General features: G+C 35.5%; 5 protein-coding genes, 1 long non-coding RNA gene and 1 pseudogene across 9 annotated transcripts; all 7 read left to right on the forward strand.

Moving 5' to 3' along the window:
- Nucleotides 1–1,244: 1,244 nt before the first annotated feature.
- LOC113782028 lies at nt 1,245–1,873 on the forward strand. The gene is made up of 2 exons (XM_027327942.1): nt 1,245–1,760; nt 1,859–1,873. The coding sequence occupies exons 1-2, from the start codon at nt 1,245–1,247 to the stop codon at nt 1,871–1,873; spliced, it is 531 nt and encodes a 176-aa protein (XP_027183743.1).
- Nucleotides 1,874–17,161: 15,288 nt separating this feature from the next.
- LOC113782726 lies at nt 17,162–19,327 on the forward strand. 3 transcript variants are annotated; one of them, XR_003469844.1, is made up of 3 exons: nt 17,162–17,696; nt 18,483–18,754; nt 18,840–19,327. It is a non-coding gene; the product is annotated as an uncharacterized LOC113782726 (long non-coding RNA). The 3 variants fall into 3 exon arrangements; XR_003469843.1 differs by having other exon boundaries at nt 17,163–17,696; nt 18,502–18,754; XR_003469845.1 differs by having other exon boundaries at nt 17,163–17,696; nt 18,502–18,606.
- A 2,214-nt stretch (nt 19,328–21,541) lies between these two features.
- On the forward strand, nt 21,542–26,877 carry LOC113783494 (annotated as a pseudogene).
- A 3,254-nt stretch (nt 26,878–30,131) lies between these two features.
- Nucleotides 30,132–34,132, forward strand: LOC113781922 (nuclear transcription factor Y subunit B-1-like). 2 transcript variants are annotated; one of them, XM_027327791.1, is made up of 7 exons: nt 30,132–30,340; nt 30,550–30,795; nt 31,562–31,691; nt 32,003–32,008; nt 32,099–32,176; nt 32,287–32,335; nt 33,791–34,132. In XM_027327791.1, the coding sequence occupies exons 2-6, from the start codon at nt 30,575–30,577 to the stop codon at nt 32,326–32,328; spliced, it is 477 nt and encodes a 158-aa protein (XP_027183592.1). In that variant the 5' UTR covers nt 30,132–30,340; nt 30,550–30,574; the 3' UTR covers nt 32,329–32,335; nt 33,791–34,132. The 2 variants fall into 2 exon arrangements, with proteins under 2 accessions (XP_027183592.1, XP_027183593.1); XM_027327792.1 differs by having other exon boundaries at nt 33,836–34,132.
- A 6,803-nt stretch (nt 34,133–40,935) lies between these two features.
- LOC113783751 (probable RNA-binding protein ARP1) lies at nt 40,936–43,405 on the forward strand. The gene is made up of 6 exons (XM_027329966.1): nt 40,936–41,193; nt 41,297–41,456; nt 41,575–41,731; nt 41,838–41,880; nt 42,277–42,505; nt 43,072–43,405. The coding sequence occupies exons 1-6, from the start codon at nt 40,984–40,986 to the stop codon at nt 43,089–43,091; spliced, it is 819 nt and encodes a 272-aa protein (XP_027185767.1). The 5' UTR covers nt 40,936–40,983; the 3' UTR covers nt 43,092–43,405.
- Nucleotides 43,406–47,575: 4,170 nt separating this feature from the next.
- Nucleotides 47,576–53,315, forward strand: LOC113782791. Its single transcript, XM_027328713.1, has 3 exons — nt 47,576–47,671; nt 47,885–52,417; nt 52,925–53,315. The coding sequence occupies exon 2, from the start codon at nt 47,903–47,905 to the stop codon at nt 52,385–52,387; it is 4,485 nt and encodes a 1,494-aa protein (XP_027184514.1). The 5' UTR covers nt 47,576–47,671; nt 47,885–47,902; the 3' UTR covers nt 52,388–52,417; nt 52,925–53,315.
- Nucleotides 53,316–63,218: 9,903 nt separating this feature from the next.
- On the forward strand, nt 63,219–67,777 carry LOC113782792 (G-type lectin S-receptor-like serine/threonine-protein kinase At1g11330). The gene is made up of 8 exons (XM_027328714.1): nt 63,219–64,625; nt 64,911–65,018; nt 65,114–65,304; nt 65,397–65,607; nt 65,763–66,000; nt 66,136–66,286; nt 66,391–66,772; nt 67,602–67,777. Exons 1-7 carry the CDS (start codon nt 63,335–63,337, stop codon nt 66,691–66,693), a joined length of 2,493 nt encoding a protein of 830 aa, XP_027184515.1. The 5' UTR covers nt 63,219–63,334; the 3' UTR covers nt 66,694–66,772; nt 67,602–67,777.
- The last annotated feature ends 3,830 nt before the right edge of the window (nt 67,778–71,607 follow it).

A 71,607-nucleotide genomic window follows, 5' to 3' on the forward strand; every position in this document is an offset into this window, starting at 1 on the left:
CTTTCCGTCGTTAAACTATTTGCTTTATATGATTTTGACCCCTCAATTATAAATTCTCTCAAAGAAACCCTTGAACAAAAAAAGTGCCAAGTTTAAAGATTTCTGTCAATTTACTTGTTAGTGGTGATGGAATGATGGGGCAAAATTTACTGCACAAAAAAAAAGGCAACTTAAAAGATGAGTCAAAAATATTTTCAGAGCACTGTTGTGGTCCCTAACTAATACTCCAACACTATTGTGCCCTCTATACTATTTTAATAACACTATTGGTTTTTGTGTTTGGTCGGTTTTGCTCCTCACTCTACCATCACTAACGCGTAAATTTGGTAGAAGTCCTTAAAGTTGACACATTTTTTGTTCAAGGTTTATAATTAAGGGGTCAAAACTGCACAAAGCAAATATTTAAGGGTTGGATGGATAGTTTCCTCCCCAAATAATATGGGGATGTGAATACGCATGTTAGACTACATTTGATAAAACTGAAATTTAAAAACTGAAATCTAAAGTCTAAAATCTGAAATTTAAATCCATTAAAATAGTGAATTGATAAGTACTAAATTTAATATATTTGAGTTTATATCACATTAAATCACAAGTGAATAGCTTATCACTTATTTTTTGAAGTAAATTTGTTTAGAAAATTCAGTGCCACTTAATGAATTCGAATGTTCTAGTTTTGGTTAGCAAACGCGTCTAAATATATTAAGATTTGAATCTATTAAATTTAAGTATTGAATTGGGTTATCAAATAGGATCTTAATGAGTAAACGGAGGAAATGTTGAGTTGGGTGGTAATATAGGAGGAATTTTAAGTATGAGGTATTGAGTTCAAACCATCCAACTTGCAAAGAAAAAAGTTTAAAAAATATCTTAATGACTAAACTAACTAATCCAAGAAAAAAGTTTAAACTTTCCATGTATGAAAGCATTAATACCACCGCTCTTTTTGAGTTTTCACTCAACAAACTCTTTTCTAAAATTCAATGGCCTGTAACAACATTTGCATCTATATAAGCATGAAACATATCTCAAGTAGATATACCCAGCCGTCCTCTTTGCAGAGACACCGTCTACATAAAATTAAAAAAAAAATTAAGCAAGAGGAGGAAATGTAAGCAAGAGCGTCTCGGGTTCGAATCCTTCTGCTTACACTAAAAAAAAATTAAAAAAAAAACACCTTATCTTATCTAGAGTATATTCTTTCTTCCTTAAGAAAATTTTCTAACTTGGTCAAATTTTGAACAATGTCATTGTCTGCCAGTGCACTTTTCCCTTATTGCTGCCCTAAAATTACAGATGAACAATTCAACGTGTTTCACTCGATGGAGAGACAATTATACTCGCACCTAATCTTTGATCTTGGCCGAGACCCTGAACAATCCATGCAAGTCATAGGGTTCTGGATGTGGCTAGAATTAGTAATTTGCACCAAGAAGGATTTGGTGATTCAGTTGTTGAAGCTGCCTATTAAGGAACTTAAAGAAGTTGCGAATGAAAGTGTCGTGTGCCTGAGATGCATGGGGAGTGAAATCTTACCATTTGCAGATGGTAATTTTGAGCTTGTTTTGCTTCCAAAATTGGTACTCCAAAACATTAGGCTTGAACTCTTGCATGAATATCGATTAACTGTGATTAATGAGGTGAGAAGAAGGGTCAGAGATGTCTGTCTTAGGGCTTTCAAAAACATTCTTGAAAAAGTTGTTGATGATAAGTTTTGTGGTGGATCTGGTAGCATTTCAACAACAGCTAGTCCCGGAGAGGTTGGTTGGTCACATGATTATGGAATATCCAATTCTAGTTGAAGTGGCACAGCTAGTTGAATTTCTCACTTCTCTATATCTTTTCCTTTATGTTTCAGTTAATGGAACTTTGAAATGTTAAGCTTTATGAATAAATGCTTTTGTTGTATTCAGTAGCAAGTAGATTAAAGAAAAAAAATAGAAAACAAAAGAAAAATGAACTGACATACGTGTTCTGTGATCATCCAAGATAAGTGTACGTAGCTGGGAAATTCCACTGTCCAACGGATAACTATTCCTCCTTTTTTTTAGTAGCTATTCAAAGGCCATTTAATTTTTCATCCACAAAAAGGAAAAATGCAATTGACTCTATTATCCAGGTCGAGTCACATAAAATTCTTCATTGAAAGCAAAAGCTAGATCATGTTAATTCATTTCCACTCAAGCACAGAAAAAGCTCCTCTTTTTATAATTCTGTATATTTAGTGTTTCGTAATTATTTGTATCTTTGAAAATTACAATTTTCCATGTTTCCTCGACATATTTGGTCCATTTCAACTAAATATAAATTTCCAAAGCACGAGTTAAATTTTAATTTCAAATTTATCCCTGTCATGCTGTAAGAAAGAAAAATTGTACCCCGCTTTTCTGTATCTAATTGTTAGATTCTTTTCTTTGGGAAAGTTTTCTCAAAAGCATGCTGAATGGCAATATTATGAAAAGAAAAAAAAATATTGAAATACTTACTCTTAGGGGCCTTAAGCACTTACTTTTGTACATATTCAACTCCAAAATTTAAAAATTAGAGTTATATTCTTTTTATCTCACAATAATTAGTTTAAATATTTTTTTTATGTGAGTGGAAGGTTTTGAATTCAGACATCTCATTTATACTCCCTCTTTCGTACCACTCAATTCATCCCTTTCTTTATTTTAAATACTAGTATTTTGAATAATCTCTATACGAACACACCTGTAGGGATCATGTAAACTTGGGCCTAGAAACGTGTGCAACTAAAAGTTGTTATGGTTAATGAACGGCTCAAGAATCACGATATGAGTAAAAGGATAATTCTGTTGGTTGGTGTAGAAAATCACTGTAGCAATTTGTCACAAAATAGATTAGGCAGCTATTAATTGGTAGCCAAAACCGAAAAGTTCTATGGTCATTAATTATGACAAAAATGATTTTACCAATCTTTTGTTTGCCTACCAAAAAATTACGATCAGGATGACACTTAAAGGGATCTAACTTTCGTGGATACTGTATGTGACAGTTCCACTTTCCCTTAGGGCGTACCCTAAGAGTTAGCGGACTGTCTGTCCAACTCTTATCAGGACTCACTAATTCAAAAATTCACAGAAGGTACTAAAACGCACAATTAATTTTAAATCGTCAACCTAAAACTATATACAATAGAGTCATTAACGATTCAAACTTAAAGTACAAACCAAAATATTCAATTTTATACAAATACATGTAAGGTTTACTAATACAGAGGAGTTTAAACAAAATGCCTAAAAACTACAACTAGGTCAAACTCTTCCCAAAATTTTCGGCCCAAGTCTTCGCCCCTTAAATAAAAACAAGGATAACAGAATGAGCTTTCGTTCAATGAGGTACCACAGGGTCATGCAATCGAAAATCACATAATTTGGACTTTAAACTATCTAATATAAGCACCAATTAGAGAGATAAGTAAACACCACAACTAATTAACTTAGAGTGATTCAAGTGAATAGATGCAATTGGCTCTCAAGAGCCAAATTCCCAGTCGCATTAGTTTGATCCAAACCTGTTGACACTCCATCAACGTTTAAAGAAGCAAAAACATTGACCGTAAATCCCCGCTTTACACCAGTTTCCGTCCACCAATTATACCCCTTACCGAACCCGAACACCAAACAGAAACAGTGGTGGTAATACTCGAGTATACCAAATATCAGAAGAATCCAATACTCAGTGAATCAGTGACAGTTTTCCTCATGGCCTGTTAATCTATCCCAACCAAATTCTTGTTGGTTCGAGTCGATTAACTAACAATGAGGTTTGGGCCCAAATTCACAGTGTGGTCATTGGATATTAAGTTCCAAACGACGTCAAATTCATGCACAAATAACATATTTCAAATGACAAAAATACCCCTTACCGAATAAGAGTTTGACCTAGTTGTAGTTTTTAGGAATTTTGTTTAAACTCCTCTGTGTTAGTAAACCTTACATGTATTTCTATAAAATTGAATATTTTGGTTTGTACTTTAAGTTTGAATCGTTAATGACTCTATTATATATAGTTTTAGGTTGACGATTTGAAATTAATTGTGCGTTTTAGTACCTTCTGTGAATTTTTGAATTAGTGAGTCCTGATAAGAGTTGGACAGACAGTCCGCTAACTCTTAGGATACGCCCTAAGGGAAAGTGGAACTGTCACACACAGTATCCACGGAAGTTAGATCCCTTTAAGTGTCATCCTGATCGTAATTTTTTGGTAGGCAAACAAAAGATTGGTAAAATCATTTTTGTCATAATTAATAACCGTAGAACTTTTTGATTTTGGCTAATTAGAGAGATAAGTAAACACCACAACTAATTAACTCAGAGTGATTCAAGTGAATAGATGCAGTTGGCTCTCAAGAGCCAAATTTCCAGTCGCATTAGTTTGATCCAAACCTGTTGACACTCCATCAACGTTTAGAGAAGCAGAAACATTGACCGTAAATCCCCACATTACACCAGTTTCCATCCACCAATTATACCCCTTACCGAACCCGAACACCAAACAGAAACAATGATGGTAATACTTGAGTATAACAAATATCAGAAGAATCCAATACTCAGTGAATCAGTGACAGTTTTCCTCATGGCCTGTTAATCTATCCCGACCAAATTCTTGCTAGTTCGAGTCGATTAACTAACAACGAGGTTTGGGCCCAAATTCACAGTGTGGTCATTGGATATTAAGTTCCAAACGACAACAAATTCATGCACAAATAACATATTTCAAATGAACTGTGGACCTGTCAAACAGTCAAGTGGGACTGAGTGTGATAAAGTCAACTTGACGAATTGGTCTACTTAATTTCCACGCGGAGCAACTTGAATGTACACACTCGTCCAACTCAGATTAAACCAAAATCACAGTCATACAAATCATATGTCTCAGTCACAAAGTAGCTCACTTAAGCAACAAATCATACAAGTGATACACTCATCTTTTTAAAATAGAGTAACGCTAAACGTTCAATCCCAGATTGTACTCATTTTCACCGTCAAACCCTAAAAGTAACCAAGATAAGATGTCATGGTCCGACCATTCAAAACTTAGGTTAATGAAGTGCACATTTTAGACTCAACTATGAGCTATACGCCTATCCAAGTTTGGCATCTCAAAATTCAAAATTCAAAGACAAACTTGAAAGTGCCAATCGAAGAATATCTAAATGCCATCTAGGGTTATGATTCAAGTAAGTTATTAGTGTGAAAAGAAAACACTTAGACTCAAAAGATGTAAGAGATCAAAAGAGAAAAAATTAGATATTTATAACTCATGAAACTTAGCAAAATTTATGTAAGATATACACACAACTTTTAGAAGAAAAACAACCAATCTCGAGTTTCAAGTTGGACAAATAAAACTAGAAAGCATGCTAGAAGAAACTATTACTTGTCCTCTTGTTTTACACATGATTTTTGATAAAATTCAGCTTATACGTCACTATCAAGGTGCACTCAAGCAATCATAAGTAACCTAAGTCCAAACCAACCCAAAATCACCCCTCTAACATCACTCATATCACAAGAAAGAAAGTAACAAAAATTTCAGCAGCACCTCCCTTATTTCCTTAATTTTCCCTTCCAAATTCAATACTTATTTTCATGGCAAACCATCCTCAATCAAGACTACACGTCATAGGTTATAAAGGACACTTGTTTAAGGCCACAAAGCCATCTAAAATAGACAATTATCTAACTCAAAAACAACCATAATAAAGCTGTAAAATGTTAATCCTAAGCTGAAATTCACCTCTACAAGCTGAAAATATCTATAATGAAGCCAAAATAACATATAAAAGTTAGAAAATTCACATGGCAAAACTACTAGACCATACCCAAATTCAAATCAACATATCAAAGCTGAAATTTCGCACTCAAAGCTGAAATTTTCCAACCCCCACACAAACCAGGAAATTTTTCTTGAAATCTACCAAAATCAAACCTTAAATCTACTCATATGCAAGTAATAAAAGAAAATATGGTTTTTTGATATGTTTACCTTCAAGCCCTAAGGTGAAATGCAACCAAAAGTTCCCTTTCCTCCAAAATCTGCCCACCAAAGTCCTTAATCCTTCCTAAATGTCATTTTTTATGGAGTGGTTTGCAAGCTTTGGATGAAATTTCAAGGATTCAAGCAAGAATTGAAGTTGAAGATGGAGTTTTCTTTCTCTCTTTGAGATGGCTGCGTTTGGATTAGCTATTTTTGGGGGTATTTTTGAAAAATTTTACTGTAGCAGAGTTTTTAAAGTATATTTTGGGATATTTTTAGAAAATATTTTGTAATATTTAAGAGTAGTAGAGTTTTTAAAATATATTTTGGAATATTTTTTAAACATTAAAAAAAATTTAGACTACTTTTTAGGATACCTTTTAGAGTACTTTTTAAAATTTTTTATAGTATTTGAAAAACTCTTAGATCGAAACAGAGCCATACATTTATCGGTCACAGACATTTTGTTTGAGATGGCTCAATATTTTTGGCGTACCATTGTGAAATTTATAATGTCTAAGGATAATAAAACCAGCCAAAAACACAAACACCATAATTCAGCACAGTAATTATTGATGGATTTTTCTCTTTCTCAAACTGATATGAATATTAATGTGATCTGCCAAGCACCAAAAGTACTTACACTTATGCAAAATGACAATTGAACACCACAATTTTGATTTAGAAAATTCAAAGTAGAAGATGAAAAGCAGTTGGTATAGAATCAAAGTACCAATTGAAAGTTACTCTATCCTTTTTCCTTTCTGAATTTCTCCCCATCTCCCATGTTGCATCAGGTAAAAAGTATTCATCCACTCCTTTTTATTGATTACGTACATGGAGCCTAGTCGCAGAACACTATGGCCTATGTCTCGAGAGTGTTATTCCCTTACAATCCCTATCTATTGTTTCATCGCATTTAATGAAGTATTGAGTTGGAAAATACCATTGTGGTATGCAACTGTCACTACTGAATTAGCTATGTTTATTGCTCTTGTAGATTAACTATAGTAAAATAAAGAAATGCAACTATTTCCATATATCATTAACATTTTTTTTATTTCTTAGGTATCATTGATATCATTACCTATCAAATGGATCAAAAAATTAGTGAACACTTTTTAGCGCACATAGTTTATACTTAATTTATCATTTAGATGTGCGCAATCACATTTATTCATCCTGTTCATTTATAACTTCTTTTACTTTATTTAATTTATTAAAAAATTAACACTAGTTACTCGTCAAACATCATATAAGTTAAGAAGACTGGGGGAAGGATTGACTGGAGTGGTAAGGCGAGAAAGATCGTAAGTAGGAGATTTTCAACAAAAAAAAAATTAAGAAGACTCAATACTTAGAAATATCATTTTTTGTCAAAGTAGTTGTTGCGGTAATAGATTCATGACAAAGGACATTTCCTACATGTATAAAGATCTAGCATATTTATTTTGGTCGAAGCTTGACTTAATTAAGTTAGTATTTCTACATGTATTTGTGTCCACAGATTTCAAAGTTCAGGTACATTCGGTAGTATAAAAGTGAATCACAACAATTTTGTTCCTTCCATTCCAAAAAAAAAAAAAAAGAAAAATCTTAGATAACTCCAATCTTTCAAGCTATATGCAATGGCAACAAGATTAGAACATTTAGAAAAATTTTAATTGCCAATGCATGTAATTAACTAGTTGAGATTATGTGAGCATGAATGCACCTATATATATAAAATGGCAAGTGAGTAAGCATATTAAAATGAGTAAGCATATGAAAGCATTAAATCCACCTATTTTGTTAGCTTTTTCTTCAACAAACTCTGTGCTCAAATTTAATGGCCTTTAACTACATTTGCATCTATATAAGCCTGACAACGTTTCTCAAGTAGAAGCACCCAGCTATCCTCCTTCCAGAGACACTGTCTACATAAACCTTATATCCCATCTAGTATAAATTCACAAAATTTAATCTTTTTTTCTTCGTAAGAAAAACTTCTAACTTGGTTCAACCTTGAATGATGTCATTGTCTACCAGTGCACTTTTCACTTATTTCTGCCCTGAAATTACAGATGACCAATTCAATGCATTTCACTCGATTGAGCGACAATTATACTCGCGCCTAATCTTCGATCTTCGCAGAGACCCTGAACAATCCATGCAAGTAATGGGGTTCTGGATGTGGCTAGAATTAGTCATTTGTGACAAGATGGATTTGATAATTCACTTGTTGAAGCTACCTATTGCGGTGCTTAATGAGGTTGCAGATGAGAGTGTTGTGTGCCTGAAATGCATTGGAAGTGAGATCTTACCCTTTAGAGATGGTGTTTTTCAGCTTGTTTTACTCCGACAATTGGTACGTGAAAACATTAGTCTTGAATTTTTGCATGAATACCGATTTACTGTGATTAATGGGGTGAGAAGAAGGGTAAAAGATGTTTGTGTTAGGGCTTTCAAAGACATCCTTGAAAAAATTGTTGATGAAAAATTTCCTGGAGTGTCTGGAAGGCGCCATAGTATTTTGACAACAGATATTGCAGGAGAAGTTGGTTGGTCGCATGATTGTGGAATATCCAATTCTTTTGCAAGAGCTATTATCAACAAAACTCGGTCATGCAACGTTGATAAGGAAGGAAATGGAAATCTTACGGCAGCTGATGGCAATAAAAGAACTTGTCCTTTTAATGGCGATGGAAGAACCTTGGCAGCTGCAAATGGCCAAAAAAATTGCTATCGCAATGGAGATAAATGCATTGGCAATGAATCAACTAGCTTCAGTACTAATACTAGTGATAGGCAAATTTCAACAACATTTGGCAATAAATCCAGCTGCTTTATTGGAGGAGTAAACAGTTTAAAAGGGAAGCATGTCATTCAATTTCCATATAATGCTCCTGTTATTGGTTTTCCAATTTTTCCACCTGCGCAGGGATTTTATCCAATACCTCCTGGTGGAGCGCTTAACATACAACAGATTTTGCCCGCTGAAAATGTGCAGGTTTCGTCAGAAGCGCAGAAGGAACCCCACAGCTGGGAACTAAGTGACAAGTTTGGCTTCTTAAGTGTCACCGGTAATTTAAACAACATCCTACCAGAAGATAGGACAATTTTCTTAACCTTCTCGAGAGGATACCCTATTTCTGAATTGGAACTTAGAAATTACTTTACTAGGTAATTCTCAATTTCTCCTCTCACTTTGTTATCTTGTTCGCTAAGTTAATTGATGAGCTATTTGCGTGTTATTCCTAGGAAATTTGGTGACTTTATAGAAGCAATTTACATGCAAGAAGTGGCACCGGGTGGACAACCACTATATGCACGAGTGATTTCTCGCTCGGCTATCGTGGTTGATGTGGTTGTAGCAGGTGGCAAAGCAAAGTACAGCATCAATGGGAGGCAAGTATGGGCTGAAAAATATAAGAAGAAACATACATAGCCTCGATCAATCATGGCTCCGATGCTGGGACTTGATGTTTTTTGTTTTGATGTCATTTAAGTGGCACATCAAGTTGAATGAAGCACTTTGCTCTTGTAATCTTTATATGTTTTCCTTTATTTCCAGTTAATGGAGCTTTGAAATGTTATACTCCGTGTATAAATGTTTTTGTTGGACTGAATAGCAAGTAGATTAAACGAAAACATAGAAAAGTAAAAAAAAAAGAAAGAAAGAAAGAAACTGACATACATGTTAAAATCACCCAAGATTGGTCTTTGTAGTTTGAAACTTCCACTGTTCAAAGAATAGGTATTCCTTTTTTTAAACAAAAAAAAAATATTCAAAGGCCATTTACTTTTGCAACCGGAAAAAAGAAAAAGGCAATTTAATCTATTAGCCAGGTTGAGTCACATAAAATTCTTCATTGAAAACAAAAACTAGATCACGTTATTTCATTTCCACTCGAATCCCATAAAAGCTATTCTCTTAACAATTCTGTATATTTACAGTTTGGTGATTATTTGTTTTTAAAATTACATTTTTCCTTGTTGCTTTGACATATTTGGTCCATGAATTTCCAATGATCAAGCTAAATTTTACTTCAAACTTATTCTTGTCATGCTGTAAAAATGGAAAAATGTAACCACTTCTGTTTATCCAATTGTCAGACTGTTTTCTCTAACTAGAAAATTGGGAAAGTTTTACCAAAAAAAGTGTTGAATGGCAAAATTATTAAAAGGGAAAAAATTTTGGATACTTATTTCAAAGGACTTAAGTACTTCCTATTGCACATATTCAACTCCAGAGTTTAAGGAAAATTTTACATTCTGTTCAATACTCAATAGAAACGCCCTCAAAATGAAATTATCAAAAATTATGCTCCGTTCATGAGTTAGTTATTCAAGCACATTCCTAGAAATTTGAAATTTTGGGTTCAAATTCCCTCGCCCCTCCCCAGTCCCCACTATTTAAGTTCCAATCCTCCCATGCTGAAAACAATATATGAAAAAAAAGCACGTCATTTTCACAAATCTTTTGACCCAATGATCAGGATAGGGTTTTTAGAGTCTCTCTTCTGCCAGATTTAGGATTCGATTTCTGGGTTTAGCAGTTGGGGATAGAAAGTGTGTAGAGAAAGATAGGAAATTAAAAAAAAGGGATAATTTTAGAAACCTCTCCTAGAGTTTCCAACAATTTCACTGAGATCCATTGAAATTTTAAAAATTACACTTATCTCCCTTGCCCACCAAAAATGACAATATTGGCTTTACCATTTTAATAGAACTCCCTTGTTAGGTATGCATATAGAAAGAATAGGATTTATAATTATTTTTCTTTTCCTTTTCTCTTCTTCTTTTTTTTTAATATTTTGTGTGTAAAACTACGTAACAATAAACTATAAATATTGGCTCTAGTCACTATCTTTATTAGATGTTGAACTAGTTATCCTTTTTTTTTTTGGATAACTTTGAATGTGATCCAATTTTTTCTGATCTTTTTTTTCTTTGTATCAAAGGCAGGAATAACTTAAAAAGATACTGTGCAACACTACTACTGAGCTATGATAGTTCCAACAAATAAAAAATTTACAAGTCTAAAAGAATTGTGACTATACTTTCTTCTTCAATTTAAAAGGAATATGTATCCCAAAAAAGCACCATATACAATAACTTATTATAGTAATAAAACTATTGTAATAATTGCTTATTAAATAATAAATATAGACATTGAAAACTTGTTGTTTTTTCTTCATATTTGTGCTATATATTTTTCAATTGTTTCGGAAAGTAATATAAACTTTACAAACTTAGGGTATTTTAGGGTTTATATAAATTTTTAACCAAGTCTAATGTTTGGTTACCAAAAGTGTCAAATCAAGAGAGGTAAGTATAATTTTTAAAACCTCAAGGAAGTTCAGCGAAATTGATAGAAACCTTAGGGAAAGTTTATGAAATTATCCCCAAAAAATAGAACTTATTTAATTTACAAAAATTAAATATTCTAAGGAAACTTAAATTGAGGTCGGTCACTATAATCTTGAAAATTTGAACAAACTTAGGGTGCATTAGATAAAATTAAAATTTGAAAACTGGAATTTGTAATATGAAATTTGAATCCATTAAGTTATTAAATTGTTAAGTAATAAATTTCATATATTTGAATATATATCATATTAAGTGATAGGTGAATACTTTATTGCTTATTTTTTGGAACAAGTTTTACCTAAAAAATTCAGTGCCACTTAATTAATTCAGATGTTCAATTTTTTTGTTATCAAACGTATCTGAATATGTTAAGATCTAAATCTATTAATTTTAATTGTTGAATTGGATTATCAAACAGAGCGTTAATGTGAAATAGTCCTAATTAAACTTCTAGGGGTGGTGCCTGAAATTATTCCTACACGTATATTTTTTACCAAGGTGGTAAAAATTTCCCCTTCAAGCTTTGTTTAGTTTGCGGCCGGATTCTACAGTTGTAACATTGTGGGAGGGAGATGGGAAAAAAAGTGTACATTACCGCTGTCTTAAGTAAAAATTTTATAGCCAGATTCATGCAATTCCAAGACTTCAACGCAAAGCTGATAATGAACGAATGCCGATTATGATACAGATTACAGAAGGACGATAAATTGGTAAGTGGACCTGGGCTAGAAGCGGATGAATAATTTTTAAAACACCAAAGAAGGTTAGTAATAAATGGCAGCAAAAGAAACGCAAGATGGATAGATGCTGATGCAGGGTGAATTCTTAGTTTATGATGGAAAAAAAAAAAGAATTCTACAACGAGGGCGTTTCCTGGAGGGGTTTCTGTAAATGAGGGTCTTCGCATTTCCAAAATGCGAGATGCGAGCTCGAATTGAGCTCGCATTTTGCTCAGTGAGCTTTTGGTATCAATTGATTGGTGGGGTGAAGGGAGAAGTGGGCAACAGAAGGGAAGTAGTAATTTTGTTTTTCTTGTTGGGCTCTTAAATTTGGGGGGGCGATTAGCATTTCCGTTTGGGTTCTTCTATACAAAAATAATCTTAGATGGGTTATTGTACAGACTAAGAGAGGATGAGGGGAGCGAGTTAAATGTTTCCTGGTGAACAGAAGTTGCTGGAAGAAAGCAATCCCAAAAAAAAAAAAAAAATTGAAGAAAAAAATAATCAGTTCCGAGTATCTATTTTTTCTTAGGTGCCTATTTCACTGCCTAGATTGATATGACTTTGCCTTCGGATAAATTACAATTTGGTTGAAGACGGACGAATGCAGTTTCCTTGTTCTCAGTCTTTTAACTTATGTTTTCCAACCTAAGTTTGAATTTTGGATGGATGGATGGTAATTGGTGAGAGAGTCTGAGAGATGGTAAACAAGTCGGTTGCCAAGACCCCATTTCAACTTCAGTATGTCAAATGTTGAGTAACCGGTGATTTTCATCTAAAAATATCTACATTCGCATCAATTGTAAAAGGTAAAACACGCAAGATTTAATCGCTAGATATTTGATTTAATTTTTTTCTTTTCCTTTTCAACTACCAAACAAATAACATGCACCTCATAAAAATAACTTATATAATTTTTAATTAGCATTGCGTTATGGAATTTCTAAAATTACAATAAAAAAATTGTAACAGATATTAATGACTATTAATTATTAGATTCTTATAACTAATATTCATCGGTGTCAACAAATAAATACGATTCATTAATAACAAAGGAAAATTAGAATTTGATAAATAAATTTATTTCACAAAAAAGGATCAAAAGTTAGTATTTTATTCATAAAATATAGTCAACACCTTACATGTTAATAATTTCATTCTATTTTTACATTGATCTAATTTATTTCCACCATTTAAATGTATTATAATAAAATAACGTATTTCATAAATTTTTTTTAAGGAATGCGAACGCGCATGCGACATCTTAAAACATTTTGTTTTAATACAAAAATATAAATCTCTGCCTCCAAAAAAAAAAAGCAAAAAAATTTGCATCTCTGTAATGCGAGAAAGTAAATTCAGACTACTAAAGAATGCATTGAAAGTTTACCTAACACATAATATCTGATGATGGATGTTAACACATAAGATGAAGGAAAAGCGCTGGCACCTCAAATATTAAAACTGGGGACACTCACTAATACCTGCAACTAATAAAGTAATTCAAGACCTGGTGACAGCTGAGAATAGCTTACCAGTCTTTTAGAATGCGAGCTCTCAACAGAGCTCGCATTTCAGCTCAACAGAGCTCGCATTTCAGGAATGCGAGCTCTGTTGAGAGCTCGCATTCGTGAAATGCGAGCTCTCCTGAGCTCGCATTTCACGAATGCGAAGACCCCGACAGAATTCCTCGCTACAATCACCCCTTTTGTAGAATTTTTTTAAAATTCATCACAAACTTAGAAATTTCTCTGCTGATGCAGAGTTCTCCTCCTTTATTTTCTTTCTCTTATTGCTTTGGACCTTTTAGATTTGGATAAAAACAAAAAAAAACCTCTTATGTTAAACCTAATATATAGAATATCCCCTGTAATTTTAATACAACATCTCATACTTTAAATTAAATTGTAAAGGTGACAGAATCCTTTAAAATTAACGAAAATGACTTATTGGACCCTAAAAATAAATTTTCTGTACCTAATTTTTAACAAATATACCCGTTTTACCCCTTAGCCCCTAATTCTCTCTCTCTCTAGAGAATGAAACAAATGATTTTGTTGAACTACATTTTGCTTGGTTATATCAGGGCATTTTTGTCATTTCACCCGTTCCCGTTAATTTTAACGGATTCCGTCACCTTTACAATTTAGTTCAAAAGTATGAGGTGTCATATTGCATGTTTTGAAATTCGACAGATTTTTTCGTATATTAAATTTATCACAGGAAATTTTTTTATTTTTTACCCTTTTGATTTTCCATAGGCATTTATCTTTTAAAAATGTTTCTTACCCATTTTGATGTCATCGCGAAAATTCCATCCAATAGCTCACAAACAAGGCAATACATGAAACAAAAAGCTTAAATTGATAATATCTTTGGTACTATTCAGAAACAAATTAAAATAAGAAAAAAAAATTTTTGCCAAATTTTGGAAGTGTGCAACGTTTTGGAGTGGCTGCCTCTTGGTAATGGTACGGCAGAATTAGAAATGCTGCCCTATTTATCCAAGTCGTTTCCCAACAGCCACCTTTTGTACCTCTTGCCTTCCTTATATCTTCAGACAAGTTGATTTGTATTGCCTTTTCTTTCACAAAGTTTTTACTGCAAAAATCATCTTATCATTTCCAAACATCAACAATGGTATCCTTTCTTCCTCTCCTTTACACCACAGCTTCCTCTTCAGTAAATGATGAAGAATTCAACTCCTTCCATTCCATCGACCGCAAGTTGTTCATTCGCTTGATGACTAACCTGGGTCGAGAACCATCCGAGTCCGTGCAACTCATGGCGTTTTGGCTATGGCTAGAACAAGAAGTCGTGGACAACTTGACCTTGGTGAACCAAATGTTGTCCTTGCCAGCAACATTTTTACGAGAAACATCAAATGTGTGGTGTCTCAAATGTGTGGAAAGTGATTCTTTCCCTTTTGGAGAAAAAGACCCACATGAACTCGTGTTGCTCCCTAGTTTTGTGGAGAGAAACATCAGCTTTCAATACTTCTACGAGAATCGAATTGGGGTTCTTCGTGGGGTGTCGAAAATGATCGGGGAAGTTTGTTCCAGGGCATTTTACGACTTGCTCGACAAAAACACCCGTGGAACCGGGTTTTTTGTCCCCGCGGTCCTAAAAGGATCTAACGAAACTTCTTCATCTTTTGGTGAAGTTGGGATAATCTCGCGAAGCCATGGTGGTGTAAACCCCAACACCCCATTGGTGGAGAAAGTTGGCGAAACTTCTTCGTCTTTTGGTCAAGTTGGAACGATGCTCTCGCGAAGCCATGGTGGTGTTAGAAACCCCAATCTGCCATCGGTGGATAAAGTTGGCCAAAGTTCATCTTTTTATCATGTTGGAAATAGTTCAAATTTTATGGGGAGCGGGGTGATGGTGAATGTGGTTCAAACCCCACCTGTTAATGTTGATGCTGCTGCTGCTTATCCATACTGGCTTCCTTTATATAATCGTATGCGGCCTATTGGATCAGTACAGTTAACAGAAGATCAGATTGTGGAAAATGAACTATGTCACAGGTTGAACACTAGCCTGAATGATTTCGTGGAGGAGAATGATGAAGTCTCCCCTTATGAGAGGACAATTTTCTTAACTTTCTCCAAGGGTTACCCCATATCAGAAACTGAAGTTAGGGGGTTCTTCACTAGGTATCTCTAATCATCTGTTATTACTTCCATTTTCTCTTTCCTACTTTTATTTGATTTTTGCACCATTCAATTTGTCTTTGTTGCATTTGATTACATGTTTTGGGGGCATTATCATTGACTAATTTGCCCGAGAGCGTGAAATATTTTAGTTGCATTGCATTGTGCAAACGTGTTCAAAAATATAGTTTTGTGTGTGTGTGTGTGTCAAAGATCTTTTCCATTGTCAAATGTTTCATCTGTTGACAGGAAATTTGGAGATTTCATCGAAGCCATTCAGACGCAAGAAGTTCCACCAAATGAGCAAATATTGTACGCCCGAATTGTTGCAAGGTCAGCCTCAGCCCTTGATGCGGTGGTGGAAGGCGGAAGAGCCAAGTACACCATCAATGGGAAGCATGTCTGGGCTAGGAAGTATGTAAGGAAGCAGAAGTCCCCTCCAAGAAATGTTGCATTACCTAGATGATGAACGACGCCTGAGGAGGGAGGGGATTAATCAATCCAAACTGCAATTACAGTTGTGTTACTGTTGTAATAAGGGATTTGTATATTTCTGTTGAAGTATATTTCGTCTATTGGTGTTAGTTTTTGGAACATTTTAAGGGTTGAAGTATCTTTGGATTTAAGACTGCATGCTACAGTAGTCGGTGGACTTGACTAACTTGAGTGATGAGGATAAACATGAATTATCTTGTCTGGCGTCTTAGTTGCTCCAAATCTTTTACAAATTTATTCAAGTTAAGACATTTTTTAGCCCAAAATCTTGGTATAGATTTGACATTTGCCCAATTTATTTTTTCAAAAGCATTTAAATGACCTGCCTTTTTTGGCCACATTTTTTGTTGAATCATTTATAGAATTTTTCTAACCACCATTTTTAGTTTTAGGGGGTCATTAGCAAAAACACTTGTCTTTTTAATATATAATGCGTGCATTTACTTTATTGCCTCTCCATTTTAGTATACTTTTTCTTTGACATAATTTCCATTTCTTCGAAAAACTTTAACACTTTGAGTTTCATTCACGTAGCATCTTAAGGACATTCATTGGACGAACTTTCATTAAATTCTGTTATCAAGCCCTTTCAAGGCAGCCGAGCTGATCTCACTAAGGCTTAGTACACCCGAGATCCAGTGTTCGAGTCTTGTCACAAAAATGGGAAATAACCCAACAACCCGAATAAGGGTTGGGGCCGGAAGTGGGGCTAGATCCTTTTGTTTGTCAAAAAAAAAAATGCATGCTTATGATTTATTTTCAAATATTTAAGGGTACGTTTGGTTTTCCATGGAATTGGAGTGTAGAATTGGAATTGGAGCCCCAATTTCAATTCTTGTGTTTGGGTACTATCTTTCCAGTAGAATTAGAATCGAATTGCAATTCCAAATCCATCGAATTCCATGGTTTCAATTCTTTGGCTGGACCAAAGAATTCCAATTCCAATTCCACGACCGAACTCCTCAATCGGGTCAACACGCGGGTCTTGTACGGGTAAAATCTCAAAAATGGGTCAACTATAAAATTGATGGAAAAAACTCAAACCTCGCTCTTCTCTTTCCATTATCAATTGCCATATCTAATGCTCTGTTGGAGCATTCCTGCCGCCGCCTCCTCCACTTGTGCTGCCTTCACCCATCACTTTTGCTGCCACCTCCACCCCTCCATGCTCCACTCGCTGCCCATTGCATAACTCAGGTTGAAATTGTGGGGTTTTAATTAGTTTCTGTCAGTCTCCTCCTTCCCTTCCAGTGAAGCTACATTAGAAGAAGTCGTCTTCGGCCCCTCCAAACTTCATTCGCTTGCTTTGTAGTTCCAGATCTTCATCAAGTCAAGAAACCCCAGTTGCAAACAATAAATACCGCACTTGTACGGTTTACTCCAGGATTGACCGATACTTTAACCAATACGGCATGCCTGTGCAATTTACTCCCTACTATTCCAGATTTTTCAGATAGAATTAGAGTTTATAAAGGTAACTTAATAATTTTTTTTTCTATTAACATTGTTTTTTTAAGGTATTTTTCTTGATAATTTGTGGTAGTGATTGATTCTATGCGGTTATTATTATTATTATTTTAAGCTTATAATTTACGATGTTATGAGAACAAAAGAACAAGTTGGTCTTTGGTTTCCATTTTCTTGTTTGTTTGAGTTTTAGTTAATTAGTCAAAGTTTGACTTGGAACCCATTCAGGATAATGCCTGAGGATTTGAGAGTACTTATTAGGAACTTGGACATTTTTTATTGATCCTGACGCTTTTGGAAAAATCAACTTTGATTAGAAGTAAACTAATAATACTACTGCTACCACCATTATATTCATCTCTTAATTTTCTATCTCTTGCTTTTAGCTTGATTCGCAATATTAACTAGTAGTACTTCTTAATTATCCTATCATTTTTTAGGGATGAAATAGCACAGATAGCTCATTTAATATATTCTGTATTGCATTTTCTGCAAATTAATTTCTGGTATGTTGGAGAACTCTACTTCTCCTTTCTAATTTCTTAGACTGACTTGCACCAGGAAAATAATTCTGTTCACTGTTTAAAAGTAACTCGTTATATTGTATGACATATGAAAGTAGGCTACGTGTTTGATTTCCTCTTCTGATTTCAATACGGCAACATCAGAAACTTACATGAGCAGAAACCCCCGAGTTTTGCATTATCAAATTTTCAGTTATATGCATCTTCATCAGTCAAAGTTTTATGTATTTTTACACTTCTCCACTAAGTTTTGTCTGTGACCTGTGTAGCACTTGGAACTCTGTGCAGAAAGTGCAGAAAGCATTATTGCAGTCGGATGTCCATGCAAAATCTGATAAAAGTCCTGTAACAGTAGCTGTGTAGCACTTGGTGTATGATAAAATTAGCGACGAGGTATGTTATAAACGGTAATGACTTTTACTAATAATCCCACGATTGAATTTATTACAGGGTAGTGGAGAGAGGTTTTCTCCAATTAAATGAAGCAGAGCCTGGTCTACTTGAACAAGAACTTAAACTAACTGCTTCTAGAGTAACATCTGTAAGTAAGCCTTGGATATAACTGCAATTTCCCATGATTAAGCCTATTAATTCTACTTCCTTATTTTGTTAACTTTTCACACCAGGTGCAGTGTCTTGTTCTTTAAAGGAGGTGAGATTATTGTATACTTGTTGTAGCAAATTAGTGACCCCGTCAAATTTCTTGGAAGGCGCTGAATATTAGATGAGAATGATATTAAGAAGCAAGAGGAAAAGCTAGAGGCAGGTGCTTCATTTCTTGTGAAAATGGTACATTTGCTCTACAGCTAAAGCAAAATGGTCATTGTGTCCTTATTCAAGTATTATTTGTCAAAGGAAAATGGTCTTAATTTAGCATTGAGCTTATGCAGTTTTACAGTCACCCTTACCTGGCATGGAAACATTGTGAACTGATGGCCTGCGTAGGTCTGCAAGGAGGAGGAAAGTGGTGGTGCCTTGGTGTTTCAATGTTGAAGTTGATGGCTTGGTTCGTTTGTTTTGTGTTTTTGAAATCCACAATTGGTTGAATTCTTGTCTTACCTTTGAAGCTAGAAAGGACTATTACAATTCAAAAGGGCTACCTTTCTCTTTGGCTTGTTTTAGGCTTTTAGCAAGAATACATTTTTCTATTTCTTTTAGCGAGAATACATTTATTAAACTTTTAGTGAGAATGCATTCTTCTAAAGAATCGTGAATTTGTGTTGCAATATTTTCTATTTATGTTGTCATTGTTGGTTGTGGTTTTGCCTGAATGTCTCAGCTGGTTGTTGCTCTTGGGGCTTATCAAGGTTTTGGCTGGTATTTTGCAAAAAAGGAAGTAATTTGCTTTTTTCATTATAGTAGTCATGGATTATATCAATATTTGGCTGTATCAATGTTTGCTTTTTTCAGATGCCAAGAGACTACTAATGGCTAGGACTGATGTTGCTTCCAGAGGCCAAAAGTTTCGATTGCTAACAAACCATTTCAATGTTAAAGTAGCCAGAAATGAGGGCTACTTTTCCACTACAGTGTATATAACCTCTATAACTATGATGGTTGTTTAAGCAAGCAATTTAGCACAAGTATTTGTTCTTGATATGCAGGTGTCGACTTATATTATCATTGTTGCAATATTTTTCTATTTATATTGTGTTGGTTATAATTTGCCTGAATTCTTAGCTATTTGGGGTTTTGGCTGATATTTTGCCAAAAAAGAAGTAATTTGCATTTTTCATTAAAGCTTGAGTAACAATTAGCTAAATGCAAGAAAAAGTAAATTATTAAAGGTACAAATTGGTTTTTTCCTTTAAATTTTTAGTAAAAATTAGCTAAATGTAAGAAAAAAATTATTATATAAAAAAAAGAAAAAAACAAAAATTATGTAAGCAAATGTTTCATGAAAACAATTCTAATTCCTAATGAATTCTTCTCTCATCCAAACAAAGAATTTGGAATTCCAAATAAATTTCGTATCAATTCTATGCATTTTCCAAACGAAAGAATTGCAAGGATTTGGATTTCCAATTCATAGAATTCAAATTCTATAGAATTTTAATTCTAATTCAATTCCAATTCTGTAGAACCAAACGTACCCTAAATTTTTATGATCCTACACTAAAATAGTGAAGAATTTTTTTTCCTTCTTTCCAAAAAGAGAAGTATTAAGACATCTAAGCAGAATGGTGCCAAGATTTACTCCTCTAAATCTTAAAAAGAGAGGAGCAACCCTATATATATATAATGTATCTCATGTTTCAGTTTTCATATAACACAATTTCTTTTATCCTTCTAGAAAACACAATAGAAATCCACGACATGCCTATGCAACCTATAATTTGGAAAAAAAAAATGATTGGAGAAAAGGCAAGGCCGTGGGAAGTGGCATGAAGATCAGATAACGCAAGATTATGAAACATATGTACACTTAGTAATATAACTACAAAATTAATTATAATCTTATAGAAAAAGCAGTCAACAGAAAAAAAAAAAAAATCTTTCCCAATAATAAGAAGTTTAAAAAGAATAATTTATTTTTGAATCATAACCAAACCGAGTGAATTTGACGTAACGATTTCAGGCTGAGAATTCTTTACCATGACCACTGCCACAAAATTCAACTCGCAAAAAGAAAAAGAAAACAGAAAGAAATCATGCTAAAAGTGAATTGTAGAAACTCAAAAGACTCCTCTTCAAAAGGACGGGTGTCATTTGCAGCTGGCGCTGACTGAAAATTTTCACCCGCTGCTCACTGAAAGTGAATACTACTGCTACTGCAAGTACAAAATTCAATTTCAGCAGGTTTCTGTTCACGAACAGCGTCGTAGTTCCTCCGGCCGACACACCCCGTTGCAAACCTTTACTGCAATCTTGTCCCGGTAATAATTCCGTAAACCCTGCACTCCCTTAAATCCCACCTCAAAAGTATCATACACACACTAGTATTCGATTATTGATTGGAATGAATGTAGGAAGAATAAAGAAAGCGTCGGTATTAGTTTGTGATATTAGTCTTTCTAGAGTAATTTTGTGAATTATCGGTGACAAAGAAAAAAGCAGCTGCTAAATAACAGAAATTTAGTTTGATTTCAGGTGCATATACGACAATCGTACTCACAATAATGGGCGGAAATCATTTTTGGCAAAGACATTTATCCAGGCTCTCAAATTTTTAGATCCTCTTGAATCCAGCCCGAACTTTGTTTAAAGCTGGAGAAATATGGTACCTTTTGTTAAAGTGTCAGAGAAATCTTGAAATGGGATCTCGTCATTCGTGCTCTAGTCAATGATTCGATGGGAAAAGCTTTGCCTTTTGTGCTGAAAAGAGGAAATGTGGGGAGAAATGTCGATTACGACACTAGTGAGTGGAAATTTGGAGTCTTTAAGGAGATTGAGGACGTCAATGAGGAAAGACTGAAAGCAGTCTTTGATGTTTATTTGCATTTTGGTGGCTATGTTCCCCGTGTTTTTGGAATCCAAGGAAATGGTGCGCGTTTAGCTGTGGTGGGACGCGGTAGGGATATCGCTAATGCAAAGTATTCGGATTGGGTGAGGTAATTATGTTTGAATTGATTCTTTCTGATTGTCCATTATTGCATTTGGATCACATTAGTATGGCAAAATGCATGTAAGCTAATGTTTTAGTGCATGAGGGGTTCTTTTTGTACTTTGTTATAGCTAGGCTTAGGAAGGATTTGGAGAAGCTGAGGCCACCTTCAACTACTGAGCTTCTATTGTCAAACAATGGTGATCACATCTTAGAAGGATGCCTAACGAATTTCTTTGTTGTTTGTGGCAAGGTGTGTAGTTGAAATTTTGAAGTTTCAAGTTGGTTGCATGGATCAACTTTTTTGTAAATTTTACTGATGTTAGTGTAACTTTTGTTCATTTTAGACTATGAAATTTGTTTCAAAAGTAAGCACACAAGCATGAGAGGCCACATTTAGACTAGTTGTAGAATGTGCTGATATTGTTTAATCAAGTTATATGTAGTTACGCTTTTGTAGTTCACTCTGTAGACCTATTTGATGAGTATTGTCGCATGATTTCCATTCAAGTCTTTACTATCTGTATGAACCACCAGTGCAGTTTTTACATATTCTAAATTTTCATTCTTGCCTGAATTTTTTGAGTTAGGCCAACGTTTGGTTGCTCGAATTTGGAAACAATAGCGTAATAAGAAATATCTTGGATAAGATAATGGAAGGGAAGTTTAGGTGCAGAACCCTTTCATCCATATTGTCCCTTTTTATTGGCTTAACTATGTGTTTATGTTAATTTGACAATTTACAACTATTCACAAATTCTCTTTGTTTTTTACCCCCTTCTCTTTTAAGTCATCGAAGATTCATCCAATAGAACCTGTTACATTATGAAAGGGTTCCTAAAGTCCTATTCTAGAAAACTGTTATGACAACATAAAGGTAGAACCTATAGCTCTTTGCTTGGTGGAATTGGACATACTGAACCAAAAAGTGTATTTTGTACCATTCAGAGGTTATGCCTTTCTACCAGCCTGGGACTTGCATGATACATTTACCATCTCAAAAAAAGGGAACTGCAGGAACTAGCATCTTATATCCCTTCAAGAAAGTCCAATGTAAATGCACTAATTAACTCTAATTTGGTACTTTCTATATGAACAATGCTTTGTGGAAGAATCTTTGCTGCAGTCAGCACAGACTTGCAAAAGTCAGTTTCAACTAGCTGTTTGTTTTCTTACTATCGGAAAGTCTTGTGCTGGCATATGATATTTCAACTTAGTCCACTAGTGAAACCTGTCTGCAGGATGAATGTGGAGAGATTTATGAGCAGAATGATTTCGACTATGAAAGATCTGTCGAAGTACAGACAGCTGCTGTTAGTGAAGGTGTGCTTCCTGGAGTTATACGCCAAGTAATAATTGAGTATGTTCTTTCTCAAAGATTTATAAGTGCTTATGCAGAAAATAAGTCATCTATGGATCATTTCAAATGTCAGCTGTAGACATTATTTCTGTCTTTTTAAGGATGCTTTTACTTTACCAATATGGTGCTGCATGCCACTAGGGAACATTATTTCCAACTACAAAATTGCTTACCAATTAACCATTATGCATGTTTGTGGAGATTTTGAATCTGGGATACATAATGCACATACAAAATGTGGACTTGTTTGTGCAGAAAAGTTGACCTGGTCATGCATAATCATAAGTTAATGGTAACAATCTGTGGTCAAACACTTTTTTAAGATTTTTAGCGGTCCAAACTAAATCTTTTTTGTCTTCGAGGTCCCAGAATCTTCAGATTCTTGGAACATAAGAACCAAAACTGTTTAGCCATTCTTCTCTACCATGGGTCTTGTAGGCTTGAGTTTGTGCAGCATATATGTCTTGTGAGTTTACTTTCTGCAGGATATGCTTGAGGAATGGGATCCCGTTTAGAGAAGTTGCGCCATCATGGTCACAGCATAACATGTGGAGAGAAGCATTCATTACAAGTGAGTCTGCCTGATATTATGATTTTATTTTAGAGTTAACAGGTTGGATCCTATTATACAGCCTGCAGTTATGAGTAGAAGTGGCAAAATGGATTCATATCCACCAATCCATCCATATAAACCAACCTTAAATGGTTTTGGATGATCCATATAAATTCAATGGTTTTAAATGGATAACCATTTAAATCCAATTATGTTGGTGGATTTAAATGGATTATCCATCTTATCCATATACATCCATTTAACTTAAAAAATAGAAAACACATTTATAAAAATGTGAGATAAAATATTGTGGGACCATCTATTCTTTTTTTCATAACTTCCTCATATGTCAAATTAATTTTGTGAGACCACCTATTCTTTCCTTCATAACTTCCTCACATGCCAAGTTGCCAATAACATTAATTGCATTTTATTTGCTTCTAGTTCCTAGACTTCTTCCATCCTTTTCAAAATTATATTTTAGTCTCTACTCTTTTTTTTTTTTTAATTAAACTCTCATGTAGTAATGATTGCAAACATTTATATTCTTAAGTAAAGAAAAAGCGAGAATGCATCATGCAGTGTCAAAATAATTTTTATTTTTTTAATTCTTTTATTTATAAAAAGAATTTTTCTAACGAGTGTCCCCGCAACATTGGTTAAGATATGTAAATGACACCTTTTTTTTTTTCCAAATCCTCATACTTGCAATCCCTCTCCCCTTATCACCCAACCCAACTATCCAAAAAAAAAGACACCTAATTTACTAAGTAATATAAGGTAGCTTGTATATCAATGGTATAATAAGGAGTTTCATACATTTTTAGGTACTGCGTGCACATGTGACGAAAATATTTTACTTGTCAAATAACATAAGATTTCTTATTAGAACTCCACTTTTATTCAAGACATCACTCTTGAACAAGAGTGCAAAAAATTGGAAACGTAAACTTCTTTTCACTGTAAAGCCGTATTCAATTCATTCAAAAGTTATAAAAATGTAGCCAGTTCTTAATTGTTCATTACTTTACAAAATGATACTTAAAGTAATGACGAAAGGTTAAATTGACCACAGCAGTTAAATTTTCTTGGAACTAAACTAATTTTATGAAGAACTGAAATAGAGTAGATGTACAACCATTTGTTATTACCAAAAGGTTTTAAGTGATTTAAGGATAGAATTTTGGGGATCTGTATTTTTTGGAAAAAAACATTTGGATCTTAAATTTAGGATTTGGGAGAGTAAATGGATAAATGGATGGATCATGGTTTACACTATCCATTTAAATGACATCCATTTAGATCCATTTATTAAATGGTTTTAATTGGATTGGATCAATTTGATCCACTATCCATTTAACTAAAACCATTTATTAACCATATATCCATTTTGCCACTTCTAGTTATGAGCTTGCAGCTAGCAAAATTTCTAGTTGCTTGTGTTGGGTATTTTGCTTTGGTGATGGACTCTGATTCCTATATTCAACTCCCTATGCCTTGAACTATCCACAAACTTAGCATGAGAACTGTGGAGCTGCTTTTATTCAAGAATGTCTTATATCTTGTACTTGTACTTGTTTGTTTCTTTTTCCCTCTTTTATCTTCTTTGCATGTGCTTGGGGAATGGAGAAATTTGTTCTGTGAAAATCTCATGATAAGACTAACTCTTTCTGATGTCACTCTTATCTTCCACGATTAGCTGCTCTTTGCTCACATGATTAACTTGCCAAACAGTTGAAACTATATTATGGTAATGGCATTACTGCAAAGAAATTATTAGCTTCTAACCTTTTGCCATCTTATGAGCCGATATAGGATGCAATCTATTAGTGAATTAATTTACTTACATGACAAATGGTAAATTTTGTTGATCATGTTTTGCAAATAGGGTATTAACTTGAGTAGTATTGCAGATAGCTTGAGAATTATAGAACATGTAGAGACAATTCTAGTCCCAAGTTCATGGAAATCCATGGAATCAAAAACTTCAACGGAAATAAGATGGGAGGAGAAACAATTTGAGGTGTGTGAACTTTTGTTTATACTGAAGAGTAGGAAATTAAATTTCTGTAAGAACTGATTATCTGTCTGATATTTTTTGGAATGTCAGGTCACTCCCGGGAGGGTAACATCAATAATACAGGTAACTTTTGCTTTCCAAATGCTCTAGTATAATTAAGTAAAGGAATAGCCTGATGCATAATTGATGTAAAATGTTAGATCAAAATGGAATGCTTTTGAAAAATTATGCCAGTGGAGTTATGGAGCAAAAAAAATATTTTTTGCAACTATGCCAATGCAATGATAAAGTTGCATCAATACTTATGAACACTGATGGAGGATACTCTTTTTAAGACGTAGTGAACTCATTACAAATTGTAGATGCATGCTAAAAATAGGTTCCTTTAATTACGTTCTATCGCAGGCTGCTGCAAACAATTATTTAGGGACTCCAATGCTTCATTCAAGACTTTACCACTGTGTGGAGATGCTATTCTTTTGTTAATAAGTTCTAGTGGTAATAGTTGTTTGAACTTACAAAAGACAAATAACATTAGCACATCAGGAAATTGTCAAGTAACCTAAAACTAGAACCCTGTAGAACCACTACAACTTTCCTGGATTAGGTAGTCACATTTACTGTTTGTTGACTTTGAACAGAAGGAGGTAATGGAAATAGCAGGATTTGAAGCATACCCAGTTGCTTTATGCAAAGACTGATACTCTTGCATGGTCGAGGGAACAACGATGAGGCAACATATTAAAAGCTAAGAACACGTTTATAATGGGTTATCAAAAGGCTGCATACATCTGTAAGCTGTGAGAGGGAAATGGAGTATCAGAATTACCATATATGATGGTGGCCACTATGAGATTCAATGCTTGACAAATCTGATGAATACTGTGGTGTTATGATCTTCTCGACAGACATGTACGACTCAGATGCCATTTATGGATATTATACCATCTTATGATTTTATGCAATACTGATGAATAGGGTGGTCTCATGATCTTAGTACATGTCTGGCTTTCTCCCTGTTTGTCATTTTAGGGAGAGATTAGATAGATGTACGAAGCAAATGTCTCAAAATTTTAAGACTCTGTGTATTGTGCCATCTGAAAACGCAAACCGAACTAAGACAATGGCCTCAATATCTCAAGAAAATAGTATGAATTCAACTTCTATGCATTCTTTTTCTCTTTGTAGCTACAATGCATTACAAAAATACTAAAAATGGCATTTTCTTTGAAAATTTAAGTTTCATTCTGGCTCTAGGAGTGCAGTGTTGGTGTGAACCATCCTATGTTGCATTTTGTAGGATGCTCCATGGACCAGATTCCGGTTGACATATCGACTTTCCCAGTAACACGAATTGTTCTGCTCTGCTACAAAATAGATTCGGTTTCCATTCCATATTTCTGATTGCGAGATAGTGAGCCATTGGTGGCTATGGACAATGCTTGGTCCTCCCCCAAACTAGTTGAACTCTTTCAATCCTTATACGACTTTAAGTTGATAGCTTCAACCGTGAAGTCACTTGTTTGAAGATACATCAGATCTGCAGCAGCATTTTCCTAGTACATTCCAGAATAGACATCAAGAAGTCTTTTATGAGCAATAATTCACCATTACCAGATTCTGCTAAATGTGCAACTGCCCACATACTTTATGCAACTGAAAAGTTGTGAAAAGGCTCAACCTCCAGTTGGTCTGAATAAACCGTGTAATCTGCAACAATGAAGCGTGACTGCACCTCATACCTCCCAATCAGTTAGACCACCGGTGTTAAGGGGCTCCTCTATATGTGCATCATTCTCCTCCTTTACACCTTCTACTTTAAAATGTCCCCTACAAATCAAACCAAATACATTCCTTTATAATATAGGATATCAGTATAGTAACCAGGTATACTGCTGATATATTTGGCCTGATATATGCTCCAACTAGCGTCTTAAGAGGAGATGAAATTGCGACACATATTATAAGGTCATGACACATGTCGACTTGAATGACATGTGTTATCATAGGATCATGACACGTATCAGTTTACATGACATATGTCAAGTGTTGCTACATGAATGTATCAAGTTATGCAACATGCGTCTGACACGTGTCGCTACTAGAAGGGAGGTGGCGAAATTATTTGTTATTTGTACATTGGTCCTTTATGCTTGAATAAATTGTGTTCAAGCCATAGGTAATTCAAATTACTAGCATTCAGGACTTATTTACATGTAATATTTAAGATATTACATGTAAATAAGGAAGTACCGCCATTTGGATTCAATAAAAATAGTTTCAAGACCAAATTTTTAATGAATAAAATATCAACTTTCCCTCCAAAAAAACAAATTTTGAGTTTTCATCTCGGGATTTAATTTTAGGAGTCTTAGTTATTTTAGAAAAATAGGCGGTTAGCCTAATTTAATCACAGGAAATAATTAGTAGTTTTTTATTATAATTTTCTAAGTATTTTAAACACCTAACTTTTGATGATATGCAGTCACTACAAATTGGTCAAATGTGGGCGCGCATGAACCTAAACCCTATTGTGTAACTATAGTTATTCTAGTGATACGAATTCCATTTATTAAGTGATTTGTTATGTCAAGAAATCTTCTTTTATGATCCAATCGTTGGTCTGACATCAAATTTACTTTTCAGATAATCATAATTTGCTAATAGTATATTTAGAAGTTTAGGATGTCACGAACTCTTCTTGGGTGGTAAAACTATGGAGTCTAAGTGTGAGGTGTTGGCAATACGTTAATGGGATCGGCACTTTTAATGACATCCATCACCAGTCCACTGCCGCTCTACTTCTAATTTTGTAAAGGAGTCGTAACCAAAAATCACCATTGTACTTCTAGCATGTAATTGCTATACAATTATCTTATCAAGAGAACTGCAAAACCCTAAAGACCCTAGTACTCAATTTAAGTGTCACGTTTACATGGATTGTTCCAAATTCGAAGAATGTGGTAATAAACCAGTTTGATACAAGTTTATACATCAAATTTAAAGGCCCGCGAAGATTGTTATATGAAACAAAATATTAAAAAAGGCAAATATATCCGAATACGGGCCTAGACAGTTGTCAGTAATAACTATTCAGAACAATGTAACATTTTTTGAACAAGATGTAAGTGAATTACTTGTAAAAGTTAACAACAGAAACGCAACTATTACATATGAGATCCACATGAACAGTAACAAAATATCACACCTCTGTTGTAAGGATGTACACGAAATTAACATAAAATTACAAAACATTCAAAAAATATTACACTGTTCAGGGACAGTTGATCTGCCCTACGTCCAGAAAACATGCATATACAACCACCGCTGCCCTACGTCCAAAAGATCCATGCATATACAATGTTGATCGATCACACAAATTTATGGTCACCACCGTACTGAAAAACATGCAGTTAATGTCAATATACTACTCGTACCAGTTTTACTTTTAGTGCAATTTTTCATTGGTTAATCTGGAGTTGTTTCTAAAACATTTTAGCATTTCTGTATTGTTCCTTTTGCATATTTTCTTGTGGAAACCATTACTGAAACTGATTTCTTCATACTTGAGGCCACTAAAACTGGCTTTTCTACATCGCAGTTTCTTTATAGTTTCTACTTTCTGCTACAGGGCTAATGCTGGTGAAACTGGCCATATCACCATCATCATTACCAACTATCCCCAATTTAGGCAAGGCATCATTTTTCATTATCTAGTAGTGAATGTGCTGTGAACCACTTAAATCTTTTGGTTAAATAATTTCCATTAAAAGATCTACTTGCTATCAAGATTCTATTAAAAGATTGAGAGGTAAATAGCTCCTTTTCTACACAAACTGCTTTTTATGTTTTCCAATTGAAGTGGTAAAACCCACATATAATAGATACCATAAATAGTTTTTTTTTTTTTTTTTTGTGAGTGAATGTGTATAGAGTTATTGTTGTATCAGATAGTATGAATGTATCTTTTCAATTGTGTATGAGCTAGAGAGTCAATTCAAACAACAATTATAATCGTCTTTTTTTTTTCATGATTCCTGCTTAATTAAGTTCAAATATCATTACTATTTACCAAGTAACAAAAATATAATGCAAGAAATTCATCCAAATTCGATACTACTTCATTTCCATCCATGAATATATTTATGTCCAACATTAATTTACTTCCACGAATATATATTACTTCATTTCCTTTTTCTTTTTAAGGGTGATGAAGAACAATAATGTATATCCCACTTCAAAGTGAAATATTTCAAAGCAAAATTAACTTCTAACATCCTTATCCGCCTAATAAATTCAGGTCAAAGCTTGTTTTCCCCAATTTAATTTTTTCCATCCATGATCAGAAAAAAAGGCACAAAGAGGAATAAATTCCCTACTTGCATTTTACTACTACTATAAATACGACCCCCATTTGTAGTACATTTCTTTTTTTTTTTTTTTTAACACACCATCTCGAAATCAGAAGCAGCTTAGGCAGGCTCCTGTTTCAGCTCTCCCCTCTTCTCCATCGTCCGATTACCCCTTCCCTTCCTCTCACCAAAATCAACTCTAAACCATCATCTCCATCAACCAATCCCCATCTCTCGCGCCAAATACGAACTTCTCCCAAACCCCCGCCACCCCATCGACCTCTCTTTCAACCCCCTGGTAAGTGATTCTTCACACAGTCGCCGTTCTCAATCTTCACACACAATACACACAGTCAACGTGGACGATCATCAAAGGGATTAGGTTCTTTATCTTTTTCCTGTTCATTTTGATGTATGATGAATAAGGCGAAGACTTGAATGATCTGGCATTTTGTCGTTTTGTGTGAATGTGTGAAATTTTTGGGGTGAATTTTTTTTTGGTTTTAGGGCAAGGGCTAGGGTTTTAGTGGAGATGGCTGAAGCTCCTCCTGTGAGTCCTGGTGGTGGCGGCGTTGAGAGCGGGGGCGAGCAGAGCCCTCAGTCGAACGTTCGGGAGCAGGACCGTTTTCTCCCGATTGCCAACATTGGACGCATAATGAAGAAGGCCTTGCCTGCTAACGGCAAGATTGCAAAGGATGCTAAGGATACTGTTCAGGAATGCGTGTCCGAATTCATCAGCTTCATCACAAGCGAGTATGATTTTTCATTTTGTTTGTTAAAATTTGTAGTAGATATGTGACATTTACTGCTGTTATCACTATGTCTGCATGATTGTGATTATTAAGTTGATTAATGAAGAATGTTTATTACAGTAGTATTGTAGAACTTCTCTAATTTGAGAAATTTTTTAGGATGTTAATTCAGAAACTAGAAAATTTTGAATCTTTGCCATTTTTGTTGTCTGTTACTGGTTTTTGGCTTATGGAATCTAATTTTGGCTGAGCGGAAACAATTCAAAAGAACTCAAGAATCAAGATATGGTGTGTGATTAATTAAGACTGCATACGCATATAAGATTTCCCCTTTGAACTCAGTTACTTTTGTAGGAAAACCTTTTCATGCACAAAGTTGTAATATTTTGTTCTGCAAATTTAACTTGAGCCACTGAAGTTTGTGAGGGTTTGACGTTTGTTTGTTGTTTTTAGATTTTAGGTAGAAACATGTAGTATAACAGGGTCCTGATTACATTTCTTTCTGAAGATGTAGAAATTTGACAACCCAAGTTCACCTGAATGAACAAATGTGTTTGTATACTGATGCAGTAACTACTTGAAATTATATACCTGTTAGAATTAGATCTCACAGTTTGCTATTGATGTAATTTTATGAGCTTCACTTTGGCATGCTATTGCTTCTTTTTAATGAACAATAAAAAATGCTTTGGTGGTGTCTGAAAAGTCATTTTGATATAGGTTTGGTTTGCTTGTTTTGTTTCTTTCTCATACCTTCTGTTGCGCAGAGCAAGTGACAAGTGTCAGAAAGAGAAAAGGAAAACCATAAATGGTGATGATCTGCTTTGGGCAATGGCAACTTTAGGGTTTGAGGATTACATAGAACCACTGAAAGCATATCTGGCTCGATACAGGGAGGTATGCAATTCCTTTTATTTTTCTAGTTGTGATTGCTTTGTCTGGTTTCTTGTTTATCTCTTTAAGTTTTTGGAGCAACGAAAGACTTATGGCTCTTGACTTGTCTATGGTGTCATTAGCTGTATAAATGAAAATAAATGGCGAATATTTCACTTTATATATCTTGTTTAATGTACTTTTGCAGGATTTACTTTCTTTTGGTCTTAGAATTTGGTGTATTTTGTTTGTCACTGATGAGCAACTGACTTTGTTTAATTCAATGACTGGTTGTTTTGGGCTTGGCTGATACATGTACAACCATGGTGCTACAGTTAGAGGTACTTAACTAGCTGATAGCTTTTTCATTAATTGTTTTTCTTATTTCCCTTTTATTCAACAGTTAATGATGATAAAATACCTATTGCTAGGGTGACACCAGGGTACCTGCTAGGGGTGGAGATGGAGTTTCTAATACAGTTGGAACTCAGATGGGCTCTAATGCCGAGGTGAGCGATATGCGTGGATTATTTTCTACTGTAGTACTTTCAATAGGTCGAGCAATTTTATTATTATTTTCATTGTTGTTGATTTTGGCCTATCTGGGCTCATCATGCAGCTCTCTTACACACATGTGGGTTATGCAAATTCTCAAGTTTAAGATGTTGGTGAGTTTTCTCTTTTGCGAAGTGGTTGTTTTTCGTGTATTACATTTCTATATCTTTTACAAAGCTACAGATGACTGAAAATAGGATCTGCCTTCTTTTGAAGTCTGAAGGTTTAAATTGTATGCTGTTTGGTTTCATTCCGCCTTGTTTCTTTTACCAGTGTCAGTTTGGACCTTTGCCCTTGTGGATCAACTATTATGTGTTCAAATCCAAAGTTTTTTTTTTCCATGGATTCTGTCTTCAGTCTATTCAGCTTGTGTTGTTACATCTTTAATGCAAGATTTAATTAGATGTAAAGGCGTGCATTTGGAAGGTATAGCTAATTTGGTTGAGACAAGTTAGATTCACCTTCTTATTTAGCAATAGTGGATTACCGAGGAAAAGTGTAAATGTTTATCTTGAACGAGTGGACAAATTAATTAGCTTCCGTGGTTTTTCGTCTCAGATAAGGTCAGTGTTGAAACAAAGAGTAATTGTTTATGCTTTTTAGGTGGCTTCTTGATTCAAAAAAGTATTTAGTTTCTCTATTTTGCTAGTCACTTCTTGAAAGTTTCTCTATCCTAGTATTTCTGCATTTTTCATTTCACTGACTAGGCTTCTCCAAGCAGCATTTGATGCTCTTTAGAAAACCATCTACATCCCACATGCCCTGGCTGCTTGCTATGTACTTGTGGTATTTTCTAGTTGTGCTTTATGGCTTCATTTGATGTGCCCACAGTCTGATGGTCCCATTCTGTATGAGATATATAGATTCTATTCAGCAATATCAAACATGTAACTAGCAAAATCTCAACGTTTAGTGCATTGTAACCACAATGCCCTACTTTTCTATCCTATAATCTTTCATCGCTTCCAATGTTGTTGTTCCTTTCTAACCCACCTCAAGAAATGGTTTGAATCCAATTAACCAGTCCAATGTTGGTTGTCCCTTCAGTTGGCAATGAGTGTGTGCAGTTTTTGGTTTCTTGGAGATGGTTGTTACCAAGTCCAATAAGGAAGAAAAGGTGTTGGATATACCAGCTGTCATAATGCTTGACATACTTAACTGTGGTTGAAGAACTTAGGAATCCCTGTGATGCAATGCTCCATGAGTGTCATAGACTTCCATGCCCTAAACACTCAGACTCCCAAGCAACGGGAATAACAACACTCTACGGGTTAACAAATCTATTATCTGTTCTTTCCCATTTTATGGGGTATAACAACACTCTACAGGTTAACAAATCTATTATCTGTTCTTTCCCATTTTATGGGGTATAACAACACTCTACAGGTTAACAAATTACTTCCCCATCCAATGTATTGTCAAATTGCTCTTTAAAGGGGAAACAAATTTTTCTTTCTTTTAGTTATATATTTGCTCCAGATTTGAAAGAATAGAAAATAAAGATGTATATGCTGTTGATTAGCCTGTGGAGTTGTTAATTTTTTTCCCCTACTTCTGGAATTTTGTAGTCATCAGACCATCTTGTAAATGTCTTATGGATGATATACCTGTAGCAAGAGTCGTACTCCTCCTTCATTGATGCCAGTCACTGCACAATGGGATGGCACCTCGTGGAAACTGACTGTCTACTTGGCACCTTACGTGGCATCTGCTCTCAGAGGAGTATTTTGATTTTTTTTTTCCCTGCTATATTTAGTTTACCTGTGTAATCCTAAAGGGAGATATGTGGAATATCTTACAAAAAAAAATGGCTTTGGACAATATCTGAATAGGTTCTAGTTTGCCTTTGGACATTTTATTATAGTGAAGTTAATAGAAGGTTTGTGGTATTTTGGTAATTTTCATGGCAACTATAAATTCTTGTCAATTGCTTGCTGTCTTCTGTTTGCTCGGAATGCGTTTTAGTAACCGATTGAAAATCTTATTGTAGCCTCCTGAGGTACGGCCTTCTCATCGTCAGTTATCTGTTACTAGTCCAAGCTTTTTCTGAAAATTCTTCCCCAAAAAAAAAAATGCATTTCTACGTTTTACCTATAGGACTGTTTGGAATCCTTGCGTGAGGTAACAACCTGCATATAATTGATTGATTTGGTGAGTATTTGTTTCTAATTTTTTTTTATTGTAGAAGTAAAATTGTGGACATATTTCTTCAACCCTCTCTTTCTTTTTCTGCAATCTAGGTTCCGATTTATGATTTTGAAAATTTGGAGGTCATGAAAACCAATGTTTCCGTGTGAATTGGAAAGAGTCATTCTCCTTGTGGGTGACTTTCTCCATCCAATATTTGCTGGTTCGGCCATGATTGATGGTGTTAATTAAGTGTGTGTGTTGTGGCACTAAGATTTGTCCTTAGTTATTAGTCGTGGCACAGGAAGCAATAGCTGGGTTGCAATTTGAAAAAAAAAAAAAAGGGGGGGAAGCATTTGATTTTGATATGCTACCACTAAAAAATTTTGGGACCGTTGAAACCTAGTAAAGTTCATTAGTCAACTGCGCAAACACTGCCGTTGAATACAATTAGAATGAGGTTGCTAATATCAGAGTCCAAAAAATCTGTGTCATGATCCCTACATTACATGATTTGCCAGTTTTGTTCGGACAAAACTTAAAAAGGCTGGAGCAATCAAGACCATAAATTGATCCTCGAATGGCATTTCTCACTTCGCACCAAATCCAGAAGTGAGAGTATCCGAAGGCAAATTGTGCTGCAGGCAGGGCTGGGCTGAATTTTAGTTGCAGTGAACACATCGAATTTCCAGTTTTTAATTCTTCTGACTGAACCCTTTCAAGAAAGCTGTGCTGCCATGATGCTGTTAGCGGTAGTTTACTAATTTATCCTAGTAAAAGTCTCTAAGGCAACAAATCAACCAAATAAGCAAAGATATTATTATATCCCATCTGAGATCGACGGGCTAGGCAACCAATTAACAGGAAAAGCAATTGTATCCGATGCACTGTGGTCTTATTCACTGGAAGGACACTTCTTGTTTTGGTACGAATGCACGTGAGAAGTGAAGATGTCAATCAATTATCGAGAAAAGGTGGTGGCAATTACAGCATCGCATAGCATCACGTGCCCCCACGTGAATGGGCTGGTGGTTGGCGCCTCCTCCTCGGGACCGTCAGGTCCTGGGGTCGAACCTCCGCAGCAACATCAGTTTCGCCGTGCATTTAACGTGCTAGGTCTGATTGGGGCGTCGGGCCGGGCCGGAGTGGGATTAGTCGGGCCGCCTTTACGGAATTGACCCGGACACCCACTTCGTCGAAAAAAAAAAAAAATTACAGCATCGCATGGAGAATGTTATACAGGTGTCTCTCCCTCCTGTGTATTATTCCCTTCACATTCCAGAGCCAGCCAGCCAGCCAGCAGCGCCCACAAGACCACCACACAAAGCCCACGTCCTCACCGTCATTTCTTGCCTGCATATGAGCTTGCAAGCTCAATTTGTCAATCCCACACGCACACCCCTCGGCATCCCTACCCAATTCGCAACTCAATTTGTATGATATGTCCCCTTCTGTTTTGCCTTGATTGTTGCCTTAATTTGTAGTAGTATCTAATTTCTTTATGTTGTTTTGGGCACAATGGGATGACCTTTTGGATGGCCAACTCAGACCCATGAGGGATTCCAACTTTGCACCCCTTTCACTGTCCTCAGTACTCCTCATGGTCATCCATACTCTTTAGTCTTTACTGTCTTACAAACCTCTAATAATAATGATTTATCAAGTCTACTCTACACAAAACACTGTGGCACACACACATCCCTCCTGCTTAAAGAAAGGGTCAAATTGTTCCTTCGTTATGATGATGGTCAGTTGCGACTAACTGATTTTACCAAATTAGCCAACCCATTTTGGTATACAGCTGGCCACGTTGGTTTTAGAGTGGTAAGAGATAAGAACAGTCAAGCAGTGGAGAGTACACGCTTGATGGGATGGGAGATCGAGAGTTCAAACATAATATATGACTTATCATTTGGGTGATTTAAATTTATATGGATGCGTAGTGCATCTGTTTGATCCGATATTGATTCAGTCCCCGTCGATTATCTCATAGGTTCAATTGGACCCTTCTCCTTAAAATAGATTTAGGGCAGACAAATGATGATTAAAAAAAAAAAGCAGTGGGGAGTGAAGAGTGGGATCCAGAGCGATTTCTTTGAGTGATTTTTTTTGTTTGGCCTTTTTCAGCCTATAGTTTTTGGGGATACTGAAGCCGGACTGTCCTTACGTACCCTTATATTCCTTCAAATTCATCAAAACTACTCCATGGTATACAACTTCAGAAGGTAAGAAGAAGGGGAAAAAAAAGGGGAAACTACTCCGCAGTGCTAGTGTACTATATAGTTCAGAACTCATCAAATATTAAGGAAGAATAAAGAAAGATTAAAAGAACCTCTTTATCTTGTACGTTCACTTAAACTCCTTCATGTAAAATTCACCTACAAAAAAAGTGCTACTACACACTATTCTATTGTCATTGAAACTTCATCAAACCTTGTGAAGACTATCCCACATGCTTCTAGACTACAACGGCCACAACTTTATCATTCCTTTCTTTTCCCTCCTGTTCTAAACTCCCAATTTAGGCCTTGAAGTTTTCTTACCAGAAAACAGGCAAAGAAGAATTAAAAGCTTTTTCCATTTCTATTCTTGCTTCGAGTTGACCCCAAAAGAACATAGAAAAAAAATGTCCGTGTGATATTCGGACCTGTCTAAAGTACATCCATGCAGATGCAGGATGCAGCCTAAATCTGGCTGGGAAATCAGAACATATTCGTAGGGAAAAATATGCTTAGCTTTGAGTCTTTGACCATGGCTGGGCTAGCTAGCTAAAGCATAAAGAGTCCATCATATCTCCTGACGCCAATCACAACTGTTGCGAATCGCAGGACTGAAGGCCAGACAACGCGTCGTAGTCAAGGTGTACGTTAAATCCGTTACCGCAGGTTAATAGTACTAATTTTTTCTTGGTACGGCGTTTAGCTGTCTTCTTGACTCCGCCAGCAACCTAATACGTATAACGTGTGTTGTAGTCATCTAATTTCAGAAACTTCCTCTAATGTTTCTCATTATATCACTTAGCATCTTTTAGATTTTTTTTTAAAATCTCACCTACCTCCCTTGGATTATCATTTCTTATAACATTTTAATTCCTTTAGAGGAAATGCAAAAAAGATAAAACTTTTGTTCTAATATATACTACCCTTACGCTATATTACTCATGAAGTTTACAATGACAATAAAAAATAAAATAATGTTAAAAAGTAAAAATATGAAAATATGAGCAATTATAAATGCAATAATAAGTAATTTTATAGATGCACAATAACTATTACCTAATATAACACATAATGTTTAATAAAAAGAAAAAAGGGATATCTTAGATATATATTTGGTCATCAGATTATTTTTTGATTATTTTTTAATTCTAACTTATTTATAAAGTTATTTTTTTCTCTAAGTAGGATTTATATTACAAACCACACATATGAAGAGATTATTTTAGTTTTCAGTACAATTTAAACTACATCATGTGTTAAAACATATTTCCTTAAAAAATTTCTTGACTTCCTTATAACTGTCCTTGAAAAATTTTAAGGTGTTAATGGCTCATCAAAATCCTCCTAAATGGTCGATTTTGACTAAATTTAATTTACCCACATCCTTTACTGTCCCACCACAAATTTGATTAGAGAAAGATGAACTATTAGTAGATTTTTTAATCTATATTTTTAATTTAAAATTTTTATTTTGTTCTAGTCTTTTGGTTAAATAGTTACTAAGAGTAAAGATAATGTTATCAATTTGTTATCTTTGATAGGAATATTTAGTCTTTTCAAGCTGATGGGAGAGATAAGTGAGATTTTAAAATTTTCAGGAAAATTGAGTATTATTATGAGAAAGGAGGTTTCTAATATTATTCCCATCTACTTTGTACAATAATAATACTTACGTACGTCTTGTGGGCTTGCATAATATACTCCCCGAACCAAGAATTCCTATACCCTTTATCTTTATCATTTTGTTTCTTCTTTTGGGTGCATCTTCTTTGTTGGAATTTGCTGTCTTTGTTCTTCCAACTTTGGAATTTCCGGGAGTCCTTTAGAGGGCTCGGCCAGGACGGCAATGCATCAGATTTTGTTTTGAAGTTGTACTCTCAACAACATAACTGGTCAAAATTTGATCAAACTCGACCCATAATTGTTAACTAAATTTGATATTTTGAGCCATTTGAAAAAAATAAATTTGCTAGAACAAGCTAGTAACGAAATATTCAACTGTTTTAGAAGTGCCGGATCAATGATGTGCTCGCAAAACCTGGCCAGCAAATACATAATGTCACGTCTGAAATTGTTAAAGTGTTTCTCGTCTGTCCTACTCGAATATTTCTTTTCTTCAAGAGAGGGACGACTGTAGGGAATTAATTTACTTAAGAATTTCATATTTGGTTAGAATTTCCTTCTGACTCAATTTTTCTTCTTTGAAAATGGAATTGATTTGCTTGTGGCATAATTTTATAGCCCACTACTAGCAAAGCAGAAGAGGCCTCTGATAAATTTCGGATAGGACCCTTTGATCATGGTGCAAAAAGGTTCTTCTTGCCGTTTATCTTTCCCTCTCCTTTCTTTGTATCGAAGCCTGTTGTGTCACTGCATGTCTACCATGTTTAAACTCATTACTCATTCCCCCATCAGGATCCACACAGAGATATAGGGCAATACTATCTACACAACAATTAACTACTCATCTTTGCTTGCACAATATTTCTTAATATGAGCAGAAGGTTTCTTCTTTACTTTAACAAATTGTGCTAAAATTCTTTCTCTTTCTGTTCTTTTCTTTTGGTGAAGCATGTGACAGCACAGTATTCTGAGACGAATAATTAACTTTTTTTTTCGACAGTCGATAATAGTCTACTCTACATCTATTTCTATTCCTACTCTAACCTATTCTAAGAGGGCTCAACTGGATCAATGGAAGATCGACGAGAACTGAACCACTATCGAACCAAACAGATGCACCATACGTTCATCTGAAATTTTTTAGAGAGCCACATAACATGAAAACTGGTGGGAAGCAAGCCCCACCAAGCCTTAAAAGCTCGGTGGTGGCCACCAACTGGTTGAACAATTAACTCATTTGCTAGAAGTCTAAAACAAGTGACGTTCAAGACGGGCCTTTGGATCTGAAAAGAATACGTTTCTAGTTTTGAAAAGTAAGGAGCTCTTATCATCGTAACAGGGTCAAGTATTAAGCTTTTTCTTTCTCCCAAGAGAAGGTGGAAAAAAGTAGTAATTAGTTTCCACAAGCCATGTGGGTTACTTTCCTATGCGTTTGGGTAACTTGACTTTGACTGGCGAGTGAATTTGGTTGCAGAAGAAGGGGGCCGGCAGGCGTATTAATGGGTAAATGGTGGCCCCTCTTCCACCAGCGACCGCACGCAGCAACTCGAGGAAGGATATAATTGATACTTCTGCTGTTTCGCAGTCTCGTTTCTGAACAAGATAAGTAGTTGGGCGAAAAATATGCAAATACTATAATTGCACTTTTATTTAACTGTGGTGAAATAGCCATATTTATATTTCCTACACTTGGCAAAATTACAATGCAAACCGAATAGTTGGTATAATTGTAATACAATAGTACTTTTCCGTCTCATCGAAAGTATTATACCTTTTTTTTATTATTCCAAGATATTTATCATGTTTGATATTTTTAACTATTTTATACTCTAAAATTTCCCTTTTACCCTTCATTAATAATGCATAAAGACAAATGTGATGAAATTGCTTTTTATTCTTTACTTTGACCGACACATGATTAAGGACAAAAAAGAAACAAAAGAAAAAACTTTTTGATGGAGTGTACTGTGTATAAAAAGCACGTATTCTCAAACATGACTAAATATACGAGACAAAGGTTGTACATTTTTTTCTGTTTCCGGTCTTTTGATCACCAAAAACAGGAACTATTAACCATCCATCCATCCATACATTTTTTGGACAAAAAAAAAAAAACCATCCATCCATCTTATGTGAAAAACAACTAAACCAATCAATGAGTGCAACATGGTACAATTTATACATGGAAAACAGAAGAAAGAAAATATAAAAAAAGAAAAAGACACGCAGACACATAGTAGCGGAAGCTAGGAAGGAGATGAAAAGGAGGGCAAGTTGCTGATGGCCTCAACCCAAAACCCATCTGTCTGCCCTTCTGTCCCTCTGCTTTCCTCCATTACTATATTCCAATATCATTCATATACACATTCTCGCATCACATTGATAGTTGTATATGTCGATGTACTACTACATGTATTTATGAGTGTATGACCACTCAATCCCAACATTACAATAATATAACACTAACAGTAGTATATTCATCTACCCCACTTCATCCCTTAATCTCTCTCAATTCTCAACCCTTAAGCCCTTTAAACTTCTTTATATATTCTTCCCTTCTCCCCTCTCAAATCCCCTCTTCACTCTTCTCCCACCATTTTTTTTTCTTTCTCTTAACAGCTCTTTCAACTTCACAGTCTTGAAGAGCGTTTCATCTGCAACAAGACGTCAAGAAACTTAAGGGTACAGATACATATACATATATATATATATATATATATATAGATTGTACTAGGAGATATTGGTTATTGAGATCAATTCTTCGGTTGTTTTGGATATTAATAAAAGAAACAATGACGATGATGATGAACAACAACAACAATGTAAGTAGTAATGGACAGCAAAACTTGGGTGACACAACGTTGACAAAAGTGTTCGTGGGAGGGTTAGCATGGGAGACTCCGAAAGAAGCCATGAGGGAGCATTTTGACAAATACGGCGAGATCTTGGAGGCTGTCATCATCTCTGACAAAGTCACCGGCAGATCCAAGGGCTATGGCTTTGTAAGTACTAGCACTAAATTCTGATCATGTGCAACAGTAGTAAGGATAGTTGCAATTGGCAGGTCACGGATGCTTTATCAAATATACTACAAATTGTTTGTAGGTAACGTTTAAGGATGCAGAAGCGGCAAAGAAGGCTTGTGAGGATGCCACCCCAGTCATCAACGGCCGGCGTGCCAATTGTAATCTGGCTTCCCTCGGCGCAAGACGTCCAAGGCCTTCCTCTAATATGCCTCCTCCTCCTCCTCCTCCCCAACTCCAAGGTGCTACTACTGCTACATCTATTCTTCTCCCGTCTTTTTAGGTCATGGGTTTTCTTTTTTTTTTTTTTTATAATGTTACTAGGATTATTTATTTTTGTCTAAAGTGAAAAATATGAAGGTGGCAATGTTGTTGGAGTTGGACCAAGAGGAGGTAATACAGCTGCTGCAGCACCTGCAAATCACTTGCCATGGTATTATCCAGGTGGAGCACCACCGCCAGGTGCTCCTGCTGCAGCACCATTTCATCATCACCATCAAGCTGTTCCAATCTATGGGTATGTCCATGAGATGAGATCAGATGTCTTGCCTCATTTGGTGGTCCATTTCATACTTCCCACTTAGTTTACTAATTTATTTTTGTTTTTTTATAACTTATTTCAGGTACTCTCCGACCTATATTGCCACAGACATGAGTTACAGCCATGTAAGCAGTCGAATCTCATAAAACAATGACTATTGCTCTCACTATCTCTATCTCCCATAACTGTGTAATTAATTGGTTTGATGCAAAACTGTCGAGCCATTCAACTAGGCTATTCCAGATATCCAATTGGCCAAAGTAGGCAGGCACAAAATTGGACCACATTTGCCTAGTTATTATTAGTAAGCTTTAATTCACATGGACACATTTACCAGTTTTGGATCGCGTTTCAAACCAAAAACTTTTGAGGAAATTGCATGATTTTGCAAACGCACCAGATTTCTTTACTTTTTGGTTGAAATGGAACTCTAAACCTTGCCTGGAAAGAAAAAGAGGAAAAAAGAGAGGATTATTGTGTAAGAGTTTGATTTGGTTTCTTCTGTCCCCGATGATGAACAGAAGCTAAGCTACACTGGGGGGTCCTACATGAACGGGCATTTCTCACAAGTGTACCCTGGTCAACCAATGGTGGGAGCAAATGCATTGATGCCCATGTACCCTCTCTACCATTTCCATCAAACCCAGACAATGGGCCTTCCTGCTCACATGTACTCTCCGACCGCACCTGCCCCAATGGCTTCTGCTCCGGCCTTGACATCAAAGCCCACATCCATTTCTCCCAGCACAGGTACCCTGCTTGCTTGCTTTTGTTTCTCCATGCACTTTCTTCAAGAGAAGAAAATCTTCATGCCAAAAATTGTGCATTAAAAGTTTTTTTATATTCAGTACTGTTCAAGTTGGGATGTTCTGGTCTAGACCATTCCTTAGATATTTGATGTCTGCATCCTTCTAAAACATATATATTTGGAGTCCATATGATAATAAACTGTCAGTACATCAGATGGATGTCTAATCTTCTAATGCTAGTGTGGGTTATATATGGTTCCAACTTTTGTTTGAGTCCTAAATGATTAAGGAAAGAAGAATCATGTAACCTAGTTCAATAATTCTGATGATAGTAAAGAAACCTTTCACCACATGGCATGGTAGTTTTGTAGCTGTGACCTGAACATGAGCATGTGGATCTGAATGTGAGACCAGAATCTGATCAAACTTTTAACTTTACATGCTAATTATAATAGTAGTGTAATCTGCCATAAGAAAATAAAACTCTTGCAACTTTGCAAGCTGTGTTATTCTTTTAGATGTCAGTGAAATGTGCAGTAAAATTGTAAGCTGATTATGGAGATGCAGTTTGCTTGGCTGTGGAATAATAGGTACAGTTGGCAAAAGCACTGGAGCTCTAAAACAAAGTGGGGATAAAGAGCAGTTAGAGATGAAAATAACAGGAGGAGGAGAAGGTGGTGGCTGCTGGTCAGAACAACATTATTTGCAGTCTCTGCAGTGGCTCTCTTCTTTTCCATTTCATTTATTTTTTTTTCTATCTTAAAAAAAAATTATTCTTAGGCATCTAATTGTATTCATTCATTCTCTCTTCCTCTAACAAGCATGATGTATCTCAAATTGAGCTGGAAGCAACTGCAAAAAACAAGCATTAATTACTGTAACAAGGGTTATCCATTTCTCACATCTCATGAGATGCTTTCATTGCTCAACCAAAACCTTGACTAAGTAAATGCCTACTCTTTTTTTTTTTTTTTTGGGTATTTGAATATATACGAGAACACCTAGTTTACATCTAACTTATCATGTAAATGCGTATAGTTATATTTATTCCACCTATGTCTTTAGACACTTTCCGAATTAAGTTCGCACCTGCAAAAAAAATATACTTTCTTAAATTAGTTTCATTTTTTGTAGAAAAATTAACACTAGAATCTATATTAACAAGAAATTAACACTAGAATCTATATTAACAAGTGTTAGAAAATAAGTATTCTTAATCAGTGTCCACTAGTTACCTGTCACCCAAACATACATTTCAGGGGAAAACAATAATGTATTGAGAAGGTTAAAATAGATTTTGCATAGATTCTTTAAAAAGCATAAACTTAGGTGCCAGCATGCACAGCTCATTACAAAGAATATATTTTTTGTACTAGAATAGAGTCACTTGCTCTGGCTTCAAAACTTGAAGATCTCTAGAAACCATGTGCCTAACACAATTGAATCTATGGGCCTTTTTTTTATTTTTTTTTGATTTCCTCTGTATTATTGTAAATCAGAATATCAGGACAACTATACAAGCCAGAGCTAATTAAGCAGTACAGTGAGTTTTTGTGTAGAAAATGTTACCGAATCAGTGCTTTAAAAGTTGAATTGTAGAAAAGATGAATGAATAGTAATGGAAATAGCAGCAGCTCATTCTAATCCAAGAGGTAAAATTCTTGATTCTTCAGGGTAAGAAGACCATACTTCACTACCTCTAAAAATGTTCACATTCCACAGTTTCTTTTCATCCAAACTGAATATTTTTGTCAAGTTAACGTCTAGTCCAAATATAATTCCGTAGCCCAAAAAAATGTTCTAATGTATGTGATGATATCTACAACCACTCAAAGCGACTGAACCCTCCTCAGCCATCATATATTCTATTGTCTGAGGCTATTGTTTGGATTGCCATTTTTCTTTCAAAAATTATTACAGTTTTCGTGAACATGGTTTCTAATTACCTTTTTATCTCATATATATTAAAATTGTTATGGTACATTTTTCTACAAAAATTTCAGAAAATAGCAATTCAGCCCTGGTGATAAAATGGAGACCACATCCTATATAGGCTCTCAAATGAATGATTCAAATCTTCTCAGAGGACAAAACTCAACGGAAATATTTAGGATGAGGATCCAGATACTGAATTTTGTATGAAACTTCTGCTAGCTAAACTTCTTCGTGCATTTGAGACCGAAGGGCCCCGAAGGGCTTCTGATTGTTCCGCCATTCAAAGAGCCAAAGTATTCATGTCTAGCCCAAGACTTTCTAGGGCCTTACCCATGGGCTTTCACTTTCCAGATAAGTAGCAGGATGAGGATGAACTACACCGACTGAAATGTCGAGTGGTCAAGATTAGGCCATGGAATTGGGCCAATAGTTTGAAGGGCTATGCTTCGCCGGAAATGTTGGTCCCAAGCATTAAAGGATGACCAGTCCTACATGGCTTTCTGTAGTTATCTTGCAGAAAATAATCTCAATTGGAAGGTTATGTTTCAAGCAGATCTAATAAATGGTTAGAACTTTTTTTTTTTTTTGGGGAGTTATATGCTTAGGGCTAGTCTAACTCATGAATTGTTGACCGTAATCAGACAAGGAGACAGAATTCTAACCCAAAGGACATGTACTTTATAAATTGGGCAATACTAATTTTGAAATCGTTATCACAAAAAAAAAAATTATACGAATTGTATATTGCGAAGTACAACTCATTAAATACATAGCGCCAATTATTTACGAACAAAACTCGACCAACACTATGAGATCGACATCTTGTGATTAAGAGTGTCAAAATTTTTTTAAAAAATTGTATTAAACCACAAGTAGATCAATAAGTTCATTACACTTATAGCAGAAGTAGTATAGTTGTGATTAAGTTTACATCAAACAGATGGTGTTATACCTTGAAAAGTCCCATTTAAAGTTTCAAAACATATCAGAGATTTCTGAGAGTAACAAAAATCTTTCATATAGTTATAGATCAAATTCCTCGACCAAAAATTAAATATTGAGTGGCAAAAAAAAAAAATTTTTTTTTTTTGTGTATTGAGAATAGAGCTGTTAATCGAACCGGGCAGCTCGCGAGCCGAGCTCGACCCGGCTCGATAAGGGCTCGACTCGGCTCGTTTATTGAGAGAAACGAGCCGAGCTCGAGTTTAACTTGATGCTCGTTTAATAGACGAGCCGAGCTATGCTCGGCTCGTTTAAGCTCGATAGGCTCGAATAGTAGGGGTATTAGTGTCATTTCATTATGTATTTGATACTCTACAAGCTCGATAGGCTCGAGTTCGAACTCGAAATTGCTTGAATAGTAAGGGTATTAGCGTCATTTTAATTGTGTATTTGATATTCTACAGGCTCGACAAGCTCGAGTTCGAGCTCGATAAGCTCGACTCGATTTTGAACTCGAGTTCGAGGTCGAGCTCGAGTTTTCTACCGAGCACATCGAGTCGATCTCGAATAGTTTGTGAAGCTCGAATTACTAATCGAGCGAGCTCGAGTTGGCTCGATTAGGGGTTCGAGTCGAGCTCGATTATCACATGCTCGAGCTCGACTCGGCTCGTTAACAGCACTAATTGAGAATCTAAGTATGCAACAGTTACAATGTTGATGTAATAGTTCACCATTGTGTTTACAAAAATTAAAAATCTGCGAGGCTTTCTAGAGTTGATTTAAGCCTCCATTGGGATTTAATGCAGATCATAAAGTATAAAGAGGTGTACGCCATTGCTCTACTTGTCAGCTTAAATTGAGATGATAATGCCAATTTATCATGGTAACATCAAAAGTGAAGTCCTCTGCATATTTTATGGTCTGCATGAACTACTATTGCTACGAAGACGATGATGCTAATTCACATATTAAGTGCTTCGGAATATAACCCAAAAGCTCAAACATCCTTTGGTAATTTATATATTTGTTCATGCTTAAATACATAATCCACTATTCTTTCAAATCAGAATAACGATATTTCAACTTTTATTCAAATATGAATTTTGATACATACAACGACCACTGAAGTTGGTCCAATGACTATAAAAATAGCTCAATTTGGAATAGAAAAGATGTGAGACAGGACGAGAGGATAAATTTTTTTTTTTTTTTACACGTAGAACATTTGGTTAGTCAATCATGTAATTGAAATGAAGTCCAAATGCATATAAGGACAAGAACAACAAGGTGACACAATAGTAGCGTTCTAAAGAATCATTATTAAATCTCTCATATCTCCTGCTCCAATTAGCTAATTTTTCCCAATAATCTGCTATCCTAAAGACGCCCGATAATTTTTCCCAATAATCTGCGCTAGGAGAACAAATTCTAAAGTTATTCACGAGCTGGATGGAAAACTGAATATTCATGAACCTTTTTAACTCGGGGGCGGATCCTCATGTCCATTTAGAGTGAGTATTTGATGTCTTAAACGAAGCCTTGAAAAGTGAGAGTACAAACGTGAGGTCATATTCACCCCACCAGAAACCACAGGGCAGTAAAATTTGGGAGACAAGAATCTGATGCATGCCTGTGTTGGAAAAGAAGCAGAGTAGAAAATGGCAAGTTAACACCTCAATATTGGTAACCACTGGGCCAATGGCTCAGTAGCCACCAGGGAGGGTCCCTCCTTGGGCTGTAGGTTGAGGGTTCAAACCTCACCTGCAGCGGAAAAAATTTAAGGGTTGTGTCATAGCACTCTCTTGGTCTAGTTGGGTCTGTATACCCACTAACCCCTACCACAGCCTCCTTAGGCTCCCCCTCTCCCCTAAATTAGGATAGAGTAGATTATACAAATGTATCGTTGCTGAAAAAAAAAAACACCTCAATATTGGTGGAGAGAATTTCTGAAGGTCCCACCGCAATACTCTTTAGATGTACCCAAATGCACAATCCACACAGCTACTTGTCATTTTGTCAGTGGGGGAAGTTTCTAATACCTGAATAGCCAAGGCTCATCTCATATTTTTTTTCCTAAAATTTTAACCATATAGGACAAGAGAACACCTGTTTTCGGCTTTTACTTTTACCTCTGCTGACCTCTTAACTGGGAAGTGTAACTATTATTTTGACACTTTTAGACTCTCCTCCTCGATACATCGCATTGTACCTTCAAGTTTTCTCTCTCTTCCCAAAAAAAACCCTGAAAAAATCTCAGCTTTCACCCTTCAGAAGACGACCCAAAAACAAGGTACCATCTTTATTACCTTTATTTGATTCAGAGAATATGAGATTACTTCTTTTGACATGTATTTTGTGATTCTTGCAATTTTCCTTTTCTTTTCTGTTTTTTATGCATTTTGTGGTTAGATTCGAGTGGTTTTGTAATTAGGGTTTATGTTAAAGTTTCAGTTATTGTGTAAAGTTTGGCACCTTTCATGATAAAGTTGAAATCTTTTCTCAGATTTTGTTTCTGTCTTCTATGGACGAGCATGATGATGTGGGTTCAGTAGCTAGTGTTGCAGACTTTTCTACTGTGACTGTTACTATGCCTAGTGGTGATGAAACCCTGATGGGAAATATGGCTTGTGAGGGACAGGTAGATGAGCAATCTTATAATGGGGGAGATGGAGAGGAGATAATGATAGAGGTTGTGGGTTCTGATGTCCTTGTTGATGGTGTGAGCGGTCATAGTGATGGTTTGGGAAGAGTTATGGAGTCTTTTGCAAATGAAGTTGTGGTAGGGGGCGATATTGGGTCAAGAGAAGTTGGGGATTTGGGTGGCCAACTGTGGGATGATAGGACTCATACTGTGGTTGAAGGGTTTCAGGATTTTCCGCAGATGTTGGATGATACATCTGGGGAGGTTGTTGGTGGGGAGGAAGTTGAGGTGACTCCAGGTTTATCTGGTGAGCAAACAAACGTGGATGTTGCACAGAGGGTAGAGGCGAGTGCTACAGATGAGGGAGAGGGTGTGTTGGTTGAGGGGAAGGTGGTAGAGGAAACAGAATTGGTTGATGGAGGTGATAAAGCAATGGGGGATATAGAACAAGACACTGGTGTTTTGGATGATGAGGTCTGGAATCCTGGAATCGATACTGTTGTTGCATCTTCATGTACTGAAGCAGATCGCGAGCAAGACAGAGTAGGTCAGAAGGAAGCTTCTAAAATGAATGAAGAAGGCGATACAGGTCGGAGTGATGAAGTTCTGGATGGTGGTGTAACTAGGAGCAGTTTACAGACTCTGGGGAAAGATCAAATTTCTGCGGTTGAGATGACAATTTCAGAGGCTTGTGATAAAGATACTTCGAGTCATGCAAGTGCTGAATTTAATAATGATCCAGCAGAAGATGTTCTTGGCAGGCATTTGGGGGTGGCTACTGCAGAAGAAAGCTTAGTTCCTGGCACTGCAGGTACAGAGACTATTGCAAATGATCAAATTCTTCATTCTTCTGGAGAGGGTCAGGCAATAGAGGATGACAAGGCTGCTGACAACATTGCAAGTCAAGGTAATATGGGAGCAGAGACATTGCCTTTTTCTGAGCGGCCTGATGAAAATGTTGATGGTGGAGTTGCATCAGTTGTTAGCAGTGTCTCCTTAACTGACAGCTTAAATACTGTTGGAGAGGATACTTTCAGAGGCACAAAGGTTGGTGCAGGATCAAAGAGTGAGGCTGTTGCAGGAATGGAACCTGAGTGTTCTATTAGAAAAACTGAAAATGTTGAAGAGGGAGAAATTCCTGCTGGTGGGAATTTTCAGGACTCTGGTGTTGAGCCTGAAGCTCCACTTTCTGATGAAAAAAGTGAGAGCATAAGCCACGCACAAGATGTTTTGAAGGAGGAAAAAGTACGTGGAAGTCATGGGGATGCTCATGCTGCACCAGAGCCATCAGTTGAGCAGTCTTTGGTTGTTGAAAGAGGAGAATGGATTGGAATGGACATTGACGAGGTACTGGATTTCAAAGATGAAGCACTTCTCATGGATGCTCCTGATGCAAGTTTATGTCCTGTACGAAATACTGAAGAACATTCTGAGAAGCCAGTAATGACGCCTGTCCCTGGAGACAGTGCTGCGAAGGCCACCAGCCTTGGAGATGACTCTCATTTGAAGGATATCAAGCCTAATTTAGATTTCAGAGGAGATGATGAAGTTGTGAAATCAGATTCGGAAATCTCCAAAGAGCATGGACAGGTGGCCACAGAATATGCTGAAGTAATAAATCAAAAAAAAGGTGCAAACTTCAGTGAAGTTTCAGGTGGGAATGAACCTGTGCAAAAGAATGAGCAGTTAAACACATTGGATGTCATTGATGGGGATGAAAAGGAAGTTGCCTTGGAGTCAAGTTCAGTCTCATGTAGTGAACAAAATGGTAATGCTGTTCCCATGGAAGCCTCTGTTGAGTCTCAGGTGGCTGTGGAGGTTCCTGTATGTGATGCTATAGACAGGAGGCCTCTTTTAACAGAATTAGATGAAAACATTGAGAAAGAGGGTGTAAACAAGGGTGAAGGCAGTTTTTTAAACAGTGATACTAAAGAAGGTGCTAAAGTGGAAGTATCTAATGCTACTTTTCAAAGAATAGACTCAAATGCTGAGGTTACGATGTCCATTCAAGGTGATAAAGCAGAGGTAGTTGCTCAAATAAGTGAAACACTCTCACATGAGGTGCAGGTTGATCAGACTAAAGATACATTAAATCAAGGAGCTTATGCTTCTCTCTCTAATGCTCAAGATTCTGATCGATCTGAAGGCGCAGGTGTTTCTGAATGTCTCCATGGCGAGGTTGATATTGGCAGTCATGAAACTTTTCAGCCAAATGGGGATCAAACCAATAGAACAGCAGAATCTGGTACAGTGTCTCAGTTGGTTGAAAGCAAAAGTGGATGCTGCCAGACCAATGGTAATGACGTGGTGCAGATTGATATTCCTAATGATCTGATGCAGGTTGATATTCCAGATACTAAGTCTTTAGAGGACCAGAAAGATATAGGAGTTGGAGAACAGTACCAGCATGATGGACAGGTTGACCATAAAGAGCAAGATTTATCAAGTCCAGAAAATGCTTCTGAGACGGACCCAACAGAAAGAATGGAAGAGAAAACAGAAAAGCTTCCAAGCTTGCTGAGTATACATCAAGCTGGATATTTTTCGCCACCACAGAATGAAAATGAATTCTCCATAACAGATTTAGTCTGGGGAAAAGTCAGAAGCCATCCTTGGTGGCCTGGACAAATATCTGATCCTGCTGATGCTTCAGAGAAGGCAGTCAAATATTACAAAAAGGACTGTTTTCTCGTAGCATATTTTGGAGACCGAACTTTTGCTTGGAATGATGCATCTCTACTAAAGCCCTTCCGGCCGCATTTCTCTCAGATAGAGAAGCAAAGTAACTCAGAAGCATTTCAAAATGCTGTCAGCTGTGCTTTGGATGAGGTTAAAAGGCGTGTTGAGCTAGGTCTAGCCTGCTCTTGTATACCAAGAGATGCATATGAAAAGATTGAATATCAGATTGTTGAAAACACTGGGATCCGAGAGGAATCAAGCAGAAGAAAGGGTGTCGACAAAACTACTGGAGCAGACTCTTTTGAACCTGATAAACTTTTGCAGTATATGAGATCACTTGCAGAGTCACCATTCTGTTCAGTTGATAGACTAGAACTGGTGCTTGCTCAAGCTCAGCTCACTGCTTTTTGTCATTTCAAGGGATATCGTGAACCACCTGTCTTTAAGGGAAGGGATGCAACATTTGAAAGGGATGCAATGACTTTGGCATTGAATGATGCAGTTGATGAATCAGTCCCTGTTTCCAATGACGAGGAGCAACTACCATCTTCACATAAGAGAAAACAGAATTTGAAAGATAGCGTGCATACTCGGAAGGAGAGAAGTTTGTCAGAGTTGATGAGTGACCGGGAATATTCTCCGGATAGTGAAGATTATTCAGAAGGTAAAGCTCTGAGTAAATCCGGGAAGAAAAGGAAAGCAGTCGATTCTCTGAATGATGGATCAGATAGAAGAATAACTTTTTATGCTGCAAAAGTTTCTACGACATCTTCAAGTCCTAAGCCATCGTTTAAAGTTGGTGATTGTATTCGTAGAGTAGCCAGCCAACTGACTGGGTCTGCTCCAATTTTGAAAGGCCATAATGATCAAACTGGAACTGATGCTTCTCTGCTAGCAAACGAAGAATCCCAACAAGGACTGACAGTTGTTTCATCAGAAATTTCTTCTTTGGAGGAGATGCTAGCCCAACTTCAGTTGGCAGCTCGTGATCCAAAGAAAGGGTACAGTTTTTTGAGTAACATTATTATTTTCTTCTCAGGCTTTAGAAATTCAATTGTTAGGAAGCACACATCTGTTGGGAGACCGGGGGGTAGTAGAAAGAGAAAGGCTAATCATACAATTGGAGGATCTACTGAAGAATTTGAATTTGATGATGTCAATGATTCTTATTGGACTGACAGAATTGTTCAAAATTACTCTGAGGAGCAATTACTACAGAATAATGAGAACGGTGAGACGGATTATCAGCTTGTGGTTTCTGAGCCTACTAAAGCCCATAAATCTGGCCGGAGGTCACAGTCTAGAAAGAGGTATTCTACTGGAAATTATGAAATGTCAGCAGATGAACAACCAGAGGATGCTGATCGGAAAAAGATTGAAATATCACCAGCTGAACTTATATTAACCTTTTCCGAAGGAGATCGTCTCCCATCAGAGATAAATTTGAATAAAATGTTTAGAAGGTTTGGGGCGCTGAAAGAATATGAAACTGAAGTCGATCGTGATTCTCATCGTGCCAGAGTAATTTTTAAAAGGGGTGCTGATGCAGAAGCTGCTCGTAGTAGTGCAGGAAGGATCAATATTTTTGGGTCAATGGTCGTTGGTTACCAGCTTAGCTACTCTTCATCAACCACTTCTAGCACTTTGCCCCTTCTTATGTTGCAAGGATCAGAAGATGCAACCTGATGTTACTTGCTTAGCTGAGGGGACTTACAGGTACTTAGATAGTTAATCTTCTTTTAGAATTGAGATTATTTTTCTGCTTTATTACTAGTGCAATTTGAAGGTGGAATCCTTTTTCTTTAAGAATTGATGACAGATAAGATTCAGGGTTCTCTCGTTTAACCATATTTGTGCTTGGAATGATGTTTAAATTCAGAGTCAAACAAGTTATGTATGTTCTGGATATTTCTAGCATCCCGAACTTAGCTGGTTAGAAAGGACTGTTTAGGGTCAACCAATTCATACGCTTGTGACCCTTTCAGATTGTTATGATGAAGAAAGTGTTATGAGTTTGCTGCAGAAATTAAATGAGTTATAGTTTAATAGTGGATCTCGTAATGTTAAAATAGATAATGAGCTTTTCTTTTCTCATGTCTGTATGCTAATTTCTGTGTTTATTGCTAGATAACATTTGTTATTGTACATTGTCACTTGCTTTGAACAGGAAATTTCATATGTACTTTCTATATCTGAAGCTATGCTTTTTCTTGCTCCCCTTAGCCTTTTCTATATAGTTGAGGGCCTACACAGAGTGCTGCTGCTTCAGCAACATGTTTACTGGAATAGGCTACTGAAGGAGGAGGTAACCAGATTAGTTCTTCTGGTTGTTGTCTAAAAATGTAAAATTTGTTTTAATTGCTGTATTTATGTATACTACATTGAGATGCATGGCCCTGGTGCTGCCTTTTGGTTCTGAATCCAAGTGGTGTCTTGCTTTGCTTGCCACCTTCAGTATCTTTTCTGTGATTGACTCATAAATCATTCAGATTAATCTTTAGTTTTCCCTTTCACTGTTGTATGTAGTGTTTATACATTTTATTGGTGGATTGATGATGGGGATTTTGCAGCCCTAGATGAGTCTAAAATCTGGTCAAGCTGTTCTTGGGTATAATTCAGATCGCAGGCATTTTGAGAATTTTATGCCACTCCCTAAAAAGATGCAAGCCTGTAATCCATCCATTTTGCTCTTACTTTTCTTATCATTTATTAAAACGATTCTTCAGTAGTTCCTCCTCTTCTGAGCATGATTATATCATTGTTACTTTATTTTCATTCATTTGTTTGTCCTTTTGTTTAGTTTTTGAGCAAAGGGAAATCTTTAAATGCTTCATGTGAATGGATCCTTTATGGAAGTGCTTTATTTTCTTAATCTTGGAGATACAACACAAAGTTGCACGTTAACAGACCAAATAAACAACTGAACTTTCAGAGCTATGATTACTGTTAAAGTGTCCTGCCTTCTAGTGAGCCATGCTGTGGAGGAGGATCTGAAGTATGAGATGCACATTGTTTAATTTCCTTTTTCTCGTCTTTGACATTGCTTTTGAAGATATGGCAGATCAAACTTGTTAGTTGACCAAATATCAGAAAATGACTACCCTTTTCCAGAGGGCAGTCAATACCTGGAATTGTCCTAGTCCCCTACAACTGTTACATGAAATCTTTATTGTATGGGTCGAAAATGAGATAAACTTGTAACCTCTTGTTTCATATGGTGACTTAGGAGGGGTCTTATATTTCAATTTGTTTTATCGTTTGAGAATTTTATCATTTTACAGAAGCATGATGGGTTTTAGCAGCAGATGATAATATAGGAAAGGAGGAATGCTGTAACAGACATGGAAGGGAGGTTAATGTTCTAGTCATGCTAATTAGCAGTAATTGCAGTTGATTTAGCATTTGCATCACCCTAAATTCCATTACGAGATAAAGACGTCAATTATGTAGTATGTTGGGTAAAAATTTTTGGAAATATATATATATATATATATATATTATACTTATTAAGTTATTGTAGCACGGAGAATCTCAAGAAATTTTTTGTCAAATAATTTAATATTTGTTGAAACAAAAATTTTTTTTTTTTCCATGGACGCAGCAGGGATGTCATATCAATTGTAGAAGAAATTAGAGGGTGTTAGTCTATGTAAGTGGAGGGAAAGACTCGTCACGTAGGACTTGATATGTGAAGGGAGAGATTGTGGGATTTGTGCCATATCAGTCGTTGACAGAGTTTGGTGCTACTCTATAAATGCGAGAAAAAGGCTCATCATACAATAATCACGTTAATGATCAGAAGATTCAGAACCAGCCTATGACCCAATGTGTGACGAGAAAATTGTTAATTTATGTTACATTAATTATGGAAATAGTGGTTGTTAGTCTATAAGTGTCAAAAAAAAAACTCCTCACTTTTGGGGTAAGAGGGCTTCAATACTACCCAACAAAACCAATTAAAGATCCTTCTACCAAATAGGTTTAATTAGTTGAATTTGATCCTTTGAACGATTAGCTTTCATGGGGTCAAGTTCCTAATCTTACCTTTTCAAACCTCCCCCCCTCTGTTAAATTTGGGCATAGATAGAAAAGAACAAAAAACCTTATGCAACATGATGAATCCTCATCCACAAGAGTTGGGGTGTTGTCATTCGCAACATGAAGACGACACTCATCCCACCAAGGCCCAAGCTGAAACATTGTCGGCTTGGACAGAATTCGCATACCTACCAAAGCAAAAAAGACAAAACCAGTCGAAATGAAACAGTATCAAACTAAAAGAGTGATCCTTTGTTTGCATTAAAGGAGCAGGTGTACAGGGAAAAGATATTTATTATGTTGTTTAGTGCAATACGTTCTCTAAAGATAGAGATGACCTGCATTATTGAATGAAAAATCAATTCTAGCCCCACAGCTTAAATTTTTGAATTTTTTTTTTTGATGTAACGGCAGATCTAGCCTTGTCTAATATACTCCTACTCCTAAGGGGAGGAAAAACCTACTCTATGGGATGGTCCAACTGAGTCGGGGGAACCTGATGGGGACTGAACCACCATTAGACCAGACCGGTGCATCACACTTTGAATTATTGTTCTTGAAAGCCGAACAAGTGCATTAATTTTGATAAGAGTACACGTCCCCTGACAACCACAATATCTTCCAAGAACTTGGAATTGAAAGATGTATAAATTGGAGGAACATTAATGACAAGATTATAATCCAAAATCTCTGTATCATACAACATTCTTTGTAGTATCCCACCAATGCTTTTTAACCCAATCACTGGGAGCAGGGTTGATGGCATTTGCAATATAGAAACCATCTGATTTTACTAGCCAATTACATACACTACACCAGTGGCAGTGCCAGTGCCACCACAATGGTCGCGTGATATATGGCCATCAAAAACTGGAAAACTTGCTTCCTTGTAGTTGTGATCACCCCACCAAAAATGACCAAAGAATTCCAGTGATGCCAGGAAACTTCATTCTAAACGTCCAGTGAAAACTTTCCCCCACTTTCAAGTAGTGATATTTAAGATCATCCATCTCCAGAAAAGACATGAAGCCACAGGAGATGTTTGTTGTCAGGAAGACCATTGCGAATGTAAGCATGATATCTTTCCCCCCAGGAGGAAACATTTGCTGCGTCAACATGGTAAATTGATAGCACAAGTAAGGCACAAAAGAAATCTAGTTGGTACGAACCTCATACTGCTTTTTGAGAGAAGAGATAATAATAATAATGTTCTGCAAGCCCTTTCATCTTGGAAGTTGGATCCCCTCATGTATAAAATCAAAGATTTTTGGCTGTCATTAATGACATTATTGACTTTAAAAGCTAAACCAAATATATTAATCTCCAAGGGAAGTTTCATTTATCATGTTGTTTGTCTCATCCAATACAAGTCCATGAGTAGGTCCGTAGGACTCAAGCCACACAAATTCCGTTGTGCTAGTACTCCTTCAATCGTCTCTCTCTCCACATTTTATCTCGTTTTTCTCCATCTTTTTTTTTTTTAAAAAAAAAAAAATTTACCCCTCCAAACCTTCATAGTTCTTACCCCCAATTATTGGATTCAAGATTCGAATCAACCCTGACCTGACAATAGGAAGGATTCTAAGAGTCCTCTCATGCATCTATAATTCTCTTTTTTAATTTTTCCTTCCTCATATTTTTCAGGTAAGCCAAATGAGGGAGTGTGGATAAGGAGATGAGATTTGCAAATGATAACCGGATATATATTAAGCTCAATAGTTTTTTTTTTTTTGGGTTAGAAAGCTCTATCCAGGAGGAGGACCAGGACAGAAACATCAAAGGCAGGAAAAAAACACGAGGTATAATAATGAAACGAATTATTGTATTACCCATTTAATTCAAGGCTCATCATAGACATAGAAAGGATATAACTTCATAAGTGGTTCATATAACTAATCATCGATGCAAGAATTATTTTATCTATTCATTAATAAATAAGTTGCCAAGCACGCGATGACAATTAACTTTTTCTTATCGTCTCAATAGCTAAGATACGCTCATTAACTACTTCTCTAACTAAGAAATAACTCTAGGTACATCCGTAGAATTTAATTTTTTAATTGCATTAGAAATTAGAAAAATCTTGTTCTAATCAATAAATACACTACCAGAATTTATTTAAATTAAATCATATGTTTCCCTAACATGAAACTAATCATGCTAATCACCACTAATTTAAGATAATTAAACAATTACAACTTTAACTATCTTAACTGGCATTAGTTTGTTAAGTTGAATTAAATATCAGATTCTTAATATTCAAACAACAAAATAATCATGACAAATTAAATTAAAAAAATATACGAATACTAACGAATAAAAAAATTTAAAAAAAAATTAGATCTCACTGATGTAGATGGATCAAATCCTTCATTATTCCTTAATTGGAAAAGAGAAATTTAGTTGCACGTCATCGGGAAAGAGCCACACAATTTTATTAACGGAATTCGCATGAGTGTTTTACCAAAGTGAATAATCAAGAAGCCAGAGAAAAGCCAAGCGGCCGCCTTTTTTCAAGACCAAAGACTCACGACCCTAATTCTCTATTGCCGAAGTACTAATCAAACGGGGCGTCCCTTGCGGTCCTCCCAATTTCCTAATTGATATCTATTACTAATAATAAAATATTTTTCTAAATAAAAAAAGCAACTACAAAAGATAATAAGTCATATTTCCTAATCCAATACTACTACTAATAAATATAATCAAAATCTTCCAAATTTTCAACCAAAAGCCGTCTATAGTTGACTAAATTAGGAAATTCCATATGCAGTAAATTCCCGAGCTCTTTGGATTTGGACACGGGTCTCGAACGCGCTACCACCAAATTATTTTTTAATGTGTTAAAAAATTACCCCTTTTAATCACGTTTTGCTCACTTTCCTACACTTAGCACCATTGACCAAATATAAGTAAAATCTATCAATTAAAATAATATTTTGCTAAAATCAAGGAAAAAATAATCATAAATTGAAATAACAATTTTGCACCCTATCAACTCCGTTATGAATTACAATTTTCGTCACAATATTTTAATCTAAATCATGAAAATGTTATGTATAACTTTTGAAACCAAAAGAAGTTACGTAAACAAACACAAAACCACAGGGGAAAAGTGTGATTTGCCCATGACAAAGACACAGAGCTGAAAGGATTAAAATTGCTGCTTAGTTGTCACCACTGGGTTCCATCAAATAGTCTATAGGACACTGTAGGCAAAAGGGCTTTCATTTCCCAAGCCTTCAACATTCTTTTAAAAAAAATAAAAATTTGAAAGCTCTGATCACCACTATGAATCAGAGCATATAGGATATTATAGGCAAAAGGGATTTCTTTTCCCAAGCCTCCAACATTTGTCCTTTTTTTTTGTTAATAAAAGTTTTAATGGGTTCGACTCTGATCACCATCACGGACTAAAGTATGTTTTTGGAACCATAGATTATTGACAGTCATTTTTACATTGAGAGCGAAATTCGTACATCCAACCTTTTCGTAAAGAAATGGTTTGTTCTTTTAACTATTGTTATTTTTGCAGCAAATGATATGTAGAACTCAAAAAGATTTCACCCAAAAACTATAGGAGATAAATTTCACAAAAACTAACATAGTGACATTTAAGTCCAGTGAAAATTTCATTCTAAACGTCCAGTGAAAACTTTCACCCACTTTCAAGTAGTGATATTTAAGATCATCATCTCCAGAAAGGACATGAAGCCACAGGAGATGTTTGTTATCAGGAAGGCCATTGCGAATGTAAGCATGATATCTTCCCTCCAGGAGGAAGCATTTACTGCTTCAGCATGGTAAATTGATAGCACAAGTAAGGCAAAAAGAAATCTAGTTGGTACGAACCTCAAAACTGCTTTTTGAGAGGAGATAATAATGTTCTACAACCCTTTCATCTTGCATCCTCTCGTGTATAAAATCAAAGATTTTCGGCTGTCATTAATGGCATTGTTAACTTTAAAAGCTAAACCAAACCAAATATCTCCAAGGGAAGTTCCATTTATCATGTTGTTTATCTCGTCCAATATAAGTCCATGAGTAGGTCCGTAGGACTCGAGCGACAAAAATTCTGTTGTGGTGGTACTCCTTCAATGCTCTCTCCACATTTTTTCTGGCTTTTCTCCATCTCTCCTTTTTTTTTTTTGATTTACCCCTCCAACCTTTCCCCCACCCTTCCTATTCTCAATTATTAGGTTCAAGATTCGAACCAACCCCGAACTTGATAATAGGAAGGATTCTAAGAGTTCTCTTATGCATCTAAACCTAGTTTGATTACCCGTGCTGAACCAACCCTGAACTTGATAATAGGAAGGATTCTAAGAGTTCTCTTATGCATCTATACCTAGTGTGATTACCCGTGCTACGCACGGTGTTGACATTATTGAAAGAAATTAAAAGAGAGGATGAATTAAAAAAAGTAAAAAAAATTGTACCAATATAATTAAAATCTAAAATTTGTCTAACAATAGTTCAAAATATGATAAAATGTGCACATCATTCAAGAACTGCATTTTTGCGGAAGATGGACCTTGATATAATAATAGAAATTTATATTAGAAAATGAATGATATGTGGATAAAAATGAATGTAATCAGATGTTTCATTTGATTTCAAAATGAAATACTTACAAATATTATGCATTCAATTTGATAATCTTATACGAATGTGCAAACATTTTTCATACCAATAAACCTTTAGTACGAAAGTCAATATTGGTAATTCAATTGACTCTGTTAAATTTTGTAGAATTCGTACTACAAAAGAATGTTCAGTGAGACTTGTCTTTTTTGGAAGTGAATTTACTGAATCTTTTGAAATATTTCAATGGGATCATTGCAGTATAGATTTTGCTTTATGATCAGTTGTTTTCTCCTTTGCAATCTTGCAAGTTTGGAATTGATGTGCCATTGAAATTAATGACAGAGCCAAGAGGGATTGATAGGGGCCATGGCCCTATTAAGTTTTAAAAATTTTAATTCATATTGTATGTGTGTCTATATATATATATATATATATATATTATATAGATTAATCTTTCCTACACTGACAGTTTATACACTATCAGAATTGGATGAATGATAACTATGCAAAATTTGAATTTAAAATTCAACTTTTGCACACATGTCACAAAATCAAACGGTAATAGTGTATACACTGTCAGTGTATATAAGATTTACTATATATATATATATATATATATATGAATTAACTACATTTAAATTAATTTTTTCTTCAAAAAAATTATTTATTTGTTACATACCTTTATAATTAAAGTTAATATTTGATATTTTTAGATGTCATATATTTAAATAGATGAAAATTATTTTGAACATAGCATATTAAAATAATTTTGTTAGGAAAAATTTTGGCCCCCCATGAAAATAATCCTGACTCTTTCACTGATTGAAATGCTTATAGGTGGGATTCGTCTATAGTGAGAGTATGATACATAGTTTTTTTTTTCTCATTGTATTAGTTTATGTGGATGACAAATGAAAATGGGTTAGTCATCATCAGTTTTGTGAATAATTATAAGAGTAAAATACATTATGATAATAACATACGTGGAATTATGGGAATAATAATTCAAACGGGTTCCGAAGTTTTGGATATGTGATTTTCGTAGTAATGAGTTTCTTAAATTATCAGTTAATTATTACTATCAGTGGTATGATAAGTGTCAAACTTGATTTAGGATTTGCAGATGTGATTTTGCAAGGGTGGTTATTATCTGTTAGTTAAAATTTTGGAGTTTTGATTTTGTGAATTAGTGGATCACGTAAATTGGCAAGTAGGAAGAGTTAAGGAGAAACGATGAAGATTACTGAATTAGAATTAAAATAAATCTAAAATTGTAGTAAAAAGGGATTCAAATTTCTGACGTTTGTGGAGACTCCTCATAAAAAGCCTGCCCTCAAATACATATAGATATAGATTCTCTTTTTTAATTTTTCCTTCCTCATATTTTTCAGGTAAGCCAAATGAGGGAGTGCGGATAAGGAGCTGAGATTTGCAAATGATAATCGGATATATATTAAGCTCTAATAGTTACATTTTTTTTTTTGTTAGAAAGCTCTAATATTTAATTCTTTTTTTTTGTTTAGAAAATTCATATATTGAACTCTAGTGTGTGTTTGACTCTGCTACTGTGCTACTAAGTGTTATCATACTAATTTTTTAAGGGGTAAACAAATCAAAAGTTGATAAAAATCAAAAAGAAAAATATATAAAATATCCATCAGATTCCTCGATCCACGAACACTTAACTTCGTGATAATCTTCATTTTTTTGAGTATCGTGATAATCTTCATTCATGTACGAATTCAAAGTTGATGTTCTTGAAAGAATTAAAATAGCATCTTAGTTGTCACCATTGGGTTCCATCAAATTGCAACTGAAGGACACTCTTGACTCTTGGCAAATGGGCTTTCATTTACCCAAGCGTCCAACTTTTGAAGCTGCTTGGATTCCTATATCCACTATCCCCTGTTTCACTTGGTTTTCCACGTCGTTTCCCTTTTTCTCCCCCTTCCTTGTCGGTTCTGTCGAGCCAACTTCTCATGAATATCAATGAATATAAGTTCTTTATATTAGCAAATGCCTAGATGAAGTTGTTTGATATTCATGTCGAGTCGGGGTGCCAGTAATGATGTCTATAAAATTTTTAGGGAAAAAAAAAAATCTAGTTTTAGTCCATAATATTTAGTCCATTTGCGCGAAGAAGGATTACAAACACAGCATGATAGAATTGGACTAGATGAATGTGTCAATTCAAGAGCTTATTTTGGGTGAGAAAATTTGCTTATTTCAAAGACAGCACATACATCCAGTGCATGATAACTGCCAAAACAAGGTGAACCAGTCTTTGAAAGAACTAAAAGCACTACTTTGATTTGCTTAATTAATTTTAATGACGCAGCATGTTGGGCAGCAACTTTAATAGAATAGCATGTTGAGCTTGTCTTGTCAATGGAATAAAAGTAGGGCAAATTACATTTTACCCCGCTGTGGTTTAGTGCTTTTTTATATAACCCCCTATGGTTTCAAAAGCTAGACATTATCCCCTCATGATTTGGATTAAAGTGTCAAAGTGACGAAAATAATCATTCGTAATGGAATTTCTAAAAATATCGAAATTACCCTTATAAATACAAAACACACTAACCCCGTATGATTTTTATGTTTTACCATATAACTCTTTTATAGTTTTCAAAATATGCACATAACCCCCCTTGGTCAATAAATAATTTTCAACTTTACATAATGGTATTTTTGACATTTTAGGTGACTCCGTTACGAATGATCATTTCCATCACTTTGATACTTTAATTCAAACCATGAAGGAATTATGTATAGCTTTTGAAATCATAGGGGATTATGTAAAAAAAACTAAATCACGGGGGATAAAGTGGAATTTGCCCATAAAAGTATGCCCTTCCTGTGATTTAGTACTATAATAAGCTTACAACTTTAATAGAATAGTTTCAGTGGTTAAAGTTTGATGATATACGAGCCATGTGGATTAATCTTTGGTAGATCAAAAGCAAAGCAAGGAAAAGAGTATAGTATAGTAGTAACCAGTAGGGCAGCAACCAAATAAAGAAAAAGAATGAGAATAAAATAAAATACTAGAAGGAACATCTGATCTTCGTATTTATTTATTATTTGAGCTAGAATTGAGTGGGAGTGCGTGGAAATGTTTTTCAATATTTTTTTTGGCCTTTATGGATGCATGCTACAATTTGTTCTGTACTTTTTGTCTTGGAGCTTTAAATGACTTGCCCCAGCAAGAACATCTATCCTCTCTGTCTACCATGACACAATTATGTCCCCAATTTGGCAGATTAAACCCTTTTTCCTGATTTTTCTATAACTTTTTTTTTTTAATAGTCGTTCCAAGGGAGATCATATTGAGCAAGCTGATAAATGATGCAAAAAAAAAAAAATTCATACTGTGTTTAGTCATTCTTGATGTGCTAAGCAAGGACAATTGATATCACAAGTTACTGATCTAGCGGATAATTAGGTCAACAGACCACCAGTAACTCAAGTACTAGTCAACCACTGAGCTAGTACTAGCCACCGCCTCTCCTGATGGGGTGGGAGGTCAGGGGTTCAATCCTTGCCTTCTATCAAATTGTCTGGCTCTCATGGGCAACTCGATTGGTCTCAGCAAGTCTCTTTAGAAACTGATGTCCAGTGCCCGCAATGGTTCGAGTCCCGTGGTTATCGTGTTCGGGGAATGGGGCCTCTCCTCCCGGGCCGGAGTGGGATTAGTCGGGCCCCACAAGAATTGACCCGGTTACCTACTCCGTCAGAAAAAAAAAAAAAAAAAAATGTAACTCAAGTACTAGTCACGTAGCCATCCAGGAGGACCAGGACAGAAACGTCAAAGGCAGGAAAAAAACACGAGGTCTAATAATTGGATTAGCCATTTAATTCAAGGCTCATGGTAGGGATACAGGCAGCCACAATTTTGGACTCCCTATTTCTCCTACTTTCTTACTCCTTTCAGGGAGTGAATGAATTTGACATATCCAACATTAAGACAATTCCTCCAGGACTGTACCTTCCTCTGGCCTAACTCTGATGGCAGCACTGACAAGAAAAAGAAACAATGAATCTCCAGTCTCAATGAGGGAATCTTTTGTTCTTGTACTTGCTTCCTGTTTAACAGTTTGTACTGCCATAGACACCATTACTATCGCTAGGCCTGTCCGAGACCATGAAACTATAGTATCCTCCGGGCAAACCTTCAAGTTGGGCTTTTTTAGTCCTGCAAACACTAGTAATCGCTATGTTGGAATCATGTACAATATTCCTGGAACAACTGTTATATGGGTGGCTAACAGGGACAAACCTGTTAAGGATTCTACCGGAATTTTGACAATTGCAGAAGACGGTAACCTTGTAATCTTGAATGGGGAGAGGGAGACCATATGGTCTTCTAATGTTTCAAAGTCGGTGGCAAGCTCAAGTGCCAAACTTTTGGATACTGGGAACTTAGTCTTGACAGACAACTCAGATGGAAGTACGATGTGGGAGAGTTTCCAAATTCCTACTGATTCTTTGGTGCCAAAGATGAGATTAAGTGCGGGTGCAAAAGAGAAGCTCCAACTAACTTCCTGGAGAAGCCCTTCTGATCCTTCCATTGGAGATTTCTCTGCAGGCTTTCATCTTTTCCGACCTCCGCAGTTCTTTGTTTGGGAGAATAATGTACCTTGCTGGCGCAGTGGTCCATGGAGTGGTAATACGTTCATCGGAATACCTGGCATGAGTTCTGCTTATCAGAGTCGATTAGATCTGGTGGAGGACAATTCAGGATCTACTTATTTTACCTACAACTCTGTAAATAATCCGGCTCTGTTCTACTACTCATTGAATTCCTCAGGGTGTTTACAGGCAAAGGTCTCAATTGGAAAAGGAGATTGGAGTGTAACGTGGTCAAGTCTAGAAAGCCAATGTGATATTTATGGCAAATGTGGACCTTTTGGAAGCTGCAATCGTCTACAGTCACCAATTTGTACGTGTTTGCAAGGTTTTAAGCCAAGAGATGAAGAGGAATGGAACAGAGGACATTGGAGTGGTGGATGCATAAGAAAGGAATTGTTGAAATGTGAGAGAAATCAATCTTCCAGTACAGATGCCAAAGAAGATGGATTTGTTAGACTCCCAAACATGAAAGTTCCAGATTTCCTTGTGCTGGTAGTAATCTCAGAAGAAGCATGTGGTAGTTCTTGCTTGAAAAATTGCTCTTGCACAGCTTATGCATATTACAAAGGGATAGGATGTATGCACTGGAGTGGCAACCTAATCGATGTGCAGCACTTCTCCTATGATGGGGCAGACTTGTATGTACGCGTACCTTATTCTGAACTTGGTAAGATATATCTTCTATACTCTTGTTATGGTTAGGTGTTTCACTTATCAATTGCTTATACTTGTCTAAGGATTTGTGCCCAGTTTTTTTTTTTTTTTTTTAATTTGCAATCAATCCAAAAGTCCAAAACTGATAATTTTCACATTTTTTTGGATCTATTTGAAGTTATGATGAAATTTGTTTGTGTTTCTACCAGAAAGGTATCAAAATGACCAAAATGAGGGCATATTACTTAATTCCTTGTATGAAAATTCTGAGATTATGCTTTCAACACTTGAAATACAGATAAAAAGAAGGATACGAAAGCAGTCACTGCAGTCATAGTGGTTGCAGCATCTTTATTTATTGCCGTCTCTCTTTATTTTTGTTGGAAAAGGTGGGCTAAGCACAAAGGTGAGATTATTTAATATGCTCAAACTGTGCTTAATTAATTTCTCATGTGTTGTCATTTATATTCATGCATTCACCTACCACCTGCTCATAAATAGGTAAAGACCAAGATGATCAGGTGTCTTTGTTTGAACCTACGTATAATGTGGAAAACATGGTCAGCAAAACTGGGGACCGAGCCAAGTTAGGAGAGCTACCTCTGTATACTTATGAAACACTAGCTAAAGCAACAGATAACTTTGAACCATGCAATGAGCTGGGCAAAGGTGGTTTTGGTCAAGTCTACAAGGTAAAGTAAGCTCCTGATGGTATTCCACGCTGCTTCAAGAACTAAATGAGTTGTTTGCTAGGATTGGAACTTAATTATCATTGCATCTGCAGGGAAAGCTGTTAGATGGCCAGGAAATTGCAGTGAAAAGGCTTTCCAACACTTCTGGCCAAGGCATTGAGGAGTTTATGAATGAAGTTGTGGTCATTTCTAAACTCCAGCACCGGAACCTTGTTAGACTCCTTGGCTGCTGTGCTGAAAGAGAAGAGAAAATGCTAGTCTATGAATACATGCCAAACAAAAGCCTGGACTTCCATCTATTCGGTTTGTTGATGAACATCGCAGCACTTTTTTTTTTTTTTTCTTTCTTCAGTTCCAAAAAACCAGGTTTTTCGACTAGCAGCACTATACGGCACAGGAAATTTTCCGTAATACCCTATACTGAGTCATATTGATCTACGTCATTATTGCTCTTTCAGATTCTGATAAGCCAAGTGTACTCGATTGGAAAAAACGCGTCACCATCGTTGATGGGATTGGCAGAGGCCTCCTTTACCTTCACAGAGATTCAAGATTAAAAATCATTCATAGAGATCTAAAGGCAAGCAATATTCTCTTAGATAAAGAGCTGAGACCCAAGATATCAGATTTTGGCTTGGCAAGAATTTTTGGAGGCAATGAAGATCAAGCCAATACAAGGAGGGTTGTGGGTACATAGTGAGTACAGTTCGCTCTCTTGTTTAATTCAATCAGTTCATAATAAATCTAAACTGTTTTTCTTCCCCTTGTAGTCCTCATAACTCAAACTACTTTTTTACTCTTTTTGCCTATATATATGGTGATGAACGTAAGTGGCTACATTGCCCCGGAATATGCAATGGAAGGCATGTTTTCAGAAAAGTCAGATGTCTACAGCTTTGGGGTGCTGCTATTAGAGATTGTGACAGGAAGGAGAAATAGTAACTTCTATTATCTCGAGAATGAGCTGAGTCTACTTGGATATGTAAGATAATACCTTCGACTATGAAGAGTATCATAAGGGTAAAGTTCCTTATCCCATTCTTGCGTAAAGCAAATTAAATTCACTGTTTCATTTTGCTTCCTCAGGCCTGGAAATTGTGGAATGAAAAAGAAGCAGTTAAACTAATAGATGCAGCTATCTTTGTCCCGGGTATCGAAAAAGAGGTCTTGAGATACGTCCATGCAGGGCTATTGTGCGTGCAAGAATTTGCAAAAGATAGGCCAGATATCTCTGCTGTTCTATCCATGCTTAACAGTGAAATTTCAAATCTCCCTCTTCCCAAATTACCGGCTTATACAAGAAGATTAGGATCTTCAGAAAGTGATTCTTCTTCGCAAAGGGTTGATTCTATTAACAATGTCACTGTAACGATTGTAGAAGGCCGATAACAGAATCCACTTCACAGTATGCAGTACTAGTAATGCATTCAACAAGATGGATGTAGCACAACATCAGTTTGCTTTGGAGGTATCAGCATACAATCAGCTGCTTGGTTATATTTATGCATCTCAGTCTGACCATATATTTGACAGCTTACTGGGTATAAAGTATATAAATAACTGTTTACTTGCTATCATGGACAGTTTTAGCAATAGTCTCTCCTATGAATACTTTCTTCTAGTCTCTGTTTCTTAGGCTGACTTTATGCATCTCAAATTATTTTCTCAGAGATAAGAGCAGATTTCAATGCACAATTTGGATTATTTGCAGAAAACCATTAGTTTCGGGATGACGTATTTGGATGTCAATGCCTTACCCATGGTTCTAGAATGGATTTTTAGTACTTTTACTATTCGACAGATAACTCAATTTTAGGAAATTTTTATGTTCATATTTCTTTATCTATATACGAATTTTCATGCTTGACTTTTGACCATGTATCACTTAGAAGTTAGAACCACTAAGCTTGAATATGGAATCCAATAACGCTAATTACTTGAGAGTTCACCTTTACTTATTTGCTTTGTTTGAAAGAATCTAAAGTGTTACTGGCTTGTAGGTATTTCAATTCGTTGATGTACAGAAGACTGGTAAAATAACATTAAACAAGTAACCACTTTTAAATTTGGTTATCTATTTATCAATGTCCTATTTTCCTTTGATACACATAAATGGAGTCTGAAAAATACTAGTAGCACTAAAATCGTAAGCTTAAACTGATTGACCATGTTGTAAATTGAAGATCATCTTGGTGCTATGGTCAAACTGATTACTCACTTTAGGGATCATTGGTTTTTGTTATGGAAAGTTCATGTTCGGGATGTAATTCCTTTTTTGAATGTGTTTCATTTTGCAGGTTTAGGATATCATTTCTTGGCTCTTAGAAGGTTTTCGTATGGCTCGAGCCATTCTCTATGAAGTTCAGATGGTACTGCCTATTTGTATATGTGATATTGTAATTTTGATGAACATTAGTGTATACTGCGAGACTCGATTAGTATGTTAACTAATGGAAGGTTTCATTCATTAATACTCGAAGGAGTAGCTAGTTAATTTGCTATAAATGAATTTATTTCTTTTTCTTAGTTCTTGATGGACATCAACTAAAGAGGCTTGCGAATGGATTTCTTTTAAGTTTTGGCCTTCCAAAAAAAAAAACAAAAGAAATAAAAATAGAAAGAAAAGAGAAAAAAGAAAAAAGGAAAAAAGAAGATGTTTTTGTGACTCGCAAGTCCGCTAGCCACAAGGCTATTGGGGTCTAATTTAACTAGTGGGTCCCAATAGCACTTGTGACCAGCAAAACATGACACAAAAGATCTTTTGTGACTATTATTTGCATGTCACAAATAAATCCTATTTTTTTTGACTTTTTATTACACTCAAAATACAAGTCATAAAAGGTATTCTTACAAGTCACAATTGATAATGTGACTTTCATATACAAGTCATAAAAAATTTTGTGACTATTAAATCCGTGACTTTCATATACATGTCACAATGTGGTTACAAAAAGTTTTTGTGACTGTTTAGACCCTTTTTTGACCATCATTGACTAGTCACAATTTCTAGTAGTGAAACATGTTTTGCAGGATTAATAAAGTCTTCAATGTCTAGGATCTTAATGGCTAGTATGTTGAACTTTTTGGACTTCAGTAAATTTTGTAAAGTTTTGATTGTAGGCATAACATTGGCTAAGAAATTATGATGAACAAAATGAATCAATTGTGAGCCGCACAAAATGTTGATTACATAAAAAAGAAATTAAACGTTTACTATGCATTGTATACTTACAATTTACAAAAACTCGGAGATTACAGAAACTCAAAGATGGAAGGTTATCTTATCTAAGCTAAATTACTATATATTTTACCGGGGTTGTAAGTTGTAATAGTAAGACAGAAATTTTCTATGATGTGTCTAGCCAGTGCATAAAACCAACAAAAAATAAATTAACTTTTTTTTCTTGTTATTAGCTATCTATGATCTTTTGTCTAGTCATTAAATAAAAAAGGGACACCACAATAATTGAAGATAATTTTTACATATAATGATTTGAGATAAGAGCAAGGGTTAGTGAATATATTTTTATATTGGCAGTTTTAATTCTAATCACATTTATTATTGATATGTAATCAATTGGATTTTTTTTTTTCTTGGTTAGTGCCACAACTGAAATGAGATGCGTTTAACTCTAATTAAAAGGCATGATGGTAACTTAGGCATAACTGGACATAATATGTAACTTCAATCATCAATTATAATAGACTAATTAGAATAAACATAATTTTCAATCGAGAACTGAAGAATAATAAGATATCCAACCCAGCTGATAATCGGCTCATTGGTTTGCCAACTGGTCCGAATCTGCTCATTGGTTTACATCACTAAGATAGATGGAGTAGTTACATGGTACAATCTTGGAATACTTAATTTTAAGTGGTATACTAAAGTCGATGAAAAAGAAGAAGAGAAAGATATAAAACATTTCGTTCATTCCTCAATCTTGGAGATCAATCTCTTTTTTATACAGGGATTTAAAAGTGGATGTTCAATGACAAAGGAGCAAATTACACTTTACTTCCTGTGATATAACTAATTTTTATATAACCCCATATAGTTTAAAAGCTATATATAACCATCTCATAATTTGGATTAAAGTGTCAAACTGACGGAAATAATCATCCGTTATGGAACCTATGAGAATATCGAAATTACCTTTGTTTAAAAACTAAATAATTGAAGTAACCAAAATATATAAATAGAATATGTATGACACTCAAACCTTATATGGTTTTTTATTTTACCATATAATTCTCTTTTGATTTAGTGTTTTACCATATATACCCCTTATGATTTAGTGCTTTACTATATATCTCCTTTATAATTTTCAATAAATATCTATAACCCCCCGTGGTTAATAAATAATTTTCAACTTTACATAAATGTATTTTTGACATTTAGTTGACTCCGTTGTGAATTGCAATTTTCGTCACTCTGATATCTTAATCTAAACCATGAGGAGATTATGTATAACTTTTGAAACCATAGGAGGGCCATGTAAACAAATACTACACTATAGGGGGGTAAAGTGTAATTTATCCATGACAAAGACACCGAGCTGAAAGAATTAAAATTGCAACTTAGTTGTCACCATTGGGTTCATCAAATAGTCTTCAGGACGCTATATGCAAAAGGGCTTTCTTTTCCCAAGCCTTCAACATTTTTTTTTTAAATAAAAGTTTGAATGAGTTCAATTTTGATCACCACCATGAATTAGAGCATACATGATATTATAGGCAAAAGGGATTTCTTTTCCCAAGCCTCCAACTTTTGTCCTTTTTTTTTGCTAATAAAAGTTATAATGGGTTCGACTCTAATCACCACCATAAACCAGAGCATGTTTTTGGAATCATAGATTATTGATAATCATTTTTACATCGAGTACGAAATTCAAACATATGACCTTTCGTAAAGAAATGGTTCGTTCTTTTAACTATTGTTATTTTTGCAGCCAATGATTTGTAGAACTCAAAAAGATTTCACCCAAAAATTATAGGAGATAAATTTCACAAAAACTAATGTAGATGAGGAGGCAATTTACACAATATATATGAGAGAAGAGGAATAATGCTAATGATAATATATTAACCATACATCATAATAATAATGTTATTAAATTTTAATCTTCTTGACAAATCACAATATCAATAATATCGTAACTGGATTCAAATACAATTACTAAGACCGTAACTTGATACTGTTAAATAATAATATAAAAATTTCTATGTTTGAGTCTTGATTTAGTATGCTAACATGATCATATACCACAGCTTTTAGTGCGTGGACACAACCTCTGACAGTAATTTGGTTACCTGATGAGATAAAAGTAAACCACCACACTGCAGAGGATGGATTAATTTTTTTAAAAAAAAAAGAAGGAAGAATGGGATGCTTTGTAGTTCAGAGTAACTAACTATCAGTTTGAGAAGCCGCGTCTGGCATAAATTTTCTCTATGGAGTTCTAGAAACAAGCTGAATGAAAACATTGAAACGTTCAGGTTTTTGGATTAAAAGTATAAAAATTGTAGTCAAATCTTGTAGAACATCCGGTAGTTAATGTGTTTGATTTGTCTTAGGTTCGATTCTGTTTATTCCAAAAAAAAAAAAAATGAAATGAAAATGCTGATGCGCAAACTACTGGGCTTAATTTCAGGTTTCAGGTCAAATATGCTACTTTGAAACAGTAGAAGAATGTTTTATCTTTCCGTAAAATTAATTGTACCAAACATTTCTATCCTTTTTTCCAAGCCAGTGAATGACTTGTCATCCTTTTTTCCAAACATTTCTATCCGCTGTTAAAGTTTCTAATGCTTTTATTGGAGATACTGTTTCAGATAGTAAAGCTTTACAGAGCCAACTGCAAGCGCCAAAGGTTGGTCTCGGTAGCAATTTGCTGTGTTATAGGATTTTACCTAAAGATTAGTAGTTTATTGAGTTGACTTGTCAGCTTCAATAATGACGGCGGACAAATGGTAACTGACTCTCAAGTTTAAGCCGCATGATGAGCTTGATTCAGAGTAATAATGCAGTCAACTGGGACAATATATTATTAAGCTGACTCTACCTCCCTCAAATACTGACAAAGCTCTAAAAACGTCTAATAGTTTAGGGCAAATTCTACTTTATCCCCCTGTGATTTAGCATTTTTTTATATAACCTCCCTACGGTTTCAAAAGCTATATATAACTCCCTCATGATTTGAATTAAAGTATCAAAGTGACGGAAATGATCATTCGTAACGGAATCACTTAAAATGTCAAAAATACCCTTATATAAAGTTGAAAATTATTTATTAACCAAGG

This window comes from Coffea eugenioides, chromosome 9 (genome assembly GCF_003713205.1).
Source record: "Coffea eugenioides isolate CCC68of chromosome 9, Ceug_1.0, whole genome shotgun sequence".
Classification (NCBI taxonomy): Eukaryota; Viridiplantae; Streptophyta; class Magnoliopsida; order Gentianales; family Rubiaceae; genus Coffea; species Coffea eugenioides.

Bases quoted from the DNA above. Each gene is read 5' to 3' on its own strand.
- LOC113782792 (XM_027328714.1), top strand. From the start codon at position 63,335: ATGGCAGCACTGACAAGAAAAAGAAACAATGAATCTCCAGTCTCAATG. The intron at 65,608-65,762 runs GTTTGTTGATGA...TTGCTCTTTCAG, and splicing joins CCTGGACTTCCATCTATTCG to ATTCTGATAAGCCAAGTGTA. The intron at 66,287-66,390 runs GTAAGATAATAC...TTGCTTCCTCAG, and splicing joins AGCTGAGTCTACTTGGATAT to GCCTGGAAATTGTGGAATGA.
- LOC113782791 (XM_027328713.1), top strand. From the start codon at position 47,903: ATGGACGAGCATGATGATGTGGGTTCAGTAGCTAGTGTTGCAGACTTT.
- LOC113781922 (XM_027327791.1), top strand. From the start codon at position 30,575: ATGGCTGAAGCTCCTCCTGTGAGTCCTGGTGGTGGCGGCGTTGAGAGC. The intron at 30,796-31,561 runs GTATGATTTTTC...TCTGTTGCGCAG, and splicing joins ATCAGCTTCATCACAAGCGA to AGCAAGTGACAAGTGTCAGA. The intron at 32,177-32,286 runs GTGAGCGATATG...CTCATCATGCAG, and splicing joins AGATGGGCTCTAATGCCGAG to CTCTCTTACACACATGTGGG.
- LOC113782028 (XM_027327942.1), top strand. From the start codon at position 1,245: ATGTCATTGTCTGCCAGTGCACTTTTCCCTTATTGCTGCCCTAAAATT.
- LOC113783751 (XM_027329966.1), top strand. From the start codon at position 40,984: ATGACGATGATGATGAACAACAACAACAATGTAAGTAGTAATGGACAG. The intron at 41,732-41,837 runs GTATGTCCATGA...AACTTATTTCAG, and splicing joins CAAGCTGTTCCAATCTATGG to GTACTCTCCGACCTATATTG. The intron at 42,506-43,071 runs GTACCCTGCTTG...ATGGAGATGCAG, and splicing joins ATCCATTTCTCCCAGCACAG to TTTGCTTGGCTGTGGAATAA.